Source organism: Protomyctophum parallelum, assembly GCF_964188405.1.
Source record: "Protomyctophum parallelum genome assembly, chromosome: 1".
Lineage (NCBI taxonomy): Eukaryota > Metazoa > Chordata > Actinopteri > Myctophiformes > Myctophidae > Protomyctophum > Protomyctophum parallelum.
The window spans coordinates 56,321,430-56,382,377 of NC_139697.1; the positions used below are offsets into that span (position 1 = coordinate 56,321,430).

The window sequence follows — 60,948 nt, forward strand, 5'->3', positions numbered from 1 at the left end:
TGAAGCCACAACCCAGACTGCAGAAGGTAAGTTGCTATTGTCACATGACCTTGTCCTTGTGAGAATGACTCGTCACTCGTCATAACCCACTTGTAGGTCAGGAGCCATCAGTTGAGAAACACTGGCTATCAGACATAATTTGGTCTAGTTGTAGCATATGTATAACCAGAGGTTAGACTCTTTGTACCCGACTGCTATTCCATCCATATACTGTATGTCTGTTTTATCCATTTCCATATAGTCTGTTGGAGAAACATTCTCTATGCCAAGTTTCCAGGCGTCTGGGATGTGGTTTTCACTACATTTATGTCAATTTAGAGAGAACAGAACACTGTAAAATCTAGTGTCAATTGAACTCTGAGATGCACAAGTGGAACCACATGGATCCTTCCGGGTCCATGTGGTTCCACTTGTACTCTGAGCTAAATGAACACCATGGGTTTTATGTGTAGTTTACTATGAGGTTTATGTCGAAGCAGTGGTGTGTCTAGTTATGCTGCTGTACAAAGCCACTTATGGTCATTGTTATTTAACAATTAACCACTTAAGCCCTATTTTCTTTGACTTAATCTAATGATGGTGTCATGCAGAGAAAATAGACAATCTTCTAGCTCACAGTGCATTTTGAGCTTGTAGATCTGCTGTTTTCGCTTTTATTTTTAACATGCCCAAAATAGGGACACCAGGTTGAAAGAGGTTCAAATTGATGTGTTTGTGGGCCAGAACTGGTGTAGTGGTTATGAACCTGCCTAAGCCTGGGGCAATAAACCCATCATATGAGTTTATTTATTGCCCCATATTATGTATCATTTATTGTCTATCAGTGCGACAATCAACAATCATGGAGTTTTTTGTCATCCTGGAAATTTTATAAAATATTTTGTTGTGTAAATTAATAATAATAAAAAAAGAAAAAGAAAACGGGCAAGTCTTCTGGGAACTATTTGGGAACGTCTGCTGAAAATTGCATGCGTATACACAGTAATATCCAGTGTTAACCCATTCTGACCTGAGATCAGATTCATACGAGGTTTCTGCCGGACACACATTGGTCTGATCAACCCATTCTGACCTGAGATCAGATTCTAAAAATGTCAGTCGTTCTTCGATTTTTCAAAAAATAGCAGACCTACAAGATCGTATCGCGCCACTCGGTGGCGCGATATGAGCTTGTAGATCTGCTATTTTTCAATAGCTAAAGCATAACATGATGCCAACACCAAAATGGGTGCCCGGTCAGAATGGGTTAAAATGTGGCGCACTTCCCATGACACTGACAACCATCAATTTGATTATTTAACACAACTTCACAAACACGAGCAGATATTGCTATACCGCTATATAAGTATGGTGATATTTCTACCAGTCGTATGCCCGCCTGCAGAGACGTGTGCTCCTGCTGGTCGGGTCAGGGAATGAATTCTGACAGAATCTGTAGACAAAGAGAACTTTGTCCCAGATTCGCTCTCCCTTTTGTTCTTCCTACATTCTCAATAAATGACTGGGGACAGGACCGCCCACTTTCCTTAACCCATTCTGATCTACAATATCGCGCCACCGAGTGGCGCGATACGAGCTTGTAGGTCTGCTATTTTTGAAAAATCGAAGAACGACTGACATTTTTTAGAATCTGATCTCAGGTCAGAATGGGTTCATCAGACCAGTGTGTGTCCGGCGGAAACCTCGTATGAATCTGATCTCAGGTCAGAATGGGTTAAAGAAATGCTGTATATGAGTTTTTGTTTATTTTGGGTGCTTATTACATGGGTATACTGTTTGGTCACTTTGGTGGAACAGAAATAACTTGATGTAGGGGTATGCCTTTAGCCTACATACTTAGATGCAATTGTTTATCAGCTATTTCTGGTGCGTGACACTGCATGCAACCAAATATAAATCAGGCATTAGCAGTCAACAGGAACCCTCTGTCAAATGTGCCCAAGAGCCCCACAGAGCGAGACATTGAACACCCATTTGCTATGAAGAGCTGCTGCAAGAGTCCAAAGCTGGCACACTCAAAATCCTGAGTGTTGATTAACCTTACTCTCACAGTAAATTCAACATATTACAATGTAGTAATGCACAATTGCTCACAGATACTGTAGTGTTATTGTAGAAATAAAGGAAATGTATATGCACTTGTAGTGTATCTGTTTATCCATAAGTTATTTTCCTGACTGCATGACTTTGCTATTGGGATGTGCATCTGGTGTCTCAAAGGTTCCAAGCTTAAGCCAGCGCCTAAAATGTAAGCAATGAACTCACAGCACAAAGAATAAATGATAGCTACTGTCATTGCAGAAGAAAGTTAAACCTGTTCTGGCTCTTGGCAGAGACTCAAACGGTACACCAGGTTTAAACATCACTCCTCCAACAGTCAAGCTCCCTTCCTGCACAATGTATCAATCCTAGTGATGGGTTACTCCTATCAGGCACATGAAAGGAAAAGTGGCTACATTAATAAATAATGTACTGTTAATAATACAGTAATAAACAGAAATGACGACAAGGCTGCTAAACAAACAGAACTCTTATGTTTTAATACTTTTGTTCATATAAATACATTTCGTCACCCTGTCTGGGATAGGCATCTAGGTATTTGTTTTGTCAGTATGATTTTTCACATACCTATGCTGCTCTGGTGGAGTGTGGTTCATCATAAGCAGCACATTTGACATTGTGTGTGTGTGTGTAACATTCAAGGCATTTCAGTCTCTTTTGGCGATCCGTATACTGCAGGGAATCTGAAATGTTTCTCATGATGACCTCCACCTTAAGGCACTTTGGTGACACTTTTCCCTATGATGATCTTCCATCATGATTTCAGGGCTGTTGTTTTATCTCCTTGCAATTTTAAGTCACTGTATAAGAGCGCTGGTTAAATGCATACAATGCAAATGAGTGTATATAATTTTATATAATAATTATACATATAATCACTTACCCAGACTTTATTTTCCCTGGGGGAGGGGAGTAATAAAAAGACAGAAGATGATAAGCTTGTACTGATTGTTCAGCTGCCCCTTTCTTCCACAGTGGTTATAGTGCAGTTACACTATTGGCACAACTAACTACAGTGGTGTATGTAATGTACAGTATATCTTCTATGGTTCCTTGATCTCCCCTAGTCTCCTTAGTAGACCCTCTAGTGTCTCCATGTTTTCAGATTTCTCCTCCAGCAGCTCATAGCGCAGACTGGAGATGTCTTGCTTGATCTCCTTCAGCTCTCCTAGAGAAACACACAAAGTGGTTTTCAACTCCACGCAGCCCTGGGGACTCTTACTGTAAGTCATTGCTGGTTTTCTCCTCCTAATTGGCTATTGTTTTTCATTCGTCTGGTACCTCTGTTATAACTTATAAAACGAAACTCCGGGTATAGTTTGACACTGTGACCTTTCCTCTAGCACCACCTTTACTCCACAACTTCTACTTGCACCAACGTTATCTCAGAATCTAATGACCAGATGGAACTTGCTGAGAGCATTCATGCTCCCTGAAAGAACTATTTCAGTGACCAATGATCTAGTCTATCCTCAAAGTCAAATGCCACTCTCGGACCACTCGGCCACTACTGATTTTGGTTACCGCTTGGCCTTTCCTCTAGTCTAGAGTTACTCTTCAGTTGGTTGCAAGGACCAACTAGGGGCTGCTAGTGGGGCTTTTAAAATGATCCCTGGCTAATACGATAATAATACATTATAATTGCCCTCTATAACAAAAACTTAAAACACCTTAAATATTTTAGAAATGCAGTAGATAATCTTTCATCAATAGTGACCACTCCCATCGCACCTAGTGTCCACACATGGACAAATTACATCAACTTGCGACAGGAGTTCCCTATTTAGTGAAAGATTAACTATTTCTAAAATAAATACAATATTTAAGTTTTAGTTATAGAGGGCAATTATAATGTATGAAGGCATATTTGTCTTATTATCCAGGGATCCTTTTAAGTCTTGTTTGCTTGTACCGATATGTCATTCGATAGTAATCTCCAAGGGAGTGTATAAATGAGCCCTGTAACTTTCTCCTTAAGCTTCCTAAATCCTCTCCCCTTTCATGATCGTTTCTGGGTCACAATGACATTGTCAGGCCACTTTGGCTCTAAAGTCTAAACCATGCTTGCTTGGATCTGAAGTTTCTTCCTTTACACTCTCTGTACAGCAGCTTTCTCTGGATAAATGGCAATGAAATACCTGAATATGTTTGTGCAGCCAGCCAGCCACATATTGAACTTATACCTTCAGTATTGAATGGAATATGTCATGTGTGTGCAGCCACATATTGAACTTATACCTTCAGTAATGAATGGAATATGTCATGTGTGTGCAGCCATTACCTTCAGTAATCTCATCACTCTCTCTGTCCGTCTGGGCTTTGATGATGTAACGCTTTATCAGTCTCTTCATGATCTTCTGAAATGATGTTCATCAGCTTCAGTATACGTGTACATCATTACGTTAAATGATCAAATAATGACACAGCATATAGACAAGCACACACACACACACACAGAGTAAATCCATACCTGGTATCGAGTATGGCCAATGGAACCGTTGAATCCTGAAGCTTTACTCTCTCCGAGCTAGAAAGAAATATATTTTTATTTTTGTTAAATTAAGTGACCAGAATTTACCTTCCTCTGACAATGTACAATTTTCACTATACAAGAGCCTGTCATGCAATAGTATAACCACTGGGAGGTGCTCCAAGTCACACTACTAAATTATCAGGTGTGCTACTTGACTGACCAGTAAAGCCTAATATATACTTTGTGTTGTTGTTGTACGTTTCTGCTAAGATCTGCTATTTTCGGCAAAGATATTTACAGTCTATTATAGAGTCTGTGGGGAAATATAAGGTTTAAGTGCTTGATTGTTTATAATCAATTTTCCCAAAAAGCTGATTCCGCTATACCTGGCTGAGCTGAGCCCCATCTATGCCGTTGCCATGTCGTGCTCGGTAGTGCTGGAGGAGGGACTTAATGCCAGTGGCCAGTCCCATCATGGCCTTGGGGCTGGGAACCAGGTTGAAGGGCACAGGGAGGGTCCTGCCCTCCTCAAAGTAAGAGAACCACAGTTTAGCCCGAGCGAACTTCCACTCCACATCAGCATCATCCTAATGGACAACAGATGGTTAGTGTGCGTGCGTGTGTGTGTGTGTGTGTGTGTGTGTGTGTGTGTGTGTGTGTGTGTGACTGTGTGTGTGTGTGTGTGTGTGTGTGTGTACATGTGCGTGTGTGTTGTAGACTTGTATTTCCTATACTTGTGTGGACCAAATGTCCCCACAAGTATAGAGTATAGAATTGTTTTAATCGACATTGTGAGAGTACCATTTTCGTGGTCATCACAAGAGAAACCAGCTCAGTGACCTTGTGGTTAGAGTGTCCGCCCTGAGACTGGGAGGTCAGGGTTCGATCCCTGGCCGAGTCATACCAAAGATTGGGTGTGAGTCCCTGTGACATACTGTACTAGTGTCATGTCCGAGGTGCACTGTACAGATTGGTGTTAGTTTTACTGGTTGTGGTCGCAGCGTTGTGAGCTTGGAGCTCCGCTATTTTCAGTGCTAGGGTTGGGATCGGACGGGTTAAACGTGACACACAAACATCAGTGAATTATCCAGTGCTGCTACGTACTGAAGGTCAGTAGAGTGACATACCTCAATCTCCTGGAAGGAGCTGTTGATCATTGCAATGAGCATGTTGAGCAGCACGATCACCATGGTGACATTGTAGACCCCGTAGAGCACGTAGCCGATATTCTCGATGAATTTGTGTCCGTTGTTGATCACGACAGACCTCACCTCCGACAGTCCAAATATAGCCCAGAACAATGTCTTGAAGCTCTCCTCCAGGCTAGAGGGACAGAATGATTTAGTCTATTTAGGGAGGAAGGAGATCACCCATTTTGGTGTCGGCATCATGTTATGCTTTAGCTATTGAAAAATAGCAGATCTACAAGCTCATATCGCGCCACCGAGTGGCGCGATACGAGCTTGTAGGTTTGCTATTTTTGAAAAAAGAAAAACAAAAATTAGAATCTGATCTCGGGTCAGAATGGGTTCATCAGACCAGTGTGTGTCTGGCGGAAACCTCGTATGAATCTGATCTCAGGTCAGAATGGGTTAACCTGGCCTAGCTACAAGCTCTCTGTGCACGCCACATCTCAGTTTTATGCCTGCTATTGGAACATCAGCCCAACACCAAATATAATAGCAATAGTGTTATAAATGGTGATAGTGTCTCTTTAGTCTCTCGAGACAGACTGTCGACTTTCGTCAATAAATCTTATTCAAAGGAAAAGAGATTTTCTTTTGACGACGGGTTCTCAGATTGGTGAATGAGAGTGTGTGTTTGCGTGTCTTACGTGGTAAAGGCGTCATTCTGCTTGGCTCCCAGGTAATAGGAGTAGAGGTTGAACATGCCAATCATGAAGGCCAGGAAGACCAGGATGAAGATGACCATGAACTTGAAGATGTCCTTGACCGTCCTGCCGAGTGAGATCTGCAGGGGCCCGAAGCTCTCGTTGGCCGGGAGGATGTACGCGATCCGAGAGAAGCTCAGCACCACAGCGACTGCATACAGGCCCTCGGATACCAGCTGGGGGTCTGACGGCACCCAGTATAGACGTGCTGTGGAAAGAGAGCGCTGCTTTACTTGTGTGTGTGTGTGTGTGTGTGTGTGTGTGTGTGTGTGTGTGTGTGTGTGTGTGTGTGTGTGTGTGTGTGTGTGTGTGGGGGTGGGGGTGTGTGTGGGGGTGGGGGGGGGGTGATTAGAACACTGTGGGGAACCATTATTTTATTCTATTAATGGGGAACCAAACCTTTAATCAGGTACTGAACTGGCCATCTATTTGTTGTTGTTGGTGATGTCACCCTAGACTACAAGATCACCTATTCACGCTAGATCACACTATTGCTTGGCACCAGAACCAAGCAATAGCAGATGGCCAGTTCAGTACCCTGAACGGTTCACCATTAGATATCAGGCTTCACAGTTCACACAGATTTGGGCGTGGTTACACTTTAAATATGCAGAGAATATATTCGCATATCCACTTTAACCAGATGCAGGTGCATTGGACAGTGACAACTGAAGCAATGAACAAAACTCTCCTGCACATTGCACACAGCAATTACAGCGTCCGCTTTTATTCAAATTGACAAACGTTTCGGTCAATCCAGATCTTCATCGAGATTGTTTAAATATAAAAATGTTTGTGGGAAATTTTATTTGTGCCCTGTTTTGTGCTTACCTAGTGTAAAGTAGTGCACCTCAGGAGGCAGTGTGACGTTGACAAGCGTTGTGTAGTGTGTGCGTACGTAGGTCTGGGCTACAGTGGCGTGTTTTAAAGCAGAGACGCGAGAAGTGAAGGAAGCCAGGAAGATCGCCAGCATGCCAAAGTCCAGAAAGTTCCATGGTTCCATCAGGTACTCCCCTGGACCCTGACTCCAGATCTCCTTCACCTCTGCCCAGATCATACCTTTACAATACCCACAAACACACAAGACCAATTTGATGAAAACGTATTATAAAAATGTTTGTCAACATTGTTTATTGTTGACATGTATAGGGTATGTATATGGGTTTCTCAAACCTTTCAACAAGAATTGAAACTAGTAGTACTGGTAGTCATTTTGTAATGTTCATTCACAAAAACAGCCATTTGAACAGGATTTCTAAGCCACTTTTTTAATGTGTATTGGTGCAAAAGCGCGCACTCTCACCCATGACCCAGGATATGATGAGGATCTCCATCCATGTGAAGGGCGTCGTGGTCGTACGATAGAGCAACAGGGGGTCCAGCTCGGGGCCAAAGTTTGGTCCTTGTTGTTCTCTTAGATGATGGTGAGTCATGTTGGCCAATAGAGTGGTGCCTGCAAAGCGGTCGGCAGCGTTCATGACCAGCAGGCACAAGAAGATGGAGAAGGACGAGGCGTGAGCCACAAACTTCATGAAGGGGCTACGCATGACGCTCCCCACCTGACAAAAGAGAGTGAAACGAGGAGAGGGTGATGAAAGACGATGCTGAGAAAGTAATGAATATAAGGTATGATAATAATAATTTGAAAGGCTTGAATTCATTCCCCCAATGCACTTCAGGACATAACCATGCCTCCAGGTAATTTAATTGGCTCTCAATGTTGTGGGCATGGCTTAGCGCAAAGACAAAAGCTTGAAGATGATAACCAAAGACCATCAGTTATCTATCTGTCACTTTGACACAATAGGGTTGGAATCAGTTGTAATGTATTTCGAAAAGGCAGTTTTTGGAAATAAAGTACATGTGCCTACAATACATCAAAGAGTCGACAACAGTTACAGCACATGGTAGGCTACTTGACAATGGAAATTGGCTAAATGGAACCAGCTGTGTTGCTCTTCTGTCTCACCTGGGGTGTGGTAGTGGGTGGAAGTTAAAGTGGTTAAGTATATAGTAATCTGATTGATTGATTGATTGGCTGAATTACTAAACCTACCGGTATGTAGTCCTTCATAAAGTGAAACCATACATACTCTGCTACAGGGAGCTATCCAGTAACCCAGAGCCAGCACAGGCAGTCCTATCGCCACTCCCAAGACCACCAGTAGTTTGATCCCAGTGGTCTGTTGTCTCAGACCAGGCAAGTTCTCATACCAGATGCTCAGCAGCTGCTGCTGGCAGTTGGGATGTGCTACAAACTGTAGGAAACAAATTAAAACAAAATGTAATGTAGGCCAGCTATATAGCCATACTATTATATGGCGTATTTGATTAAAATGCACAGTAGTCTGCTCTACACAAGAGTGCTTACAGTATTCATAGATTTTGGGCAAACTTCCAGCCCAATCCAACCGCCTTTCACTTCAACTATAAAATTGAAGTTAAATATCTCCAAAGAATATAAGACGTGAAAAAAGAAAATTTGTGGAGGTACTTCCGACTCCGAGGCCTACAGGCAGCAAGGCAGCAAGAACGTTGCTGTTGATCAGTCCAGCAGTTTGCAAGATTAGTCTCAGACAATTAGACAAACAAATAAACAGACATTTGAGTGTGCCTTCAAGCCTTCCCCCAGCCACACAGTACACAGTCCCATTTGTAAGACGGCTACACAGCCATGCAGTAAAAACAGAAATCCAGGCCCAGGCCGTAGCGTAACGGTCTGGGCACCGGACTGGTGATCCAGTCGCGGTGTGCCGCGGGTTCGACTCCCGGACCCGACACGGCCTTTACCGCATGTCATCCCCCCATCTCTCTCCCGTTTCCTGTCAGCCTACTTTCTATCCCTTAAAAAATCAATAAAGGCGTAAGCCGCAAAAAAATATCTTAAAAAAAAAAAAAAAAAAAAAAAAAAAAAAAACAGAAATCCAAAATGTGCATTGGTAAAGCTATTCCTGGGTAAAGAAGGGTGAGGTTAAAAATCCGGGTCTCATGCTTAAACACCAGGAAGAGAGGAAAGCAGAGACATATACAGGCATAGGAGGGGTGAACACCGCGGAGGATGGGAGACGAATAAAGTAGGGGAAAGGGAAGAAGATGAGAGAGAGAGAGAGAGAAACAGATGGAATTTATTGCTACACTGTTTATTGGTTCTGTCAACTCTACATACCCGACATAAACAGTCTACACAGCTACAGTAGCCCAACATCTTATCTGATCCTTTTCTTTGGTGGAGGAATGGGTCAAAGAATGCATACATGTAGGCCTACTGTATGCATGTAGGCCTACTGTATGCAGACTAGTGCTCTTGCTTTTATAATCCTCTGTATTAATGTATCCATTTGTAACTCTTGAGAGTGTACAAATATGTACATTTGAATGTAAAAAGAAATGTAGCCTACATTTGAATATTCTGAGTGAAATGAACACTTTTACCATGTAGGTGCAGGACACAGATGTGATACTAATCCTCCTGAACAGTGAAAGAATCATTTGTGCTGCATGAACTTTTACCAGGTTTTCCTTATTCGTTGTTGGCAAATACAATTTTTGTGGTGATGATTATGTAATTGTAAAAAGCCATACACTGCTAAATATAAAGTTAATAATATATTAAATTAAAGTCATATGAAGGGCTAATTAAGAATTCAGATCAGTGATCAACAGAAGGCAAGCAACTAAACAAATAATCTTCAGTATCTTATTTGATTTTACTGGAAAGAAAATATTTTGTTTGTTTAATGTCATCATCACCTGCTATGATGTATTGTATCTTATCTAAAGAGTACTACTTTTTTAACTGAGGAGGGTAAACTGAGTTGATCAACTTTATTGATTGGCGGATGGATGGATGGATACTAGATGGATACTAATGAGTTTAGAGTGAGTGAGAGAGAGAGAGGGATCTTCCTATCATCCTATCAACTGACAGATGGGTTCAATATGGCTGCTTTATTTCTGGAATACTGACCTTCTTGAGTTCATATTTGATGGCTAGTTTGAGGCGTGTGAGCGAGGGGCGCCCTGGTGGATCGAAGCTGTCTTCACAGTCAGTTTCTCCACTCAGTATTGCCTCCACCTCCTCTGTGCTGCGACACAGATCCAGCAAGCCCACCACATAATCCTTACACTGGCTCGACAGACGGCAGTAGTCATTCTGCAAAGAGGAAAAAGGAAAATGTATTTGTTTGTGTGTGTGTCCGTGTGTGTGTGATATATCGGCCATTATTTGACGACATTGTATCTGGCGAATATGAAGCCGATGTGTCTCAATTTTTGCTCACTTTCAACCTGGCATCCCTATTTTGGCCATGTCAGTATACAGTAGGTGCAAATGTTTTAAAAGTGCCTGGTTAAAGCTGTGAGATCCTTTATGTCATAAATTCTGATATTTCTACTGCTGAGCTAAAATGGAAATCCCACTTGGGCGGTGGAGATATTGCCCTTTGTGCTTCATGCAATTCCTCATGATAACACAGGATCTACATGTTTCAATAGAAGAGCATGGAGACCACCTCTAACCTCCGCAGATGTCTTAGTTCTCTATTGTATTATCTCTACCTGAGTCTTTGGTTAAAATAATGTTTTTATTCACTAGTAAAAATGGTTATGGATTACAGCTTTGGAGTCTGTAGGGTTCAGGTTAGTCGAGACTGGCATATGGATGAAGTCAATGAAAAGATAAAACATCTGCACACTGTTTTTAATTAGTGATGCACGATATAATCGGTAGCATAGCAAACCAAGCCATATCAGCCTTAGAAATGCCATATCGGTATCGAATCTGTATCAAAATAATCCAGATTAGTTGTGTGTAATCCAGATTATTTTCACCAATATTGATAACTCAATAATATTGTGACTCAATAGTTTTGTACTCACAGAGCAGCCAGCCAGACTGACTGTTTATTTATAGTGTCTGCTGTTAGTGGGGAGGGAGGCTTACCGTCTACTTTCACCAGCAAAACTAAAATACATATTAAATTAATAATAGTATGTTTTTGGAGCCTAAACCAGTGTGCAGACATTCTATGTTCTCTCTTGTTTCCCACCTTCATGCCTAGTTGTCCAGCAGCTGGCCTAAATACAGGCGTAAGATGTGCACACAATCCTCTCTTTGTCAACCAAAGGTCAACAATCATCCACGTACCTTAAACTCTTTCTCAATGTTAGCCAGCATAGCCAGTTCATTGCTGAGCTCCAATGCCGCCAACACCGGGTCCTCATTGGACAGTGAGAGGTAGGCGGGACTAGCGAGGCCCCTGTAGGCGTTGATCCTTGACCGTGAGTGGCTGAAGGAGTCGTACTGCTGCTGGTAGTTGCAGGAGTCACAGCAGCAGAAGTAGTCGTGAGGATGGTCGATGCGTGCCCCTTTACCCAGCAGAGTGTGCACTATCTCATGCTCCTGGCAGTGAGCTGCCAGGATCACTGGGGTCACGTCATGGGAGAACCTACAGGAACGTATTATTCACTGTATTTACAGTGAATAATAATATGCAAGTAGCCTATCTTGTAATATCTGTTATTTTATCCATTTGTAACTTAGAGAGTGCAGAGCACTTTGGTGCATTGAATTAAAATGACAGAATCGTCAGCATTCAAAAAATTAACTATTGACTATAATTTAGGGGTATTGGTGGTGATTAAATGATCATTCGTAGTTCCACTATACCCTAAAGTAGATCACTTAAGAACCACCTTAAAGAAAGAGACACCCCTGTATTATTTACTTTCTTTCATTACAGTACCTGGTCCCATCTTCATCATACGCATAGAAGTCATCCAACATGTCTGCCTGGGCAGGGCTGGCCGTAAGCCGACGGGTGTCTCTAAAGGAAGGGTGACCCAGGAGGGCCTCTGTGATACGGATGTACCCCTTACCTACAGTATAACACATTAGAGGCATTTGATACATATACTGTACCATATACAGTAGATGTACCCCTTACCTACAGTATAACACATTAGAGGCATTTATACATATAACATATAGATGTACCCCTTACCTACAGTATAACACATTACAGGCATTTGATACATATAACATAACATATACGTAGAATACTCCTCACGACCAGTGTAGAATGCTGCCTGATGAGGGGCTATTTAAACCCATGTTAAGTTTTAGGAACTGCTGATGTATTGGTGTATTTATTTTCAGAACCAGACCTTGTAACATACCGAGTGTGTTGCACGCACGCACGCACGTATGCGCACGCACGCACGCAAGTACACACACACACACACACACACACACACACACACTCTCTCTCTCTCTGAGGGAGAGCCCGGCATGGCAAGACTAATATCACTGTTTAGATATTAGTCTTGAATCTCTGTGTGGAATCTGCATTTCCAAGTGGCGGATTAAAAAAAATGCCTACTGTGAAAAACCTGCCCCATATTTGCATACTGGTTCCTGATTGGTCCTTCACTACTACAGAGGGAGTGAAATCCAATCTCACTGGCCAGTGACAGACCAAATCTGCCGAAGACAGACAGACAGACAGACAGACAGACAGACAGACAGAACTCATTCACACCTAAAAGACACCTGTCTTGTCCGTGTTTAATGGCCGCTCCAATGCATTTCCAATGGAAGTCACATGGTTTGACAAGACCCCCCCCCCCATTAAACACAGACAAGACACAAGACAGCTGTCTCAATAGTGTGAATAGGTGTGAATGAGGCCACAGAGGCCACAGAGACAGACAGACAGACAGACAAGACCAGACCAGACCAGACCACTTGCACAATTAACACACATCTTACTGATGGCCAGTAGGAGGGCGTCACCCACTCTTGCCAAATCCGCCCTCCCCAGCAACAGCTCAGTCACCTCTAGATGCTCATTGGCGACAGCCAGCTGCAATGCATTCTGGCCCATGTAGTCTACAGCGTTGACGTTCAAATTGGGCATCTGCAGCAGCATGCGCCGCACCTCTGGAATGTTGCCATATTCGGCCGCATCCAGGAAGCGCTGCTCGACCTCCGATAGGCTGGTGGACGGAGCAGAGAACATGTAGGCGGGGCCTCGTAGAGCCTGCCGTCTCTTGACGGCTGTGATGCGTGCCATGAGTTGTCTCTCTGAGCTGCTGTGGCTGTCGGACAGAGATGTGACAGAAGCACAGACAGAACACATTCAGGACTTTACTTTTGACATATCCTTGCTGTCTGGCAGAAACCTCATATCTCCATATTTTAACCATTTTTGAGTGGTGCGCAACCACTCCAAAGAACAGCAATGTCTGTGTTGGTTCACCTATGTGACGTTAATGAGCACCAGTATGACTATTAGTACCAGTAGGGGCGCTGTTGTGCCAGAAACAGAGAGACAGATAGTGCTGCACTGAGAGAGAGAGAGAGAGAGAGGGAGGGAGTTGCACCACTCAGTTCACACGGGTGTGATTTCTTAAATATAAATGAACGCCCTACTCTATCATACTGCACAGCATCAGACAAAAATATAATTATTGCAAACTTGCCTCTATAACAGGTTATCTCTCTTACCAGTCTGTAAAAGTTTATTTATTTATTTACTAATGCCAAATAAAACAACAACTCAAGAACTATTTCACAAATTGATATGAAACATTGCTAAATTACATCAAACGGCAATAAAGTTTGAACCACACAGGTCACAGCGTTGGGAAAGTTGCACCAAAATGACTGTATTTTTTGTGTAGTTTTGCAAGTTGTCTGAAAATACCAAGGCACCCCTGACTTATCTATCTCATAGCACACCATTGTGCCTTGGCACACCATTTGGGAACCGCTATTGATTACAAATGTTGGTAACAAAATCAGGAATAATACCTTTGCATTCAGACAAACTACATATAATTTATGGTATACTAGTCTACTGAGCTAACCCTCCCTAACCCTGAGCTGACTTGTGACTGAGCTGTTATCCATAATCCAAAGTGGTACTTGTACCGGGTAAAACTTTGTGATTTTATATCTGAATTTAGTTTTCATATTGTACATCCTAATGATACTGACGATGTCAGAACTTAATTTTTATTTTATAATTGACACAACCTTGGTGCCATGTTTGAATATCGCAACCATGATTCTGTCTCAAATTACAGGGCAGCACTGCGTGTCTGATATGAGTCATCATTGCCAGGTACCAGACATACCAAATGAATGCCTATAGGGTACCCTTCCACTATACCAAACACACAGTAAGTAATTCAAACTTTATATAAAACTTCATACTTCATAATAGCCCTTGTAACTTGTTTACAAAGACAAACTAACTAGAATTTTAGTATAGAGAAGTTAGTGAAACGAAACGTTATTTTGGTCTTGCCACACAGCCCGATGGTCGTAGTGACAGATTTTCATCGAACCTCTGTCTTAAACTAAGTCTTTTCTGAGACACGTCTGTCTATTCCAGTGATGGATATGCACAGATTATAACTCACCAAAGGCAATGTCCAGGACCGCAGTTCTCCTCTCCAAAGTCATCATACAGCAGAAGGTTGTCTCGACTCCTGGCCTGTCTGTTGGTGTAATGTGTGGTGGTTGGACTGTTGTGGTGTGCCGCACGCCGGTGGTTCATCTCGGTGGTCATCAGCAGAGGTTTGTCTGCCAGCTCACATACTAAACTCACCACTACAAATGCATTTTGGCATCTCCCTCTTCCTCCCTCTCTCCAGTCTCTCTGCCTCTGTCGGTTTCTCTTTCTGTGTCTCTTCCTCTATTTGTTGAACTCTCTCTCTCTCTCTGTTCTTTTTCTTCCTCCTCCTCTCTTTAACACTTCACTCTCTCTTTCCATCTCTCTTCACTCTCTGTAGGGCTTTCCTCTGGGGAGAGACTGTGATCTCTCTGTAGGGCTTTCCTCTGGGGAGAGACTGTGATCTTCACTCTCTGTAGGGCTTTCCTCTGGGGAGAGACTGTGATCTTCACTCTCTGTAGGGCTTTCCTCTGGGTAGAGACTGTGATCTTCTGGCTCCTCCGACATTCAGATGATGATAGAGCTGAGGGACAGCAAGTCCAAGTGTGTGTAATGACAAAATCAATGATTGGCAGAGACATAGAGCATTCCTCTTTTTTTCAGGGGCGCTATAGCTCCTCCAATGTCGGTCTTTCAGAAATTACGTCATGTGGCAGCCAAGTCTATGGACTTTTAATGTTTTAATGTTTGCTTAGCAAACAGCACCCCGAAATACAGGACCCCAGCCAAGTCTGTGGACTTTTAATGTTTGTTAGAGTACGATGTTTGTTTAAAGAAGTGAGGCACCCCTCACTTCACAAGAGTGTGATTCTTTTTCCCTCAGCCTGAGGAGAAAAGACAGGGGTCTCTTTCCTGCTCAGGTCTAGTATTGTGTAACTATTGTTGGATATGAGAAGCCTATGAGTTAACACCGAACCACTTCCCCAACAGTAAAGTGTTCATGTTATGCTGACAGTTTTATCACTTTGGCAATAAAGCTCATTACTGTGTGTGTGTGTGTGTGTGTGTGTGTGTGTGTGTGTGTGTGTGTGTGTGTGTGTGTGTGTGTGTGTGTGTGTGTGTGTGTGTGTGTGTGTGTGTGTGTGTGTGAGATGTGTGCGCGCGTGTCATGTCTGAGTGACCTGGCTGATGAACAGCAGATGAGATTCCTCAGGGTCTAAATTCCCAGCAGGCATTGCTTCCTGTGTGCTCCTGGGATCCCTGTCCAGTGTGGGAAAATGTCCACCCAAACCATACGATTACACAAACACATTGGACGTACAGTTCAGACACATGCATGCATGCATGCACAGTGCACACAGCACAATACGTTACATTATGTACAGTATTATGTTTTTACATCAGATTGTGTGTATTTGTAAGCATGCAAATATGCAATCTCGCAAAATTGTACACGCATGCGCACGCACGCACACGCACACGCACACATGCTTTGAGTGCAGTTAAAAGACTTACTTTGTTCTTAATGGTTGTGTCTTTGCCCTTTAGTTCACCACTGTTTGTTTAGTCTAGTTTGATGTAAGGTTTTACACACAGCACTCTGCTAAAGCGCTTACCATTACTCGGACATGATGTAATGTAATGATATACTTCACAGTTTCTCCATCATTCTGGGCAGTGAAAATGACCATTTAAGGATCACATCGCTCATGATCAGCGTCTTTAGTCAGTAGAAAGTGAATTTGAGCCGGTATAAGGCAAGGTGAAAAGAAAGTAGAAAAATAAATCTGCAAAAAGGAGGCATTGGTCATTTAAAGTTAATGTTGTTGTTTTAAATGGTCACAAATATCTGCTTAAAAGAAATTGCAATATACCGTAGGGCTTATTTTATGAGGAGGATGGCAAGAGGAAAGTGGGTGTGGCTGACTTCTCAGGGTTGAGTTTGTGTTGTGTCTTGTCCTCTGTACAGATGGAACGGAACAGAGTTCTAAATATAAACACTGTCAGTCCAAACATACACAGTCTGAAGGAGAGGGCATTTATTTATGCTGTTTGTGTGTTCCCATGCACCTGATTTACGTGCCTGTGTGAGTGTGAGTGTATCATTGAGTACCATCATTAATTTACACTGGCATACACACACACACACACACACACACACACACACACACACACACACACACACACACACACACACACAAGGGACCACCCAAAGAGCCAGGGCTCCTACATAACCATTATATAATCAGTAGTAATAAAGTGTGTGTGTGTGTGTGTGTGTGTGTGTGTGTGTGTGTGTGTGTGTGTGTGTGTGTGTGTGTGTGTGTGTGTGTGTGTGTGTGTGTGTGTGTGTGTGTGTGTGTGTGTGTGTGTGTGTGTGTGTGTGTGTGTGTGTGTGTGTGTGTGTGTGTGTGTGTGTGTGTGTGTGTGTGTGAAATAATGATAATATAAAACAAATCACAATGAGGAAACTTAACCTTATTTATCAATTAATCTTCAAATCAAATAAAGGGAACAAACTGAAGCACACAATCTCTATGTAATGGAACAGAATGACCATGTTTACAGCACCATCTTCTGGGGTAGGTTGGTACAGGATGGTAGACTGACATCAGTCCCTAAAGGACCCTTTTTGAGTGGTGCAACCACTCCTACAACCAGGAATGTCCGGGTGTGTGTCGGGTGTGTGTATCATGTATCCGCCATGAGCACGAGTGGTGTGCGCATGCGTGAAACCAGCAATGGCCAGCAATGTCCGTGTGGGGTAATGCTGCGTGCGTGCATTTATTAATACCAGTTAATACCATGGAATTGCACCAAAAAGATGACCAATAGTTCCACTAGTTCCAAAAAACTATCTCAGCTGGGGAGGTCTGGGATTTCTCTGCCTTGCTTGTCCCAAGTGTTGGATTAAGGGTGCGTGCAAGAATCAATAACAACACTTTTTGCGTTTGCACGCCCAGTGAATCAACACACGTGCGTTCAGCAAAGCACCAGCACTATCGCCGCTGCTCCGAGTTATGCAGTCGAACCCCCAGTGAGGCTTTACAGCGTTGAAGCACTCGGCCCTAGTGGTTGGAGCATGAACCGCAGGCGGACCCGTGGATTCATGGCGAGGAAACCCCGTGCAGCTGGGCTTTAACATTGAGCTCTCGTTGCACTTCCGCATTTGACCACTCGCACAGGGCCCTGCAAGCTGCGGGCCCTGGGGCTTATATGCTCTAGTAAATGTCATTGTTAATCCGGGCCTGTGTGCAATACAAATTAATATGTGAGTGCACTCCCGGTGCGCATATCTGAACGCAAGTTTGATAGGCTTGGACAGTATACTGGCATGGTGGTGTTTATACGAGGTGATTTCTATTTTGGAGTGGTGCAACCATAGGGTGGGTTTGTCTCTGGGTCTGTCCGTCCCAGCACGGAAATAGCGTTCGTTCACCACACACACACACACACACACACACACACACACACACACACACACACACACACACACGTACGTCAGGGAGAAGAGCTTGTACAGTACAGTACATACAGCACAAGTATACAGTACAGCACCACTCACTTTAGATGCATCTGGCTTTTGATATTGCTGAAGATATATATATTTTTTACAATATATTGCATGTTTTAGTTGCATCAAATATACCATACCATCTTTATTTATATAGCACATTTAAATAACAAAGTTGTACCAAAGTGCTTTACAATAAAATAATAAAAACCACAACTTCATTTAAAAACAAACAACATACACAGTGTCACTTTCATCGTCAAGAACAGCTCATACTATGCTTGGAAATGCCAAAGAATAAAGATGCGTCTTGAGGCGTGATTTAAACACCTGAAGGGTGGGGGCCACTGCAAAAGCCCGCCACTGCAAAAGCCCGTTTCCCATGAGCTTCAGCCTGGTTTTAGGCAAGGACTGTATAAAGAGGACGGGAAGCGAAGACCGTAAGGGCGCCGCCATGGTGCTCCATGGAAGGAAAGAAACATGCGCAATGGGCTATATGCAGCCAACACTTCCGCGTTCAGCTTCCTTGGTCTGCAACTGCGCATGTTTTTTTCCTTCCATGGAGCACCATGTGAGCAACATGGCGGCACCCTTACGGTCTTCGCTTCTTGTCCTCTTTAGACAGTCCTTGGTTTTAGGCACCACCAGGAGAAGCTGGTCAGAGGACCTACGGGTCCTTGTGGGAACATAAGGTTTCAGCAATTCAGAGAGATAAATATCTCATCAAACTATTTCTGACGGGTGCTAGGCCCTTCAATGCATATGTCTTTTGAAGATTACGCCAAGTCTATGGGTTTTTTAGTGTTTGTTTTTGAGCACTTATTGAATAAATCGTTTGCCTGCCAAGTCTATTGGTGCGTTCACACGGGTTCAGACACAAAGACGAATGAGAGTATCATTTAGAGCAGCTACATGCATCATTGCGTCTTTGTATCGTCATGAAGCTGGCTTCCATTGACAATGAATGGTAGACTAGACTGCGTCGTTGCGTCTGCCCGTGTGAACGCAACGTATGGACTTTAATGTTTGTTTAGGGCACTGACGACGTAAGGCGTCACGTGGCCATGTGGGACACTGTTTTTGTGCCTGACTTCCAATAAACATATTAATGGGAAAACAGGTTAGATATTCAAACAGTATAAAACATACTGTATAGGTCTATGTGAAAATAATTTTGCACTATAAAGTTAGCCTACTGACAGCACATGAAATGTAACGTTCCAGCCGTCAAATTCTGTACTGGCCAAGGGAGACATCGAAGAGAAAGGACAGATGCAGAAGGATTTGGATGGATAATAAGGATAAGGATATGGAATGTCAGAACAGGTCAGCTCTATATATGGAGATCTAAGGGTTTGAAGTCAGATGTAGAGTTGCTGGCCAATATTGATGATATCTCCATCCCTGATGATGTCACGTGATGTCACGAGGCATGACCATATATGGAGGCATGGGGTGATGGACGGACGAACTGACTGACGGGAAATGCACGTTTTCATAGTAAATTGCGGTCGCAATAAGTGTTTTAATATTAGTAAGGGAAAGTCTGTATGCTCTCATCATTCATTTATTAATTATTGTTGTTATTGTGTTAATTATAACACTGAGGATTTTGTTGTGTTGCCCTAAAAAACAAGTAAAGGAGACTGACTGCCCTTTCTCCTTTATTTAAAAGAGGATCAGAACAATTCAGAGAGACACTGGGAAAACAATGTCAGTTCTCTTTTATTATTATACATCAGGTCGTGCAGAGCTGCAAACGATACAGTGCAATTTGTACCATACACTCTCTTGTCTCTCTATTTTACTCCTCTCCCTCCAACCCCCCCCCCCCCCCCCCCCCCCCCCCCCTCTCTCTCTCTCTCTCTCTCTCTCGCATTCCGTCTCTCTCTCTCTCTCTCTTTCCCTTTCTCGTCAATTATTGGTGGTAATCCTTCTAATCTTCATAGTCACAGATTTTATGCTGTGGGGAACTCCGCTCCGTGTCCAGGTTTCCCAGAGAATGTGCGCGTCCCTGCTCTGCTCCGGGTCTTGCGGAGAGCCGTTGAGGTTGGCCATTCCACACTGGTTGAACCACCAGCCGGTGTGGTTGTGCTGAGCGCTGCAGCTCTCCACCGTGCGGTTGTCCATGGAACAGAAAGGAACGCAGCCGTCGTTGTCCACGTCTGACGCGCTGAACGGAGCCGTGTTCTGGTTCTGCTCCTGTTCGTAGCCACGGAACGCATCGCCTGGAAGGAAATACAGGCTCATATAAGTATATGGTGTATGTGTGAAAGGGAGTTTTTTTTTGTGGTCCTCTCCCCTTGGGGAATGGCTGTGATGCTTTTACAGTGTCACCTAAGCTGATGGCTGCTCAGTTGGCTCTAATGACGGAGGGGAGCTGTTGTGTCTTGCTCAGGCACACTTCGACACATAAACTGGGCAAGCGGGGATGGGGGGGGGGACACCTTCCAGTTCCCAGACGGACTCTCTACCCACTCACACACAGATGCACATATACTCCCAGACAAACACAGTGCAAACGCACACACACACACACACACACACACACACACACACACACACACACACACACACACACACACACACACACGTCACACGCTGTAATGTATGTGTGTGGAGGGATAAACAGACATGTACTGGGCCATGTTTGTGCATGTTCTAACATGCATACAGATGGTACACAAACATTCGTGCATGCACACACAAACGGACACATTTTGTTCTTTGTGTGTGCATGTCTCCTATTATATATGTATGCACTACAGTATACAAGTGTATACAATGTCCATGAATTCATTAGAACATAGTCTTGGGTTGTATATTTCTACCTGCGCTGCCGGCGTATCTGCCCAGGTGTAAACTGTAGAACTGTGTGTCATTGCCCAGGCTGAAGTCATCGTATGAAGCATAGGCGGTTGTGTCATCCTGTGAGACCAGAGCGACGTGAAGCTGGAAACGAGTATCCTTCTGGTTCACTATGTTAAAGATCTGCCTCAGGCCCAACCAGTGTTCTCCTGCACGCACACACACACACACACACACACACACACACACACACACACACACACACACACACACACACCAACAGGTGTAACATGAACATGTGTGTATATGTGCACACACAGTCAGTCAGTTTATAGTGTGGTACACATAACCCACCACCCACCCCTTTTTCCCCTCGCTGTATATGTTTCTTTTCCCTTTTTTACCTCCTTCATGATGAATTCCTGTTCTGTTCGTTGGCTATATAGAAGTGTCTATTTGTACGTCTCTAAATGTTTTGATGATTTGAACATGGTGGACCCTCTTGTAAACAAGTGTAATGCTTTTATTGGGTCGTCCACTCACAGTTAACAGTCTTTGTATTGAGTTTGTGCTGAAATGTACTGTATTTCTGCAAACTGTTAATAAATATTTCAATCAATCAATAAAAAATGCTTGTGTGTTCCAACAAGCAAGGTACAGTAGTTGTAGTGAATTACCTGGAAGGTGTCCAAAGCCATCAACGTAGGCTGCCCAGGGGCGTTTGAAGTCAGTCATGCCATCTGTCCTCCTTTGCATCACTGTCCATCCACCACCCATGTAGTCCATCTCACAGAACACCTGCAGTGTAGACAAAATCAGACAGTTTTTAAAGTTTAAACCAACAGGTTGGAAAGTATATGGATACCAATACAATAATAAGATGTCCAGCACATTAGCTACTAGTCTACTCTTACTTAACACAATAATATACTGTATACTCAATAACAATGCAACACTGCCCGAGTTATCCACCAGGAAACATTTTTTGTTGTGATGTCATGATGATTTAATTGGAGGGGGTGGTGAGGGGGTGGTTGAGTGAACGAGCAAGCGAGCGAGTGAGTGAGTGTTGTTTTTTTGTCACTTACATTTTTATTCATTTTTTGAAACAAATTACAACATCAAAAATAAAAGTGTTTTACCTCAAAGGTAAAGTCTGTATTTTCTGGGTGCACCATGTAAATGCCACTGGGGATCTTGGGGACCACAGAGATCAGATTGTCTTGGACGTCACTGCAGTCTCGCCCTAAGAACAACATGCACGTTTTCACCCATTATCACACGTGTGTGCGTGTGTGTGTGTGTGTGTGGGGGGGGGGGGGGGTAGGAGCTTACCGTGGGCTTGCACAGGCTTAATGGAGTACATTTCTGTGTTACTCCTCTGCACCTCTGAGCTGAGAGTTTGCACCTTAGTCATCAGCTCCGTTACCTTAGAAATATAAACATTAAACGAATTGTAAAAGTCACAGATTGCAGCTTTAATCCATACTTCAGTTATAAACGTGCCTTTACAGACTGTACAGAAACAGTCTGTGTGATGTGAAGCGAGGGTGACATACTGACATTAGGTGCTTGTTGGACGTATGTGGCTTTCATTCCAGTGAAACAAATCTAGAGCAGTGGTTCTCAACCTTTTCAGGCTGCGACCCCCAAAATAATCATATTTGAACTGGGGGGCCCCACCCTGATATGCCCTGGGAATGTAGGAGATGCGGCGTTCAATTTAGCTCACAACTTTTCATGCAGTAATGTTTCTTTCTTTCTTTCTTTCTTTCTTTCTTTCTTTCTCTCTACTTTACTGTCATCTGGGGACCCCCCAAAATCATGTGGGGGGTCCCGAGACCCACAGGTTGAGAGCCACTGATTGAGAGGACTGCTTCACCTGCGAGGTGAGGAAGTCCAGGGATCGCTGCTGCTCCTCCATCACGTCTCTGACCAGCTTCCTGGTGCTCCGCAGATATACCAGCAAAGACTGCTGGAGATGGCCTGCAGGGCAATGGCAATGCATGTGTGTGCATGTTATTACGCACGCACACACACACACACACACACGTATATATGCACAAGCGCGAGCATGCATTTTGTGATACCAAATTATATATTTTATTATCAGCTGGACTCTTGTTAAAAGTCATTATATATCAAGATAAATGAATAAACGATAGTTTACCACAAAGTGAGTGTTTCTCATCTTTCAGCAGTTTGGCAGTGATGTCACAGGGGATTGTACATGCTTCCCGACCCTTACTCCCTCCCAGAGGCTTTTGGATTCTCACATGGGCTTCAGGGAAGTCATCACTGAGTATCTCGGATTGGTTGAAAGTGGTAGGGCCTCCTGGGTCCTAACAAAAGAGATTGCATGAGAATTACAACCAGCATGATCGGCAGTGATTACGTAACTACACGGTGTAATTGAACAAACCATCGTCATCTCTTATTCTACATCTCTTGGTTGTTTTTGACATTTCTTTTAAATTCCTTATTACTGAGATGCCAGGAAACGAAGGGCAGATAGAGGAGAGACACGCGAGACAAGACCAGGTGTCGGATTCAAACTTGGGCCTTCGCAGCTCACAAGGAGAACATGGTCTGTGCACTGAGTCAACATGGCAACCCCAATTCAAATTACTTTTTTAAATGTTCTTTGCGGCTTTCACCTTTATTTTATATTTTTTTATAGAGGGACAGACAGTAGGCTGACAGGAAATGGGGGAGAGAGATGGAGGACTGACATGCAGTAAAGGCCGTCGGGATCGGGAGTCGAAACCCGCGGCACACTGCTACCGGCCAAGGTGCCTGGACCGCTGAGCCACGGCCCAGGCCACAAATTACTTTTTTGACCCAACGTCTTCTCTTCGGGATAGCGTACTGATTCTCACTAAGTTTCATGAAAATCCACTGATTGACCTTCATTGTGACCATTCATTCATTCATTCACCTTTGTCACAGTCTCAGACTTTTCTCTTCTAGATGTTATTTTTCTATGTTATGTTCTACTTGTTTTGATTCTATGTTCTGTTTATCTAGATGTTGCATTTCTATGTTCTTGTTCTAGTTGTTTTGGTTATATGTTCATGTCTTCCCCATGTGTTTCTCATGTGTAATCAGCCCTCCTGTGTATATTAATCTTGTTTCCTAGTCAGTCCTTGTCGGTTCATTGTTTGGTGTCTCTCTGCTTTAGTCTGTATTTATTCCAGAACGTCAATTGAGAGCCTTTTTTCCAATGATGCCCTGATTACAGTAAACATGGCAAACAATTTAAACACAAATTACAAGATAATAGACATTTCAGAATGTACTGTAAAAGTACAGTCAGATCTCAGAGTATTCCTCACAAGTGAATGAAATCAAGTTCAAGATCACATCAAGACAGACACAGGTTTTTTGATTGATTGATTGAAATATTTATTAACAGTTTGCAGAATTACAGTACATTTCAAGCACAAACTCAATACAAAGACTGTTAACTGTGAGTGGACGACCCAATTAAGCATTACACTTGTTTACAACAGGGTCCACATTGTTCAATTCATCAAAACATTTAGAGACATACAAATAGACACTTCTATTCTATGTAGCTAAAGAACAGAACAGGAATTCATCATATAGGAAGCAAAAAGGGAAAAGATACATATACAGTGAGGGGAAATGGGGGGGGGGGGGGTGGGGGGATTCAGATTTTACAGAGGCCAGTTTCGAATTTCAGCCATCCGTAGGTGCCCTTTGAGAGCGGTTTTGAAGGAGTCAAGGGATTCACATGTCTTAATGACTGTTGGTAGGGCGTTCCACATTTTGGTGGCATAGGAGCGAAAATAATTTAGACCCTTGTTTGTGCCGAATCTGGGTTGTACATGGTTTGTTGCACTCCCTCTGGTGTTGAGGGTGTGGACTTCGTTTACATTAAGGAAGTATTTAGACTGCAGGTACATGGGTATCTTGGTGGTGTATCGAATCTTGTGGACCAGAACCATTGCAAGATGCTGTACTCTGTCGTCGACCCTAAGCCATCCCAGCCTGTCAAAGTGGGCAGGGGTGAGGTGGGTTCGGGGGGTGAGGCCAAGTAGGAGCCTGACCAGTTTGTTTTGGGAGGTCTGGAGCCTTGTTTTAAGGGCCTTTGAGGTGCTGTGGTACCAAGAGGTGGATGCATAGTCAAAGGAACCTTGTACGAGGGCTACTGTTAAGGTCTTTAAGGTGTTTTTGTTGACCAGTGAGGAGATCCTGTAAAGGAATCTTGTTCTTTGATTGACTTTTTTTGATTACGTTGGTGGCCATTTTATCACCGGAAAGATTGGCCTCCAGGATGGAACCTAGGTAGGTAATTTGATCTTTTCGTGTGATAATATTGTCACCCACTCTTACCAAGAAGCCATCTGCCTTGCTGGTGAGGACCATAGTAACGAAAGGCCGTCTTACCCAGTTCAGAATCAGAACAAACAGTGGGAATGTCTAAAACAAAGTAATCTTAAGAATTAGTAAGGCTTTGTAGATTAAAAAATAGCCAATGATGGCCAACCCACCTTGAACTTCGTTGCTGTCCTGAAGAAAGCGCCTAACTCCTAACCTTTTAGGTTTTTGATTTGAGCATTAAAATGTGCTTCGGCGTGTAAACCACAACAGAAACAAAATCTGCTCTGCTATGAAAAATCTTCTTTTTATTATCTTTTTTGTAATGATGTATGCATTTTGTGTGTGTGTGTGTGTGTGTGTATATAGATTATTTTTTTGTTTTTCCGACTATCCTTGGGATTGTGGGTGGGGGGAGGGTGGGATAGGGGATTGAGTTTTATTTTTTAACCAAATTAAAAATAATTAAAAGATCTTTATTTTTGTCTTAAAGGTAGGGCAATTTCACATATTTACCTAATAGTCCATAATATCTAGAAAACAATATCAGTTCCATTTTCAAAAATAACGATGTGGAAATTAATTATTAGTTATTAACTGCTTTTACTGCTACAACTGGAGCATTTCATAACAATAATTCTGTGGATACAGCTAATATGACCAGTCAGCATCACATTTTATGAAAGTTTCCATCCTTATAGAGAACCGGTGCTCGAATCATCAGCTGACAGAATACTTTAAATGTCTGTCAGCCAGTTTATAGCTACAGCTCAGTCACTTTTTCCAGACAGTAGGACGGTGCTATATATTCCCAGCTTTTCAATCTCAGTTGGTGCAGAATAGAGAGCACTGAGTGACAAGCTACAACTCACTCAAGTAAATAAACATTGCATGCATACTGTATGTACTAATATATGTATGGATACCTGTATGGTGGCGATAAAAGGCAGATGAAGCAGAAGGAGCAGGGTTATCCACATCATGTTTGCACCGTCTGACTCTATCCGTCTGTATGTCTGCAGCTGTGGTGCTGTCCTCACCGAACGTGTTTGTGAACGTGTTCATTTCCTCACCAGCAGGCGCCCCTGGCTCCTCTCTCTCTCGCTCTCTCTCTCTCTCTCTCTCTCTCTCTCTCTCTCTTTGCCTGTCTCTGTCTCTCTCTCCAGAAAAAGGTCTGTTCCATTCTATTCTTCCATACCTACACGCCTTACCTTTAATGATTCATTCATTCATTCATTCATTCCTGCAATCTTTAGTTTATTGCCAACCCCTCCAGCTTCATGTGTGCCCCCCATGACGTGTAGCAGCCAAGTCTATGGACTTTTATGTTAGCTTTAAGTAGGCCTATTCCCCCCCGTGACGTTATGTTTGTGTGTTCCCCAAAAGGTGCCCCTCACTTTACACAAGTGTGATTTTTTATTCCCTTCATTAATTCCCTTCACTTTTCCAATGGACCAACCGTTTTATGTGGCAGATGAGTCCCAAAGGTTTACTGACATGAGATCAGAAGTATGCCTTTTCTATCCATTCCAAAGGGCAGGGATTGCTGGCCCCAGATCTGTGGTTGAAAGTGACTACCTGTGGTCCTTCCTGGCATTCTATCGGCCTCTCACTCTCTCCTTTACTAAGCATTGTTGTTTTATTGCTTCACGGCTGTATCCTGCCTCCAGCATGAAAACCAGATGTAAGAGGGAAATGGGACACCTCGTAGTAATGTGTAAATCCCTCTCTCTCTCTCCCTCCCCCTCTCTCTTCCCCCCTCTCTCTCTCTCTCTCTCTCTCTCTGTGTCCCTCAGAAAGCAACATGTCCATCTCAGTGTGTATTAGCTGCCCTGCGTCACCCTCCCTCTGCTGCCCCCCATCCCCCCGCTCCCCATGAAACCACTGAGTCAGACATCTGAAAACGGCTTCTCGGAAAGTCAGACCAATTACTCGTATTAATTGGACAGTTAAGAGGTGAGGAAAAGTGAATGGCAACAGCAGCAGAAGCCGGGCAACACATTCCAGTCCAGGTACAGCTGGAGCCATGCAGGCTGTGTTGTCATGCTTAATTTAGCTCTGTTGTGTGATGGCGTAGGCACATGCCGGAAATAGTAGATCTACAAGCTCACCAGAGTCCCCATGACACATCTGCGACTACTTGGGTGAGCTTGTAGATCCTCTGTTTTTTGTGCCACACCACCGTATGGCGAAGAATACACCAGCTTAAGAGTGCCATGGAGAAGCAATGTCTCTATCCTGAGCGCCTCTATGTTTATGGACATGTTGGTGTTTGGAATGTGTGTAGTGCCTGGTGCCTGAACCCATATGGGATGTTACATCTGTGCAATGTTACGCACGCTCGTAAAGTAGTCTATTATTCATGTGAATGAATGACATGGTGACATGTCACATCTGACTTTGACAAGAGGAAACATTTCTCATTCAACCACGAAAACCCCAGCATCCGTAATGTAGCAGATTCGACAAGCTTGTCGATCGGCTATGTTCAGCGAAAGCTTTCCCCACGATAACAGAAAACAAAAACACTAGCATATAGCCCTGAGGGTCTCCACTCAACTATATGGGGTTTAAGTGGTTAAATGCTCTTATGTGTTTGTAAGCCAGCACTCAAGTCTCATCTGATGGTACACTTGTATCCACTTGGATTCAAATCTTGCCTGCCTCGAACATGGGGAACAAAACATGCACCATTCAGCCAAAGGGTTCTACTGTTCTGCATGTTTGACCCCCACCCTCCACTAGAAAACTCAATCCTCGATCAAGAGCCTCCAATATGACTACCTGGATTTGAATCTATGGGTAATCAAACATTTACCGCCCATGACCAAGGGGAGTGAATCCCCCTTGGTCAAGGGAGTACAGTTCTAGTACAGGCAGGGCCACTCTGCTACACGTGCTTGCCCGACCTTGAATTGGCACTTGTTGTTGTTGTAGCATTCTTCTGACTAACCCAGAGAAATGGGATCATTGGGATGAACCCTGTTCCTTCGTGCACACGCACGCACGCACGCACGCACGCACGCACGCACGCACACACACACACACACACACACACACACACACACACACACACACACACACACACACACACACACACACACACACACACACACACACACACACACACACACACACACACACACTCTCTCTCTGTGTGGGCAGCCATAGCTGAGTGGGTACTGGGTAGAGTAGAGATTAAGCCGTCTGGGAATCAGAAGGTCCCCGGTTCCCGGTGCCAGCTAATTTCACATGCTGTATGTGCAAAACGTTACTGTGACCCACAATAACGATCCTGTATAAATCCATATAAAGGATTTGTGCTACATAATATCATTGCTATCCGGAAGAAACTCTATTTCTTTTTGCATAAATCATTTCTATTGAACACCCTTTAAGTCTGTGTGTTGGTTAAACAAATGAAAACCAATGAAAATGTTTAAAGTGCTTAGACAAAAAACCTCCCGACTCCTCTTGAGCTGGATGTTTTTTCATGGTTTCTTCCAGACAGCAGATATTTAAAAAGAGCAGAGATTGATTAACCTTTTTAAAGTGTGATAGTGCCATCTATTGTCTTCAGTAATGTATTACATACTGTATCTATATATCCCGGCTGTACATGTCATCCAACAGTTTATTGTACATCAATCTCAACAATGGGCTAATGGAATTGCTGAACCTTCTAGTTTTCTACAACCCACCCACAGTTTACCATTCAGACAGCAAACCCTGCTTGCTACATTGATTGATTGAAATATGTATTAACAGTTTGCAGAATTACAGTACAATTCAAGCACAACTCAATACAAAGACAATTCAGACAATTCATCAAAACATTTGAGACGTACAAATATACACTTCTATAAAGCCAAAGAGCAGAACGGGAATTCATCATAAAGCCAAGGAGGTAAAAAGGGAAAAGAAACACATACAGTGAGACCCCTCTACAGTTCACAAACTGTACACTCTATCATTATATTGCTTATTTTACACTTAATAACAACACAATTATAATACGTACCTAAATACATGTATGCAGTATTACATGTATATTATATATTGTATTTGCGCTTTGAAACTATGTACTGTATAACTTCATGTCATATCTTCATATATCTCTGTCATCATAAAGATCTCCTATGCCAGATGTTTGCATTTCAGAATTAGCTGAAATTGCCTTTGGTTACCATCTTCCTATTTCTAACTGATATTTCTGTTGTTTGTTTTTGTATTTAGTCACAGAATGTGACATTTGTCTGGTATTTTAATTTCACTGTGTTCTTGGCAACCGGTTTGATATTTTAAACTCGGCAAAGCCGATGTAATAGGCTATTTTGTGGTGTTCTTTTTCAAGTGTAATCATCTCACATCTAATGTGATTTAAAGGTTTGGAATCAGCTGTAATCAGTTCAGAAAATCCTATTTGAAATACAATGAAAGAATGTAATTTTTTATATACAAAAAGAAAGGTTGCTACCTACAGGTGTGTTTTTGTGCTATAGAAGGAAAAGTGGTGGGCCACCCCTCAACATGAATGTATTTTTATTTATTTTATTTTATGAGCTCCTGATATACAATATTGTTATGGCCTCTTTGTATGCATTTTTATCATTTACATTCTTTTATAATAAGTTTAAGCCTTTCTATATTGTATATCATCTAAAAAATGTAAGAAGACTGCAGAGTTGACTGGTCACCATTGCCATGTTATTCAGTATTATACAACACTTTATTGTTCACTATACTGCCAACCACTGCAGCTACGTATGGACTTATGTGACTGCTATTTATATACTGTATAGCTACATAGTATACATACATACATAGTACATGATATATATATACCCTGTATATACATATACACAGACATGCGTTTCAGACGTGCCCATAGAGATGTACTGTAGGCCTAGTAGACACACACACACACACACACACACACACACACACACACACACACACACACACACACACACACACACACACACACACACACACACACACACACACAATTTATTTTCAAAAGCTTGGTTTTATAACAGTATGGATGTCAAGTCACAGGTTCATAGAAAGGAAATCAGAGGTAACAAACGTATAAATCACAGAGATCATTGGCAGACATAATGAAATAAATGACTATGTTGTGCAAAACATGCCCATTCAAGACAAAAGAAAAACATTTTCTCCCCTTCAAGTCCCAATTTAGTAAAGCCAATTCCCAATTCCCCAGCCTCTCTACAAGTACTCTGCTAACCCCCACAATCAGTCATTGGGAGGGTGAAGAAAGCCTCAGGTCTCCTCTGATACCCGGGCCGTCAAGCCAACATCTTCTTTCCACCCGACAGTGAAAGGTCTCACTAGGGGGGCGTAACGCATGTGGAGGTACACGCTACCCCCCCCCCCCACCTCCTCCCTGCCCTGAACAGGCGCCCTGACCGCTTGTGGGGATCATCAATGCAGCGACAAAGATGAGCCCTCCCCATTCAGCTTTCCCACACACACAATTTGATATAGGCAGGCCTATTACTGTTTTGTTATTTTACATTTTCCGTTTCTTATATTTTGAACCTGCAATTTGTGGAAGCTTGTACAAAACATAATTTCCCCCATTCATGCACACCTGTAAACATGTGATGTGACAACAAAGTTGAAGTTGAAGAAATTTTAAATTAAGTTTTAGTTTTGTCATGAAGCATAGGGCCCAAGTATAAGACAGAACTTAAAATAGTGCTAGGCTATATTCACAACTGCATCCTATCAAATATAGTGTCAATGTGCTTGACACAAGGCTGATGTGGTGTTTATGGACAGTGGTCATCCAGTGTACTTCTGTGTTTGAAGTTTATGGGCCTTTTGCCGTGCTGACCCACAGCCCTTGGAATCCGTGTGCGTGTTTTCCACTAGAGGGCGCGGTCGTGTGGTCGGGTTCGGGTGAACAGATAGGCTCAGACTGAACTGGGGCTGGCCTCATCAGGGGCGGATGTTTTCTCAGTGCAACTTCCCCGTACCCCAACCCCCTCCAACAAAAAACCACACTCCAGTCCAGTCCTCCAGCCTCCTAAATTAATGTATCAACGCAGTCTCGGGCTCGTAGCCTACACCAAATATCACATGTCTGTCAATCGTGTCTGTTTCGTCCCCCCCCCCCCCTTATTATTATGTGCTATTTTACCCTCCATGAGTGCTGATGTGAAATCAGTGAAAAGCAACAGCGTAGGAGAATAAAAAGGACATTTAGTAGTAGACAGGCTACATACAATGTGCATTTCAATGGCAAATGTGAAATATGTTGGACAAACTATGTCGAAGAACTGGTTTGAATTTACTTTAATCTACGTTGTTTGGTTGATAATTATAATATAAATCAGTCATTGTCCTTGTGGGAAATATTTCGCCTGGAACTGCGGCGGCTTTAAACCCCACAGCCCCGCCCCTCAGCACTATCACATGAATCTGGACTAACAGTTGATGTGAAAAAAGTTTGGAGGTTTTGCTGAAAACACTTTTTTCGCATGGCTGTTGTTTTGTTTCTTAGTTTTTGTGTAGTCGTCATTGAATTCTGAAGTTTGCACAGTAAATCACTGTCGTGACTGAGCACTCACCGACTGTGATTTCACAAAGTTATCTGCAGGAATAGAAAGGAAAAAACGGTCTGCCTGCTTGAAGGTATGTGGGAGGATTGTAACGTGTTGTAAGCCTTGCGATTGCTTTAGAAGGGATCCTAACGTCTACCATGCAGTCTGTCGACTCTTTATAGTCTTTAAGTCGATAGTTTACGTCTACTTTGACATTGATATACTTGCTAGAACTTACTCCACCTTGAAATGGATAGGCAAAGAGCGCACCAAACAGCTCTGGAAAAAAATGTCAACAAATGTTTCATCTCATGCTATACGGGCGAGACGCTTCTTCTTAACGACGTCCTAGCGCATTTTCTTCTGTTTATTCAGTGATTAACTTTATTGTATTTCTTTTTTTTTAACAGAATTGTTTTGACACAAGTTGGCAACATGGACGCGCATCATGGCGCGCCTCAGGCTGGGCAGCAGGTCGTGCACGTACGCGGCGACTCTCAGACGGATCTGGAGGCTCTCTTCAATGCAGTGATGAACCCCAACAAGACCACAAGACTACCGACCTCTCTGCCAATGCGCATGAGGAAGCTTCCAGACTCATTCTTCAGACAGCCAGATCCCCGTGGTGGCCACTCCAGACAAGTATGGAGGCCCTCAGGCTCAGCTATAAACAACTACAAACAACATTAAGTGGGCTGGCAATAAACAGAATTAAAATATTTAAATAACTCAATAAAATTGTTTTGTTGCCTGTGATTGCCAGTGTGTTTTTATGATCTTTGTAATGCTGGACTTTACAATTGGTTGCTTGCAATGCTGATGATCTGGGAACGGTATACTTATAATAGCTGTATATGGCTGTTATTAACACAATCAGCTAATTGCCTAAAATGTAAATGAAAATAGCAAATCTATAATCCATGGAAAAGGAGGTCTGCCCTGAGATAAAAAATAAATAAACACAACAACACTGATCTCTGATTTAAATTAGATTTTTATCAGCAGCCAATTAGCAAGGTATGGATAGAACCATGTGAATGACGAAATTATGAAAATCCAAAACCTCAAGTAACATTTAGCTTTTAGCCTTTTTTTTTTTTTTTGTATTCTTCCTTACTTCCTCATAGTTTTGTTCACCCTATTTACTGCTCTTGTTTCACTCCAGGCCAGTTCAGATGGAGGTGTGTGTGGTTCTCTCACTCCCCACCACGTCCGTGCACACTCCTCCCCTGCCTCACTGCCAGTCAACTCCCTCTCGGCTCCAGCAACAGGTGTAGCAGCAACACCAATCATCCCAGATGATGTGCCACTCCCCCCTGGTTGGGAGATGGCCAAGACGGCTACCGGGCAACGATACTTCCTCAAGTAGGGCCACGTTTTGATTCTGTTTCTATATTGCCTTGCTGGTTGCGTCAGGGGGTTCTATCACTGCATGATCCCAATGTGCCACCCTCCCAACAGAAACTGTGTTTCTACACAGGCAGGCTGTTCTTGACCAAATATATTCTTAAGCCCAATACATGCTAGGATAACTATGTTTTCATAAAAGGATAACTACATTTTCGGAAGAAGCACGTAGTCGACTAATAGGAATTTATTGACTAATCGAATAGCTTTTTGTTTGCTGCATACACTCATGCAGAGACCAGCCTTTTCAGGTTGATGAAGTTGACAACAGAATAGACTGGCAGAACGACAGATAAACAAACACAATCTTGGTCGATTAAGACCAAACCGACCGACTAATCAAAAAGGAGAGACAGCCTTACCCTAAGATTAACACAAGTGATAAATGTAAATATGTACTGGAACATTTCCTGTAGATGTAGATGGCCAGTAGCCGCAATTTGCAACACTATAGATTTCATTATAATGGGTTGAATCTAGAATTGCAACACCAGCCACTGACAGCCCATTCATCCAAACAGAAAAGTCTGATCTGATTGTATTAAATGACGTTAAACTCACCAACATTGTACACTAACAACACTGTACGGAAAGCTTGAATTATCCTATTCAAAGTGTTTGTTTCATGAAAATTGAAAATCCACCGTAGACATATTATGAGCTACTTGCTGTCAAGAAATTCTGTGCAGGTGATCATTTCATCTAAGTGTTGGAGTTTGGAAGCACTTGTTTTCAATTTTCATTAACGCAATGTGCATTATGTGCAAATTCGAAACGGGTGGCATTGAGTGACTTCCGATGAGTGCTTCCAATATTGTCTTCCAATCCGATATTGTCAAGTGTCTTTTGTCGAGTGTCTTTCAGCAAAGACACTGAACTCTTACATGCTCACTGATTGTAAATTCTCGCTGTGAATCAGTAGCCATGTGTCTGTTCACCCCAAAACCACAATCACATAAATAAGAAATAGGAATAAAAATATATATTGATAAAGAATAAGAGGTCTAGTCGATGAGTAATACGAGGGGACCTAGTAGGCGTGGTGGTAAAACATTTGCACTGCATTGATTTCTATATTGCATTTCTCAAAACTGAAATTACAAAGTGCTTTAGGTCCCGTTTTCAGCAGACATCAGATGCTTTGATAGATAAATGGCTGTACATTTTCTAACATGAATCCAGAGTGCAGAGAAACATAGTGTTCACAGGGTAATGTGATTGTACCATACAAGCACTATCTAAGCCCTTGCACACATATAGTTTAGGCACAAGCTGGTTTGGTAAGGATGCCTCTACATGAAACTGTGACCTAACAGCTTCTGTTCCAGTCAATGACAAGTTTACTGTTGCATAAGCTCAGAATTTCGTCTTTGTTTGTGTTTATGTGTGTGAGTGTGTGTGTGTGTGTGTGTGTGACTGACTTTGTGTGTGTGTGTGTGTGACTGTGTGTGCGCGCACGTTCTCTGGTAATACAGGTAAAGCAGGTCCAGACAAAACGTGCCCGCACATAAATGTCAAACCAGTTTAATTGGTTTAGCAGATATAACTGTGTTGTTCTATAGCACGTATTTTAATTTGGTGAGGGATTTTTTTTTACTATACTATTCGTTACTATGTACTTTTTGGTTCTGTGTGTGTGTGTGTGTGTGTGTGTGTGTGTGTGTGTGTGTGCGTGCGTGCGTGCGTGCGTGCGTGCGTGCGTGCGTGCGTGCGTGCGTGCGAGTGAGAGTTGTTTTACTGGACCTCACTATTCTATACTAAGGTTGTATTCTTTTGAGTTAGTTGAGGTTATGCATAAATGTTATGTTGAAATCAATGTAAGTTCCTTGTGTGTGTGTGTGTGTGTGTGTGTGTGTGTGTGTGTGTGTGTGTGTAGTCACCTGGATCAGACAACAACTTGGCATGACCCTCGTCTTTCCCAGCTTCAATCAATGGCTGTACAGCTTCCGGTGTCTGTTGCTCCTCTTTATACTCCATCTCTGTCCAACTCCACATCCACTCCACAGACACAAAGCACCAGCCCAGAAACAGGTACCACCACCAGCAACCCTTCATTTCACCTCCATCTAATATCTATCACTTTGCATTTAGAAAAATTGGAGAGTGGGCATTTCTCCTGCGTTTGCATTTGAATACTTTTCGACTAGCAGTGGCGATATATGTGGAGCCAGTGGCTTTGGTCAATACACCATCTTTGGGCACAAACATGTCTATCCACCCATGTTGCCGTTCTGTTTACAGAACAACAACTAACAATTTTATAAAATTGTTAGTTGTTAATTTAACTCAGAAAATTTACAAATTTAACCAAATTGACCATTTGGGTACATTTGTACACTTTCAGAGTTATAAAAGAATAAACTAACAATGAGGATTAAACTGTGTAGTAGGGGGTTACTAACTGACCCGGGTTAAAATTATAGTTAACTTGCAAACGTCCAAATCACAAACCTACACCTTACTATAAAGAGGATTTGACATTCTTGACAGCCACATGTGGGTCCATATTAGACATACCCTGCAAACCTTATTCAATCAGCAGACCAACCTATTGTACAAACCTGCATATAATCCATCACAGTGCACACCCATCTGGGCCAAAGTGATTTGAGCTGATGGACAGTGCCATAGATTCCTTAGAGCCCCACGCTAGTGTTGTGACGTTCAGGAGCGATTAGTGTGTGAAATTGTGGGCAATTTGTTATAGTCAGTAGAAGTTTATATAAAATGTGAATTCCTGGATATGAAGTGTTCGTCATCTGCAAGTTTTCCCAGTAATATGTTGAATTGTTGAAATGTACTGAAGTTAAGTAGCATATCACATGTCATGTCATGCAACTCTGACCTTAGTCGACCACTGCCAATGCCATGCGTCCACATGGTTTTGTTTTAGAACCACCACAAACGGAATACCAGTGATATTTTTGTTTGAGGGTGCAAAAGATGCTAAAGCACAGTCATGTAGCAGGTTTTGGTAAATGGATAGGTGAATTGGTTGGACAACATTTTAGCTGCTGCTGAACAGTAGAGATGTACAGAGCATATTATACTGTAATTCATTACAAATTGAACAATTCAGTTGACCAGTATTTTTAAACGGTAACAAAAAGACTCGCCACTTTTACCCTTTTTGGCGAGTTGTCTTGACGACTCGCCAAAAAGTGAAGTCAACTCGCCAGAATGTGAAGAAGCGTCTTCTTCACTTTCCGCCCTGGAAAGTGAAGGAGACTCGCCAAAAGGGGAAGCCATCTCGCCAAAGGTGAAGATATATCGCCGGGGCGAGTCTTCCGGTATTCTTTTAAACAACCCTAATATGGGTAAATGAATAACCATTTTGGACTGGGAAACAGCTTTACAAATTAACATTGTTTTGCATTGGAAATGCAAACTAGTTACAGCCTACAGGCTACAGTAGCCTACATACATTTCTTTGACCTATTCACAAATTACTTTTCTTTCATTGGAACCTGTTGCTGTCTGCTAAATAACCATGACGTACTTGGAACAGGATCGAGGTTCTAGGCTTCATTTTAGGTTGTGTGGGTTTGAAATAAATATCCAGTTGCTACAACAAGCTTATCTGACGCCACCTCCTCCTTGATGTGAGAGTTTTCCAGAGTGACAGGCAGTCCGCTCTCTCAGCCCACCTCCTCCTTGATGTGAGAGTTTTCCAGAGTGACAGGCAGTCCGCTCTCTCAGCCCAATGGCGGACTTGGAGGGAGCAGAATATAGTCATCACTTTAAAATTTAAATTAAAATGTTATCTTCTGACAATGATATGAATCGTAAGGACTGACGCACAGACGTTAATCATGGCTCCCCAAATAAAAACGAGAAACCGGTTATAGATTCTGGTACACTAAGTGAACAGTAAACTTTCTGCATTGCTGTTGCAAGTTGTGCATAATATCTGTGCATATGTATGTAATATCTAATTGATAGGGTTACAATATGCAAATGATTCGATTTACTGGGCTTAATATAGTCATTACTGATCAAAAGTATAATATACCTTAACCAGATGCCTAGTTACAGCATTGTATTGAAGGTACTTTGCTGAGTGGCAATCCCAAATCAGTAGGGTTCATCCTACAATCTGCCTGTATGTGCAAAGCTGTCATTTTCGCCTGAAGATGGTGCCAGAGGACATGTTGTGGGGTGTCACCTCATCTCATCCTCTGTAAATGGTAAATGGTGCATTTCTATAGCACCTCTATCCAAAGCGCTTTACAGAAATTGTGCATTACATTCACCCATTCATTTCACACACACACACACACACACACACACACACACACACACACACACACACACACACACACACACACACACACACACACACACACACACACACACACACACACACACACACACACACACACACACACACACACACACACACACACACACACACTCACTCACCGATGCCGGAGGAAACCATGCAACCTGCACATCAGGAGCAATTAGGGGTTCAGCATCTTGCTCAATTTTGTTTTCAATATTGTTTTAGACAAAAGTGCTAGACAAAACCCACATTGCCATTCTTGGAGCCCTGCCAGATAAAATACATTTAATAATAATAATAATAATAATAATAATATAGATATTAATAATCATAATAGTGTTGTGACGGTACTGTCCAGGTCCATTGCCTGAAGGCTGGGAGCAGGCTGTGACTCCGGAGGGAGAGGTCTACTACATTAACCATTTAACCAAGACTACGTCATGGCTTGACCCCCGCCTAGGTAACAAACACAATACATTCTTGTTTGCTGTATTGTTAGAAATCCATGGACATAAATATTTGTTCCTATATCTGCCAGCTGTTTGGCATGGTAACAAATAAATTCAAATGCATTTATAGTACTACTACACCGTTTCATATCTGTTTTTAAATGTGTCAACCCCTGCAAAAGAGACAAGACATATTTGTGTTATTAATTATTAATTGTGTGTTCATTGTACTGTATTCCAGCCCAGAAGGTCAACCCTGGCCTTGTTGGCATCACAACACAGCAAAGACAAGAAAAGGAAAGACTTAGATGCAAACACCAAGGCCTTACTCAGCCCATCACAGCCCAGGTCAGAGGTCAAATGAATCCAAATTGACATCTATAAGAGTTGAACAAAGTATAATTCATGTTGTATCTCAATAGAGCTACACGCTCAAATATGAGATAATATATCAGGAAAAAACAATCACAGGAGGTAAAAAGAGGTACGAAGATGGCTATAGATGGCTATAGTTAAATAAAATCACATCTGTGTGAAGTGAGGGGCGCTAATATATTAAAGTCTAACTCATGTTGCTATGATTAGGTGATGTAATGGTGATGTAAAGCAAACACAGACAAAACAAACATTAAACTCTTTTTTATTGTTAATGGCATTTAATGTTTGTGTTAGCGACTAAACAAACATTAAACTCTGTCCATTGTCAATGGCGTTTTTAATGTTTGTTTAACTAAAAACAAACATTAAACCTGTATATAGGAGGAGATAGCGCCCCTCAAAAATGTAAAATGTACTCACATGGATCAAACAGGATCAAGACAATCCGGGCACTCAGGAGTAAAAAGAGGAATAGCCTTTATTTAATTAAAAGTCAACTGCCAACATGTTTTGACCATGAAAAGTCTTCCTTAAATGAATGAGGAAATTTACTTTGTAGGATACAGGAGGAAGGAACCAGCTGCCTAGTGGAATGGACCATGACAGGAACGCACAGAATCTCCTCCCCTCTCTGGATGTCAGGATCAGAACATCCAAGCACGAGACTGCGCTCAATGGGTGAGTTTGCGTTGATAAATTGGTTCCAATGCATTACATTTTCCACCAACATTCGAGTTAGAAATGTGATACAGATGCTTTGTAAGGAACAATTGGGTTGTGTGTACCAATTCTCTTGCAGGGCCCACTCTCGGAATGAGAGTACCGACAGTGGCCTGAGTGTTAGCAGCTTACCCCGCGCTTCGGACCACATGCTGAACACTGCAGAACATATGGACACTGGTAATGGACACATGCAAGTAACCATAAAAGCAACGTCAGAAAGATACACCCATTCTGAAACGCTCAAATGGTTGTAGAACTGTACCCAGTCTGGAATATTCCAAGGGCCCTAGACTGATAAAATTCATCCAAGATACCATGGTTCATAGATTTGATTATTCAATAGATATTCAAGTAATTAGTCAAAGGGCCCATAATTCGATACATCATCCCTGACTGCATGCAGTTGTTGCTGTTATTTAATTGAGGAAAACCCCTTTTTTTCTCCCATGCATGCATGGAAAAATGACTTGTTCTCTGATTGGTTTAGGTGACTCTGGAGAGGTGGAGTCCATGTCTGTACTGCCCATGTCTGAGGGGGAGGAGCTGATGCCTTGCATCCCAGAAGCTTTGAGCTCTGACCTCCTGATGGATATGGAGACTGTACTCTCTGGATCACACATGGACAAGGACAGCCTTCTCACCTGGCTATAGAAACACACACACACACACACACACACACACACACACACACACACACACACACACACACACACACACACACACACACACACACACACACACACACACAAAACCTTGAGGTGAGGCTATTGAGATTTGGACAAGTCGGCGCTTTGAAAATGGTACAGAACACTATACACAACTTGTTTGTGTGATGTACACCAACCCTTAAGGATTATGTATTTTCATTCTACAAGACTGTGGAACGCTGCTGGGTTTCTTCTCCCTTTGGATGCCATTTTGCAGATGTGAATTTTGGGTAATTGCGCCCTCCTCACTTTTATATTGTTCCTTCTGGGTCCTTTTCTTTTCCCATCCTTCTCCAATAATAAGGTACACCATTGGCAACTACAAGATAAGCCTTCTACAACTGAGGCTTACTCATTTAGCTTACATCAGTGAGCTAGGCCTAAAGCCTAATTTATATTTCAACCCTGTGTGACCTCGTCGAAAATAACTGACTTTCAACTGAGAGAAAAAAAGGTTATTGTCATAGAATAGGTTTAAGCCTCTGTGGCCAGCGTGGGGAGTTCTTACATTCTTCCCATTCTATTATAACCTATACTATTTTAACGTCTGGGTTGTTTACTGAATGTGCTGTCCAATCTTAGATAAATTCTGAGTTGTAAATGATTTATAAGACTGTTTATAATAACCAGCTTTGCTCGCTTATATAACTTCTTAAGAATGTGTTGACGGTTCTGTATGCAGAACCCTCAGCTAAAACAAAGCATCTTACCCAAATAAAGGTACTCTAGGGAGATAAAAGCTCTCATACAATCTAATACAAGATACTATATATAGCATATTATTTATCTTTATTATGCATGACAGTAGCTATGTATGTTGTGTGTTTATTATTTTGTTTACTGACTGTTGTTCAAAGTCAGACTTCAGCTTTGTATTGCCACATACAGGGCAGGACCATTGTTTTGTATGATTTGTTTCTTTGTTTTGCTTTTGATGTTTTATGCATGTGTTTTATAAGAAACCATTTTTTGTTATTTTCACTATAATCATTTTTAATCACATTACTGATTAATAAAACTGTTGAATGTACTTATGTAGGCCTAAGTGTTATTTTATACATCTGTATTGACATTGAACCTATACCTATGATTTACATTTGACCAACCTCTTTTGTTTTTTGAGTGGTGCAACCACTCCCTTACGGAGCTATGTGTGTGGCTGGGTGCCTGAGTCTGAGCAAGAAAAGAGCATGCCGGACGTGGGGCGGCTTGCCGGAACTGGGCCGGCACCCTGGTCCTGTGGGTCTGGAACTTCCGGGGACCCCCGGGGACCCCCACATGGAGTTGAACCACTCACTTCACATGGGCGTGATGTTTTATCTATCTCATCCCATGGAGACTTTATTTTGTTTGTCATGCTTATCCAATTGTAGGCCAAAGTAAAACTATTTAAAGACAATTTATAAAACAACACTCACAGTGTAATCCCAGTAGGAGCTTGAGGAGATTATAAAGCTGTTCAGAATGTGAATGTGTCCTTTTTTAGGTGATCTCTTTAAAAAATGTAATAAAATAAATAATAAAAAGTACAGGAAGCAAAACAAAAATTTAATAAATTGTCTATTAAAACTAAAAGAAGATGATTATCCAGTTTGGTTGTCCCATAGGACAAACTACTGGAATAGTGTGTGAATGAATAATATTGTGGTTCTACAGTTATTTAATGATCATGGCCAGAGGGAATTCAAGGAAATCCCGGTGACTAAACAGTTTTCAGTTTCCTTTCTCTTTGTCACAGGAGGCTTGAGGCTGGATTTCCCCCTGACTCTCCGAGATAACTCATACCTTACATTATCATACCGTACCTTCTTGACGGACAAGTTAAGTAAGTCTTTTTTTATTGTTCTAATCTGCGTTAACCACGAGCTAGACTCATGCATGGGGCCGGGCCGGGCACGGCCCAATGATTATAGGCGCACGGCGTTGTGATCTAACCTAGTTGTGATCAGAGCCGTATATTCTAAGGCTCTGGTTGTGATCAGCTATTTTTGGCGAGCGACACCATCGTACGACGAAGTAGATGCGGCAGGCATATAGGCTTTTATTCAGTGTACTACTGTAGAAGATAGTTTTTAGACCATTTTATACAAACAATATTTTTGTGTGTTTAATGATCCAACTTGATAGACACATCTGTATCTAGTTATCTAGTGTCTTTTATTTAATTTTGGTCATGGGTTTATTGACGTCCCAGACAGGAAGCGGATCTTGGCTGGTCTGATATGTGACAGATCACAACAGGGTTATTTACTGGGGTTGTTAAAAGGTGCGTTTTGTCAATCCTATTCTAATGCCAGGCTGCGTATGAATTCGCCTATTTTATTTGTGTGGTATAAAAAGACAACAGCAAAAGTGTTCTGCGGAAGTTTAAGCAGCTGACTTTATTTAGCTGCCATTAGCCAACAGCTAGCTAACGTTTGTTATCTCAGAAACGGAAGTGTTTGTTTAGCGATGGGTTTTTGTGGTTGTGAAATCATCACATTTTTGTAGCTAATATACTTTAACTAAACTGTCATTTGTCGCATGCATTTGGCAGGTAATGTGCCTAGTTTGCTATACAATTGGCTGCCCAGTGTGCCGATCTCAAACCTGGACGATTAAACCCTGTATTATTCGTATGGCCTATTTAGCTGGAGAAGTCGAATACCCTAACAATATGTAATCTACAAGCTAAATGACGCGTTGTATCGTGGCGCAAGGCAACGTTTATAACTATCATACACAGAATTGATTTGCCTCTATTTATACATCTAATGCTGACCATGTCACAGTCCTACACAATACACATTATGCTGTCAATTGCAGAGTTTGCACTGCATACATGGCTCACACTCTGCTCAGCTCTGAAAATGTTAATGGAAAACAAAACTTTCTACTTTTCTATCACTCCTATTATGTTCTCTGGGTGTCTAGATACATGATGTCTTGTCTATGGGTGTTCCTACATCAATATATGTTGTCATTTGGAGGACCAGTGACTTTTCCAGATCAGTGGCCCAACCATTGTAGCTACTGGCCCAGGAACATTATTTTTGAATTGACAAATAAGAATTTGATCCTGATAATGACGGGCTCACGGAACACTCGGAACACTATCTTGTAGTTAACCAGACCATTAGTACCACAGGAACATATTCTGAATTTAGGTGTTAGGGTTAGGGCCTTTTTTCTTAATGGAATTTATTTTACTGGCCCAAGTGGGCAAGTGGAAGGTGTGTTCTGTTGGCCCAGAGGGTCTACTCTAAATAGTGCGTCCGGGTCATCACGCCTTTTATAATGTCTATCCCTGCCGGCATTGGGAACTAAAAGAACATCAAGATTAAAAATGTTTCGCCATCGTCAATTAAGTTATATATTTTTCTCTTGTTTCTACAGGTGTTGCCAACGTTGATGCCGTAAATAGGGGATTTCCTTGTTCTTGCTGAGATCATTATTGTCCTCAGAGGGGACTTTCATTTCATCAAGCTGGGTTTATAATATTTAGTAATGGAAACCTAAACTCCCACAAAGGGGATGCCCACCTGGGGGGAGGTTTGAGAGTTAATATCTGTGTGTGTGTGTGTGTGTGTGTGTGTGTGTGTGTGTGTGTGTGTGTGTGTGTGTGTGTGTGTGTGTGTGTGTGTGTGTGTGTGTGTGTGTGTGTGTGTGTGTGTGTGTGTGTGTGTGTGTGTGTGTGTGTGTGTGTGTGTGTGTGTGTGTGTGAATACCCGCTTAGCTTATTATGTTTAGACTCCAATCAGTCTTTATATCACAGTTAGAGGGCGCTATAGATACTATGATATGCTTATGCTCATCTCCCAGGAATATAGACAAATTCACAGAGGCTTGCCTGGGTGCGGCCATTACTGAGGTGTACCATTAAGCGCAGCAGCATTGATTAGTTACACCTGGCCTATGGAGCACCTGCTCCATGGATTACCCCTCAGTAATGGCCGCGCCCAGGGCACCCCTCTGTGAATTCTATACTAGAAAATCTGTCAAACACAGATCCTGGATGAGTATCGTCTGTGGTCAACATTCCCGTTTTTAATTTGAGCATTTGTCCTCATTGTTTTAAAACTGAAACATGTATTTTGTAGTAGTCTGTGTCTCGTCCATTCTGTTGTGGTGCAAATGAGAAGGATGGGGAAGGGTTCAGTATTCTAGTTCTGGAGGAGCCAGAGATGGAGGCGAGGAGAGGAGTGATACTGTATGTGGTAATGCTGGCTGGATTGAGAAAAGCAATATGCTGCTTATCATTCTGCTTTGAATTATTCATCGGCAGGATCCAGATACAGGACTTCTAGTATGTATGCTTAGGTTACCATGTACTAAGCCAAGTACTCAAATATTTTACTGTAGCAATAACACAATATAGAAATACTGTTACAACTAAAAGGCCTGCATTCAAAATGTTACTTGCCAAAGTTATTGGCATCAAAATATGGTTACTGTACCAAATGAAAAGTACTAACATTTGTCAAACTCGGTGTCAGATCTACAAGCTCACAGCTCGTCACTCTATATAAGTCATTTAAATAAGCGATTTGGAAATACCCATGTGGTTTTCTTTCTACCACATGTAATTTCTACCGTGTGTGTGTGTGTGTGCTCGTGTGCGTGCGTGTGACACTGGGTATTCTCAAACCTCTCCCCTCTATTGGAGGGCATCTCTTCTTTAAATCATAAAATCTTTTGTCCTTGAAAAATGGAAACACTCCTTCAGCTGAAAAACAACCAATTTCTGATGGGTCTGTGTCGCAATGGGCCTCCACCTGACCTGCAATATGACAACTCCTCAGGTACAATTTTTAAATTTTCTTTTCATAATTTTACTTAAACGACATAAGTATTATAAAGATACAGAGTAAAACCCAGGCTTAAGAACTGTAAGAAGGTCATGGGCATTAAAATAAAATGAGTTACAGTGGCTAGCATAGTTTTTGAATGAGCGGATTGTTTTCTTAGCCATCTCTGACTTGCATGGATGGATAATCATTCCCTATAAAACGTTTTTCTTTTTTGTGTGTGTGTGTGTGTGTGTGATTGTCAGAGGCTTGAACATAATATCCTTTTCATCCGCAGAGCTCTTTCGCATTTCTACCTTTGCCCGTTTTCCAACCTCGGGGGTCACAGAGCGGAGTCTGGCGAGGGCGGGTTGGTTCTACACGGGTGTGGGCGACAGAGTGCAGTGTTTCAGGTGTAATGTGACTGCAGAGGGCTGGCAGGCTGGGGACTGTCCCACCGAGAAACACAGACAGCTCTCTCCTTCCTGCTCCTTCATCCAAAGCCTTCCATCCACAGCAAACCTCCTCTCCTCCTCCCACTCTGCCTTCTCTCCGCTCCGCAGTGCACCAGTCATACCAGTAAGACATGGAAAAGTAAAAATGTAGCAGTAGTGTAACTAATACTTTCACTCACTTTCATGTCATATGGGTATTTGATAGGTCCCCATATAATAATAATCTCACTATAAGTTTAGAGATGTTACCCAATGAATATTGCTCCATATAAGTGCCTTGACCAGCTCTCACCGGAGAGACTCCAGCACCTTCCATATGAGTCAAGATATTTGGCTTTACATCCCAGATATCTCTGCATTATACAGGGATCTTCAGATCCACTTTTTAGTCATCAGGTTTGACACCTCGAGTCGTTTAACCCATTCTGACCTGAGATCAGATTCACACGAGGTTTCCACTGGACACACACTGGTCTGATGAACCCATTCTGACCTGAGATCAGATTCTAAAAATGTCAGTCGTTTTTTTAGATTTTTCAAAAATAGCAGACCTACAAGCTCGTATCGCGCCACTCGGTGGCGCGATACGAGCTTGTAGATCTGCTATTTTTCTTTTTTTTCTCATTCAATTTTTTTATTTGTTTTCTGAACAAGAACACATAAGTCATTTTACAATTAACAGTATACAAAATTGAACTCAAAACATTCACTCTCACACGCATACTCGTGTGCACGCACGCACACGCACACACACACACAGACACACAGACACACACACACACACACACACAAAAACCCCTCCCTCCCCCTCCCCATCCTATTCACAGAATAATCAACCCACAACACATCCATTACAATATCACCGGGTCAGTAAGTCTTTCAGGTCTGATATTAGGTCTGTCCACATTGAAATTGTGCCCTCTTGGGCCTGATTAATCCTTGCCGATGACAGTTCCAGATAAGCAATGTCCAGAAAGCTTCGCAGCCAATGTGTTTTTGAAATATCATGTGGGGGATTCCAGCGTTGGGCTATGATCTTTTTGGCTGCCGTAAGCCCAGCCAACCAGACCTTGCGTGTCTTTGCCGTAAGAGGTAACATAGAATCATCGTTTAACAGGTGTACAAATGGATCCATCGGAAATTGCACCCCCAATAGATCTGTCAAAGTCCTTGTAAAGATCTGCTATTTTTCAATAGCTAAAGCATAACATGATGCCAACACCAAAATGGGTGCCCGGTCAGAATGGGTTAAGAGCTTACCGAACACCTCTGTGTGGGTCCTAGACTCTGATAACCCTTTGATTAGTATTTTATAAGTCGTTTTTTTCCATCAAATATATGTTTATATTTAAATTCTGAAATTACTGTAATATAATTAAAGCTGTTTAGTGCGTGGTGCTCATCTCAATTGATCTTCTAAAAACCTGTGAACATCTGTGGTGTTCACAGTATCACCTTTTAATACTGTGTGTTTTGGCATTTGTAAACGTCAATATAAAGGGCATGCCATGTGTTTTTCTAGCAGAATACAAGTTAGAATGAAAAACTTTCACGAGCGTTTCACGAGAGACATGCAGAAACGGATTTGGGAACAGAGAACGAGAAGGGACTGACATGAAATCTATTTGGAGAATCATAATACTTCTTTGTCTTAAGACTTGTTTGTTTTGTTAGTAAAATGAAAATCTTATTTCTTAGATCAATTATTTATTGTCATGTTTTACGTTTTGCTCCAGGTTTCTGGTCCAGGCCCTGCCGTCAACCCTCCGACAGGAAGCCAAGGAGAGGAGCCAGTGGCAGGCTACCTGAATATGGGCTTCTCCGCACCACCACCCTCCAGCCCCCTCACCTCCCGCGGTGTGGAGGACATGTCCCACCAGAGGCCACCCACGTGCCACAACCCCAGCATGCGTAGAGAGCAGGAACGCCTTGACTCCTTCCACTCGTGGACTCTCTCTATCATCACCCCTGCAGAGCTGGCCAAGGCTGGCTTCTACCACCTGGGACAGGGCGACAGAGTGGCCTGCTTCACTTGTGGAGGACAGGTGCGTGAAACCTCTTTCAAATACCTAATGTGAATTTTCTGATAGACCAACCCGTCTACCGGTAATATGTAGTTTAGGGATGGAACAGATCCTTGCTATCCATATAGACGCACGCTTAGCTGCTTTTTCTGCCACAACGTGTTGCCTAACGTGCCAACGTTTATCCAGTTGGATTTTTCCACCATATGCATCAAATATTCAGTTTTGCTGGCTGCCATGACATCTATAATTGTAAGATCAAAACAAGTAGCATGTTATGGGTATCCTAATCCCAGTTACATTTCACTTTAATTTAGAAAGGCTTGGCTTGTGAAATCGTAGCAGATTTCCAAAACTGGGAAACCTCAAGGCACTTGAAAACACAGATTTGGTCTGTTCACCTTGTAGGCTCTCTGTAATGAGATGGTTGGCTTCGTTCACTACATTCAATTGCTGATATGATGTCAGTTTCTCTACATAATTGATAGAGTCCAGGGCTCATGATCTGCACTGCAATATTAATTTGTATATGAGTGCACTGTAATATTAATTTGTATATGACTTCATGTTACCGTAAATGGCTGATCACAGCAAACACTCTGTGTCTTTACAAAGTAATGCTAATATCATTATGGGACCCCTCTAAAATGAGATGCTGCATCTCAAGGGGCATATCCTTTTAATAACATTCTGACAAAAGAAAATGCCTATCCTTAGTACAGCTTATATGAACAAGTGTTTCTCATTTACAAGAACATTTCTTTGCTCAACGGTATGTAGGTCTGTTTATGTATCTACTATACATCTTTATATTCAAGTAAACGGAACCTCTATATTTATGTAAGTGTGTTGGGGAATATGCAAATAAACCATTTGCTTATTTGTAGCTGAGTAACTGGGAGCCAGGCGACAGAGCCGTGTCAGAACACCAGAGGCATTACCCAAACTGCCGCTTCGTTCGAGGGGACCGGGCCGACAACGTGTCCCTGGCTGGGGCTGGGCCCGGGGGAGTGGCGGCAGCAGTAGCGGCGCCTGGAGCCTCCCAGCAGGGAGGCTCGGCTCTCAGTAATGTATCCAACCCAGCCATGCAACAGAGCGAAGAAAGACTGCTCACCTTCGTAAACTGGCCCTCTCGCATCCCTGTCCGTCCCGACCAGCTGGCCAAAGCCGGCTTCTACTACGTAGGTAAGGACTGTGTATCAGAGCAGAGTAGTGATTTGATGTAGCCGATAATAATGTTAATAAAAGCACAGGTACAGTGTGATATGTTATAATTTCATCACCGTCTGTGCTTTAATGACTGGGATTAATATACTTTAGCTACTCATAGAATTAAATACTTTTATTTTATTACATTTTAGTATATCATATAATCAGAATAGTTTCATAATATGCTATCATTGTGATCCGACTACCGGTAGTTACATACAGATTTAGTTGAATGCTTTTGTCTGAAAAGCATTTTTATATTCACAACTAAAGTTATGGAGGACATGACTTCATAGCTAATGCATTGGAGCAGGAAATCCAGTTCAAGAAAAATGAAAATTGGTTTGACATACAACCCCACCCCCGTCACATTGTGAGCTTAAGTTGTAAATCTGCTTTTGCAGAATTCTATCTCCAGAATGCTAGAGTTCAAACGGTTCATCCCCCAACACCTCTTTCTTCTTACTTCACCTAAGGTAATTGAGCTATCCTGCATTGTGTTTCAGGTCGTAACGATGACGTGAAGTGTTTCTGCTGTGACGGAGGCCTGCGATGCTGGGAGTCTGGAGATGATCCTTGGGTGGAACATGCTAAATGGTTTCCCAGGTAAACACAGCTACTGGTATTCAAAAAAGTATTACATGTCACCAGTGGCGTCACTACGCAGCAACAGGCCCTGACGCAGGATGGTCCAGAGTGCCCCCCCCCCCACCAAGCCGCTATAGAAACAAATTAACTATGTTTAAAACAACGGTTTTGTATCAGACCAAACACTACTCTAAAATGAATAGATTCAAGCTGTGGCAAGAGGCATTATAATATCAATTTCGGTCTCTTTTCTGTTTAGCCAATTATGAAAATAAACTAAGAAAACAGCCAAAACAATGCGCTATCAATCTATAAGGCCATGTTGCGCATGCAGCACGGAAAACTAAAAAGCGGCAAGCTAGAAATGCTTAATAAAGTAAACAACAAAATAATCAAGTACTGTAAAACACAAACGCATTTTATTTTAAACTATTCATTTTGTTTCTCAAAGCTGTTTTGACCACAATGAATGAGCTGATGGGCAGAATGGACAGTTGTTGCGCAGCAGCAGCAGCGCGCTGCATGCGCCCATGCACAATTAACTATGCTCAAGTCCTCCATGTAAAATGCAGCAACATTCCATTTCCAACACAACAATGTCCATATTAGACTCCATTATCTCCATATGAAAAGCTTCGTTTGAAGACCACCCACAGGCAGCAGGCCACTTGAATTAGCACCTTGGACAGCGGGTTGAGAGGAGAAAAAAAGAGAGAAAAAAAAGAGGTGAAGTTGAGCTATAAAAATATGGTGATGGCGCACCACGAAAATTAGACAGCAATTATGTAATTAAATAAAGAGGCTCTGCCTCTGCGCTCTGATTACCTTATAGGTGAACCTTCCGGGATTTTCTCTCTGCAAAATCATCTATCAGGTCCTTCACATCCAGCTGGCGTGCACGGGTATTCTCGATGGACAGAGTGGAAAGTCCACTGAGCCGACCCTGTCCCATTGTACTCCTCAGATAACTTTTGATCAGCTTTAATTTTGAGAATGAACGTTCGGCTGATGCCACTGTGACTGGAATGGTTATGAAAAGCAGCAATACAGTGCAGACTTCGCCAAAACTAGCACTAATGCAGCATGCTGCTGTTCTCCACAATAAGCAGTTTTGTGAGCTCTCGGATGGTCTTCACGTTTGAAATGAATGATACACGTTGAATGGGGAATCCACAGGTTAAATCGTGATTGTATTTTTCTACAATGGTTTGCGACGTAAAATCAACCTCAGTTAACAATATATTGTTAAGGGGCCCGGCCGCCTCTTTATTTCTTTTTATTTTTTAAATTTGCCACCTCTTTTTTTTTTTTTTTTTCTCCCGACCTGGGTGTGCCCTCAGGCGTCATGGGCCCCCACGCAATCGCGTTGTCTGCGTCACGGTAGTGACGCCCCTGCATGTCACTGTTTTGCACAGGTTTCTCGCTGTATTTGTTACAGGTTTACAAAGTCCCTTGAACAAAGTAAACCCTGTTAAAAGTGTGTTATTATTGCTATCATTATTAGCTGCACTGTTGTGTCAGCACTACTTTTAACTTCATTACTACAGCTAACATGATGTGTTGTTTATGTATTGATTCATGTTCCTCTGGTTTATTGCAGATGTGAATACTTACTCCAAGAGAAGGGACAGGAGTTTGTTCATCAGATCCAGGCTCGTTTCCCTCGACTCTTTGAACAGGTTGGTACAGAACCTACCACCATTCTTGACTTCTTGACAGTTGCCATTTCAGGCAGTGAAATTCTCTTCTCTGAGCATTAAGAATCACTTCGCATTAAAGAATAAAATAGAACTAGATAAAGTGCCCCTCGGGGCACAGGTCTCCACCACGGAAGGTCAGGTTGTGGCCTCCTGGTGGCGCTATAATAAGCCAATGTGAAAAGGGTGCCATTTCTTCTTACGCCTTGGATGGCAATTGGATGATTTGAGGCATTTTGTTCCAAAAATGTGTTTTGCAAAAATCCAGCTGTTGGTGGCACTATAACAGGCCAATGTGAGAAGGGTGGGATATATTCCTCAGCCTAGTAGGAAAGTCCATGAAGTATTTCACGTAAATTGCACGCTGCGTTCATGGTTTGAGGGTTGTTGTGGAAAAACGGGCCAATCCTGCAAACTTTGAATGCCAATTCGGATGAAATATCGGACAGATGCGTCTTGAACACGACTATAGAGATATAGTCATAACAATTCAAACAAGTCAAAATAAAAATGTGTCAAGAACAGAAAATGGAACACTGTGTGTGTGTGTGTGTGTGTGTGTGTGTGTGTGTGTGTGTTTGTGTGTGTGTTCTTCTTACAGCTCCTTACAAATGGAGACAGCTCAAGGGAGTTTGTGGATCCCCCAGGTGAGCATGAAACAATGCAAATTGATTTTTACAAGAGTGGCAATTGCAAATCAAATCACATTTATTTATAAAGTACATTTAAAAACAATTTTCATTGTACCAAAGTGTTGTACAGAACATCTATTCAACATGACAAGCACAGACGATAGGTGCGCAGCAAAATACTACTATACTAATATAATAATCATAATATTGGGTTTAAACAAACTAAACAATATCACGGACAATCAAACGCTTGGGAGTAAAACAGGGTTTTGAGCCTGGATTTAAAAACTTCAATGCAGGGGGAGGTTCTAATAGAGTAGGGGATGGTGTTCCATAGCCTAGGGGCTGCGACAGAGAAGGTTCTAATAGAGTAGGGGATGGTGTTCCATAGCCTAGGGGCTGCGACAGAGAAGGTTCTAATAGAGTAGGGGATGGTGTTCCATAGCCTAGGGGCTGCGACAGAGAAGGTTCTAATAGAGTAGGGGATGGTGTTCCATAGCCTAGGGGCTGCGACAGAGAAGGTTCTAATAGAGTAGGGGATGGTGTTCCATAGCCTAGAGGCTGCGACAGAGAAGGTTCTAATAGAGTAGGGGATGGTGTTCCATAGCCTAGGGGCTGCGACAGAGAAGGTTCTAATAGAGTAGGGGATGGTGTTCCATAGCCTAGAGGCTGCGACAGAGAAGGTTCTAATAGAGTAGGGATGGTGTTCCATAGCCTAGGGGCTGCGACAGAGAAGGTTCTAATAGAGTAGGGGATGGTGTTCCATAGCCTAGGGGCTGCGACAGAGAAGGTTCTAATAGAGTAGGGGATGGTGTTCCATAGCCTAGGGGCTGCGACAGAGAAGGTTCTAATAGAGTAGGGGATGGTGTTCCATAGCCTAGGGGCTGCGACAGAGAAGGCGCAGTCTCTCCTAAGCCTCAATTTGATCAGATCTGAGGTGCCTAGTGGTGGGGGGTTACTTTACCAGGTCAGAGATGTAGGTGGGGGCTAGTCTGTTCAGGGCTTTGTAAACAAAACAAATTGTCTTAAAATTACGCACCGGCAACCAGTAGGGAGGCCAGGACGGGAGTGATGTGGTCTCTCTTCTTGGTGCCGGTTAGGAGCCTGGCTGCCTGGCACAAGAGTTCTCCTTGAGTACTCCTATGAGAATAACTAACAATTCACCTGCCTTGCATCTTATTCTCTTATGATTAAGTCCATTCGCGTCAGTGTTTGCTATGTGTAGTTTTTTTTTTTTTTTTTTTGATTTATTTATTGATAATGCAGATATTAACCACAATGAGTTACAGAATCATGATTTCTTTTTTTTTAAACAAGACAAGACAAACTCAAAAAAGAAAAGACAAAAAACAGTAAAAACACCCCCACCCCAACCCCAGAAAGGAAAACTATGTGTAGTTTTTTTTATCAGATATCACAAGTTGATTGATATTGTTATTGACATAAAATCCTTATGAATATCTTTTTACATATCTGTCAAAAGTAAAACACAGAAATGCTGGAGAGCTTATTTTCATTGTGGTCTTTGAATGCAAAAGTGTACAAAAGTACCATGTGTTTGTGGGGGGTGTAGCAGAGACGTACAGAAAGATAATACATGCATTCATACATTTCCAACATATTAAATAAATAATAAAATGACATAAGACAACATGGAAAATAATATAATGACAGACAACATGGATACCCCCCAGTAATACTAATGTATGTATAGACGAAGCCGCGGAGCCGTGCCCTGTGCCATATTGTTGCATCTCTTATCTTTCTTTCCGTTTGTCTCTCTCTCTGCCCTCTCTCTCTCTTAGTGGTGCACCTCGGTCCGGGCGAGGAGCGCTCTGAGGATGCAGTCATGATGAACACTCCAGTGATCAAGTCTGCCTTGGAGATGGGCTTTGAGCGCAGCCTGGTCAAGCAGACGGTCCAGAGTAAGATTCTGACAAGTGGAGAAAACTACAAAACAGTCCAGGAGTTGGTTTCAGATCTACTGAGTGCTGAAGACCAGAAGAGAGAGGAGGAGCGGGAAATGCTGGCAGAAGCCATGGCATCCGGTAAGAGTCAGACCTCCATGCTTTAAACGCAGTTACAACCCTGTGCATTTACATTGTAGCATGCACTGAGTGACATGCTATAGGTCAGGGTTCCCCAATTAATTTTCCTCAAGGGCCATATTTTGACTAGCGTACCAGGCTGGGGGCCGAGTCTGCACGCGCGAGGTCGAGGTCTTGCCCTGAAAATTCATTTTCAGGGCAAGACCCCATTTGAAAAGGATGCCCAGTTTGACATGCATAGGCTACTGACCCCCATTTAATGCCATTTATATCTTTTTTTTTTCCGCCTATTGGAGTACCCTGCTATAGGTGCAGGAGCTTCAGTTCAGCAAGCATCAGTTCACGCTAGACATACAAGTCAGGTCGGAATCATAGTGCTCAATCTCTTATCCGAATTAGGGCATTGGATAAGGTACCAAACAGTGACAGTAGGGATAACGACAAGACCTTAACCCATTCTGACCTGAGATCAGATTCATATGAGGTTTCCACTGGACACACACTGGTCTGATGAACCCATTCTGACCTGAGATCAGATTCTAAAAAATGTCAGTCGTTCTTCGATAAAAAAAAAAAGCAGACCTACAAGTTCGTATCGCGCCACTCGGTGGCGCGATATGAGCTTGTAGATCTGCTATTTTTCAATAGCTAAAGCATAACTTGATGCCAACACCAAAATGGGTGCCCGGTCAGAATGGGTTAAAGGACAGGTTGAAAGAGTTTTTTTCTATTCTGTAAAACGTATAAATATTGATTATGTAATTGCTATTCCCTCAGATGGGTTTACCTTCCTGAAGAGACACCAGGCTGCACTGGTCCTGCGCCTGAAGAGTGTTGAAACTGTATTTGAGCATCTGAGGGAGCAGAATGTCATAAGTATGTTTTGTAATACCACTACTGTGAAAATGAAGATTTTGGTGTATTTCTTGTTCTCTCATTGACTGTCATCTTGCCTTTAATTTTAATTAATATAAAAGCACACCAAGTTGAATTTCGGTAATGAAAATACATATACCATAAATCTGTTCACCAGCTGCTGAAGAATATGCCAGCCTCCAGGCGCAAACGTCAGCCCAGCAGCAGACTGCTCGTCTGATAGAAATAGTCCTAACCAAGGGCAATGCTGCCGCTGAGGTTTTCCGCAACTGGATCCAGAAGAATGATGTCCACCTGCTCCGAGATCTCATGGGTACATGGCACTAAACAATACAGTCTTAGGCACACCATCAGTTAAGCTATATATAAAAAAAATCACACCAGTGTGAACCAAGTGGTGCAACACCCGTGCGTCCAGCAGGTGGCAGCCATGTCACATACTTCTCTCGTTCCATGCTCACACAGACACACACACAAACACGTACAGGGCACTGTAAGCTGGATGTAGAAGTGGTTTGCACCACTTAAAAAAAGGATAAAAGCCTCACAATAAAATGTAACCAAACAAGTATGGAGTATAAATCCAGAGTGGCAGTAACTGACTGGTTTGCAATTTTAACTTTTTTCCTCTGTGTTTTCAGCCCAGGCAAATGAGGCTACATCACCAAGTCAAGATCTCTCAGGTATATTATATGTACAGTATACATACATATTAGTTCTTGGAAGTGCATAGTAGGGTTTAATACCGGGATTCCGGGCCTCCTGGGTACAGAGCACGCAATTTCCCGCCCGGGAAATGGCTTCGGGACCCGTCGTCCCGGAGGTTGTTTTTTTTTCTTCCTGCATCCTCCCGCAATTAACCAGATACAGAGTTTATATACACTTTAGCAAAATATGAATGTCTGACAGACATCTTGTCTGACAGGCACGCTCCCAAAGCTACTGCACCTGTCAATCATTAGCAGCCTAATCAGTCCCCGTGATGGACATTGTCACTTCTAAACCCATTTTTGCTTTTGCCTGCATGTATGCGTCACATTCTCAACAGTGGCTACGTTTACATGAAGGGTGATCATTCCGAATAAATACTTCAGAATAAAATACATCTGATGTAATGTTTTTTGCCGCGAGTTTACATGGGAAATGGTCATTCCGAATGAGTGTTTATATGGAGAAGTGATAGAAGACATGATACATGTTAATTCACGTGAAACTACGCCATCTGTTGGACACATAAAATATAGGCAGTTCATTCATTGTGACAATACAAACATATTGCAGACGAAAGACGAATAGACGATACTTTGAAATCCCATCATTTCATTCCGCAGTAGCTTTGAGGCTGCTGGTTGGATAGGGCGGGCAAATATGTTTACCGTCTTTTTTTCCCCACTCGCTGCGGCTCCGCTTCTCCGCTGGGTAGGTGATCATCTCGTTTTTATTTGTACTTTATTATCTACAGCACGGCCAGGGCACGCAACACTGATTATTATTGTATCGGGTCGCTCGTTATTTTTGAGAGAGAGAGAGAGAGAGACCGTTGAACACACACACACACATACACACAGATCAGGGTTATCGTCATCTGCTCCACGTTTTTTTGTGGATTTCGGATCTGAAAAAAGGAACGAAATAACGCGCTCTATGTGCAAACTCCTCGGCGCGCCTTGGATATGAGCGCCTTGGAGCATGCTCAGAAAGACCAGAATGAACTTACATCCGAATTAGTGTATACATGAGTCCAATTTTCTTTCAATCGCACTGAACATCGGAGTAATCCGGCCAGTGACATCGGAATGGTTTTTAGATCGCATTGAGCGTTTTCATTCGGATGTAAGTTTTTGTAGGTGTTTACATAACAACGTTTAATATGATTGAAATTCTATTCGGAATGAAAAGGGGATTTAACTGCTCATGTAAACGTAGCCATTGTCTGCAGCGGAGATGGGGACCCACTGCTCAAAGGGTGAAAGACCATAGCTAATCTATGTGAAAGACGTGAGGTCGTTTTTTTATTTCCCCGTGCTTCGACAGTCACATTAGTGCAAACTCCTTAAGTGTCACTTTTTCTGAATAGCGTAGTAGACCTATAACATTATTAATATTTTAATTTAATAATTTAATTGTAGGCTATATGTTCATATTTCGTTCAAATAAAACGTTTGAAACCAAACAATATCACTATTCTATTGAACATATTATGAAGTATCTATACATATAAATGCATTTTGGTGGGCAATTATTTTTCCTTCTCTTTTCTTTTTTTAAATGAGCCAAATCCGAGAAAATATTAAACCCTAATGCATAGTGCTTGGAAATTGTTTACGCTAATATGTATGTATATTTACCATACCATACCATACCTTTACTACAATAAATGGCTAGATCTAATAAACATGTTTTTTTGTGATTTCCATCTCTACCTTTTGATGTAGACCTACCTATGGAGGAGCAGCTACGTCGCCTGCAGGAGGAGCGCACCTGTAAGGTGTGTATGGACAAAGAGGTGAACATCGTGTTCATACCATGCGGACACCTGGTGGTATGCAAGGAGTGTGCCCCCTCGCTGCGAAAGTGCCCCATCTGTAGAGGCTTAGTGAAAGGGACAGTCCGAACCTTCCTCTCTTAATTTGGACTCCATACTAACGGAACTACGGTAGTCCACTAGTCTCATTGACTGAAAGCAATAATAATATAGTCCGGCAGCCGACCGACTTCTTTTGTTTAAAGTGGGAAATGGCAGGCAAAAATGTCAAACTTTCCTTATGCTTTAAGTAGCATGTGACATTTCAAACTAGGGGGTTTTCATGATTCTGAATCCATTCCAAGCATTAGTTTTGCACAAAAAACACTCCTTGGGCTAAAAACGGTCGTAGAAGTCATGACAAATGTGATGAGGTCAGCACAAATGTGATGGGGTCAGCACATTTTGGGCAAGTGGCTATGGCTGTTTTTAGCCCAAGGAGTGTATTTTGTGCAAAACTAATGCTTGGAATGGATTCAGAATCATGAAAACCCGTATTTTGACATGTCACATGCTACTTAAAGCAAAAGAAAAGTTTGACATTTTTGCCTGCCATAGGATGTCAATGGGTCACAAGAAACCCCTACAAAAAAAATTGCCCAATACCGAAAGTCGGTCAGCAAGTGGATTCATGAATATATGTATATATATAGACAATATTTTAGGCCAATAAAAAAAGTCTATATACAAAATTTCCCACCCGGCCACCTCGACTGCCGGACTAATGACCCAAAAGGAGAAATTGGAGACTCAAAGTAGTCAAGTTAAAGTTGCAATTTATTTATTCCCCGTTTTGTACAACTTGTCTCTTTTGGCATATGCTATTAAGATCTCAAATATTGTCTGATATACAAAAACACTTGGATTAATGTCTGTACTTCATGCCTTTTACCTGTCAAAATAAACAAATATGGCTGGTCTTTGATGCTTGACAAGTCTGCCCGAAGTAGTTTTTGTTTTTATTGTACTATGGGACAAATTCTCATACTACGTCTGACAATAAAATGTGGATCACTGGCTTTCAAAACAGGACTCAAAATCCATCCATCAGGAGACGACAATGGAAGTAAACAAAATATCCTCATTGAAAGGAGGTGACACTGACTGCCAATATTTTTCCCTTTACTGCTTTGTGCATCATGTTATTACGAGCTGGTCAAAACATTTAGTCTAGCGTCTAAGTCTAAGCCAATGGGAAACTAGCCCATAAAACCCATACTCTGAAACGTAGCTGCTGCTGAACTAGGGAGTGCTTCATTTCTAGGTGTAAGTATGTAGGACTAGTAGCATGCCGAAGTTTGTGCTATTGTCATGGAGAATGCATTGGGCGTTTAAGTTAAATAACTCAAACTACAAAACATTTCAAAGTAAAACGTTCCAGCATGTGTCTCCACAGTAAGCTGAATAATAAAAAGTGTGAATGGAGTTTCTAGGTGAAAGTGATTTTTTTGAAGTGCCAAAATCTGCCATTGAGCCCCATGTTAAAAGTCTCAAATTTGAAAGCACTATATTTCTAAAACTGACACCTTTCAAAGATTCCTTTTCAGGCAAACATGTCCACCGTAAGATGAACCTAAGTATGCTAGAATGGGGTTGGTAGGTTTAAGTATGTAGGACTAGTAGCATGCCAAAGTTTGTGCTATTGCCATAGAGAATGCATTGGGCGTTTAAGTTAAAGAACTCAGAAACTACAAAACATTTCAAAGTAAAACGTTCCAGCATGTGTCTCCACAGTAAGCTGAATAATAAAGTGTGAATGGAGTTTCTAGGTGAAAGTGATTTTTTGACGTGCCAAAATCTGCCATTGAGCCCCATGTTAAAAGTCTCAAATTTGAAAGCACTATATTTCTAAAACTATGAAACATTTCAAAGATTCCTTTTCAGGCAAACATGTCCACCGTAAGATGAACCTAAGTAGGCTAGAATGGGGTTGGTAGGTGTAAGTATGTAGGACTAGTAGCATGCCAAAGTTTGTGCTATTGCCATAGAGAATGCATTGTGTTGCGGAGGATGAGAGGAATGCTCTCATCCTCCGCAACACCCATTCTCATACACCGCGAGGATATCGGCTATAGCCCATATCGTACGTCATACTATACTGTAGCACGCCGTTTTTCATCATTTTTGAGGATTTGAAAAAAATGAAAAAAACAATGGGTTATAGCCCATCGTTTTTTGTTTTTGTTTTTTTATCCTCGTTTTTCATCATTTTGGACCATGCGCTATAACCCATATCGTACGGCATACTATAGCACGCCGTTTTTCATAATTTTTCAGGATTTGAAAAAAATGAAAAAAACGATGGGTTATAGCCCATCGTTTTTTGAATTTTTGATTTTTTTTTTTATCCTCGTTTTTCATCATTTTGGACCATGGGCTATAGCCCATATCGTACGGCATACTATAGCACGCCGTTTTTCATCATTTTTGAGGATTTGAGAAAAAATGAAAAAAACGATGGGTTATAGCCCATCGTTTTTTGAATTTTTGATTAATTTTTTTATCCTCGTTTTTCATCATTTTGGACCATGCGCTATAGCCCATATCGTACGGCATACTATAGCACGCCGTTTTTCATCATTTTTGAGGATTTGAAAAAAATGAAAAAAACGATGGGTTATAGCCCATCGTTTTTTTAATTTTTGAATTTTTTTTGTATCCTCGTTTTTCATCATTTTGGACCATGGGCTACAGCCCATATCGTACGGCATAGCCTACTATAGCACGCCGTTTTTCATCATTTTTGCCATTGAGCCCCATTGTAAATTTGGAAGCACTATATTTCTAAAACTATGAAACATTTCAAAGATTATTTTTCAGGCAAACATGTCCACCGTAAGATGAACCTAAGTAGGCTAGAATGGGGTTGCTAGGTGTAAGTATGTAGGACTAGTAGCATGCCAAAGTTTGTGCTATTGCCATAGAGAATGCATTGGGCGTTTAAGTTAAATAACTCATAAACTACAAAACATAAAAATAAAAAAAAGGTCCAGCATGTGTCTCCACAGTAAGCTGAATAATAAAAAGTGTGAATCGAGTTTCTAGGTGAAAGTGACTTTTGACGTGCCTATAGAGCTGCCATTGAGCCCAATGTTAAATGTCTCAAATTTGAAAGCACTATATTTCTAAAACTATGAAACATTTCAAAGATTCCTTTTCAGGCAAACATGTCCACCGTAAGATGAACCTAAGTAGGCTAGAATGGGGTTGCTAGGTGTAAGTATGTAGGACTAGTAGCATGCCAAAGTTTGTGCTACTGCCATAGAGAATGCATTGTGTTGCGGAGGATGAGAGGAATGCTCTCATCCTCCGCAACACCCATTCTCATACACCGCTATACACCGCGAGGATATCGGCTATAGCCCATATCGTACGTCATACTATACTGTAGCACGCCGTTTTTCATCATTTTTGAGGATTTGAAAAAAATTAAAAAAAACGATGGGTTATAGCCCATCGTTTTTTGTTTTTTGTTTTTGTTTTTTATCCTCGTTTTTCATCATTTTGGACCATGCGCTATAGCCCATATCGTACGGCATACTATAGCACGCCGTTTTTCATCATTTTTGAGGATTTGAAAAAAATGAAAAAATTTAAAAAACGATGGGTTATAGCCCATGGTTTTTAGAATTTTTGATTTTTTTTTTAATCCTCGTTTTTCATCATTTTGGACCATGGGCTATAGCCCATATCGTACGGCATACTATAGCACGCCGTTTTTCATCATTTTTGAGGATTTGAAAAAAATGAAAAAAACGATGGGTTATAGCCCATCGTTTTTTGAATTTTTGATTTTTTTTTTAATCCTCGTTTTTCATAATTTTGGACCATGCGCTATATATAGCCCATATCGTACGGCATACTATAGCACGCCGTTTTTCATCATTTTTGAGGATTTGAAAAAAATGAAAAAAACGATGGGTTATAGCCCATCGTTTTTTGAATTTTTTTTTTATCCTCGTTTTTCATCATTTTGGACCATGGGCTACAGCCCATATCGTACGGCATAGCCTACTATAGCACGCCGTTTTTCATCATTTTTGCCATTGAGCCCCATTGTAAATTTGGAAGCACTATATTTCTAAAACTATGAAACATTTCAAAGATTATTTTTCAGG

General features: G+C 42.0%; 4 protein-coding genes across 5 annotated transcripts; 2 read left to right on the plus strand and 2 right to left on the minus strand.

The window, feature by feature from the left end:
- Positions 1-2,222: 2,222 nt before the first annotated feature.
- On the minus strand, positions 2,223-15,096 carry trpc6a (transient receptor potential cation channel, subfamily C, member 6a). The gene is made up of 14 exons (XM_083761978.1): positions 14,853-15,096; positions 13,195-13,523; positions 12,170-12,302; positions 11,572-11,872; positions 10,393-10,578; positions 8,519-8,683; positions 7,729-7,984; positions 7,257-7,484; positions 6,369-6,633; positions 5,662-5,857; positions 4,921-5,121; positions 4,532-4,588; positions 4,343-4,418; positions 2,223-3,229 (listed from the first exon to the last, which is right to left on the minus strand). Exons 1-14 carry the CDS (start codon positions 14,999-15,001, stop codon positions 3,105-3,107), a joined length of 2,667 nt encoding a protein of 888 aa, XP_083618104.1. The 5' UTR covers positions 15,002-15,096; the 3' UTR covers positions 2,223-3,104.
- A 5,098-nt stretch (positions 15,097-20,194) lies between these two features.
- On the minus strand, positions 20,195-26,531 carry angptl5 (angiopoietin-like 5). The gene is made up of 8 exons (XM_083763652.1): positions 26,417-26,531; positions 23,317-23,488; positions 23,029-23,132; positions 22,482-22,575; positions 22,289-22,392; positions 21,824-21,944; positions 21,170-21,355; positions 20,195-20,566 (listed from the first exon to the last, which is right to left on the minus strand). The coding sequence occupies exons 1-8, from the start codon at positions 26,471-26,473 to the stop codon at positions 20,253-20,255; spliced, it is 1,152 nt and encodes a 383-aa protein (XP_083619778.1). The 5' UTR covers positions 26,474-26,531; the 3' UTR covers positions 20,195-20,252.
- A 5,420-nt stretch (positions 26,532-31,951) lies between these two features.
- LOC310861700 (transcriptional coactivator YAP1-like) lies at positions 31,952-41,041 on the plus strand. Its single transcript, XM_083769277.1, has 9 exons — positions 31,952-32,153; positions 32,473-32,704; positions 33,228-33,427; positions 35,346-35,500; positions 38,113-38,214; positions 38,445-38,551; positions 39,141-39,259; positions 39,381-39,481; positions 39,792-41,041. The coding sequence occupies exons 2-9, from the start codon at positions 32,498-32,500 to the stop codon at positions 39,953-39,955; spliced, it is 1,155 nt and encodes a 384-aa protein (XP_083625403.1). The 5' UTR covers positions 31,952-32,153; positions 32,473-32,497; the 3' UTR covers positions 39,956-41,041.
- A 708-nt stretch (positions 41,042-41,749) lies between these two features.
- Positions 41,750-57,750, plus strand: birc2 (baculoviral IAP repeat containing 2). 2 transcript variants are annotated; one of them, XM_083789931.1, is made up of 13 exons: positions 41,750-41,831; positions 43,387-44,792; positions 45,076-45,356; positions 46,969-47,277; positions 48,144-48,441; positions 48,972-49,071; positions 50,654-50,732; positions 51,352-51,397; positions 53,188-53,430; positions 54,208-54,306; positions 54,464-54,619; positions 54,948-54,989; positions 56,742-57,750. In XM_083789931.1, exons 2-13 carry the CDS (start codon positions 44,699-44,701, stop codon positions 56,933-56,935), a joined length of 1,941 nt encoding a protein of 646 aa, XP_083646057.1. In that variant the 5' UTR covers positions 41,750-41,831; positions 43,387-44,698; the 3' UTR covers positions 56,936-57,750. The 2 variants fall into 2 exon arrangements, with proteins under 2 accessions (XP_083646057.1, XP_083646056.1); XM_083789930.1 differs by lacking the exon at positions 41,750-41,831 and adding an exon at positions 42,034-42,277.
- Positions 57,751-60,948: the final 3,198 nt, after the last annotated feature.

Coding starts and splice junctions, on each gene's coding strand:
- trpc6a (XM_083761978.1), bottom strand. CDS start 15,001: ATGACCACCGAGATGAACCACCGGCGTGCGGCACACCACAACAGTCCA. Junction 8,684..10,392: donor TCAAATATGAACTCAAGAAG/GTCAGTATTCCA, acceptor TGTTTCCTACAG/TTTGTAGCACATCCCAACTG. Junction 5,858..6,368: donor CAGAATGACGCCTTTACCAC/GTAAGACACGCA, acceptor CTGTCCCTCTAG/CCTGGAGGAGAGCTTCAAGA.
- angptl5 (XM_083763652.1), bottom strand. CDS start 26,473: ATGATGTGGATAACCCTGCTCCTTCTGCTTCATCTGCCTTTTATCGCC. Junction 23,133..23,316: donor TGAGAAACACTCACTTTGTG/GTAAACTATCGT, acceptor ATTGCCCTGCAG/GCCATCTCCAGCAGTCTTTG. Junction 22,576..23,028: donor TGGACTTCCTCACCTCGCAG/GTGAAGCAGTCC, acceptor TATATTTCTAAG/GTAACGGAGCTGATGACTAA.
- LOC310861700 (XM_083769277.1), top strand. CDS start 32,498: ATGGACGCGCATCATGGCGCGCCTCAGGCTGGGCAGCAGGTCGTGCAC. Junction 38,552..39,140: donor CTCAGCCCATCACAGCCCAG/GTCAGAGGTCAA, acceptor TTTACTTTGTAG/GATACAGGAGGAAGGAACCA. Junction 39,482..39,791: donor TGCAGAACATATGGACACTG/GTAATGGACACA, acceptor TGATTGGTTTAG/GTGACTCTGGAGAGGTGGAG.
- birc2 (XM_083789931.1), top strand. CDS start 44,699: ATGGAAACACTCCTTCAGCTGAAAAACAACCAATTTCTGATGGGTCTG. Junction 44,793..45,075: donor GCAATATGACAACTCCTCAG/GTACAATTTTTA, acceptor TTTCATCCGCAG/AGCTCTTTCGCATTTCTACC. Junction 48,442..48,971: donor AGCCGGCTTCTACTACGTAG/GTAAGGACTGTG, acceptor ATTGTGTTTCAG/GTCGTAACGATGACGTGAAG.